This window comes from Amia ocellicauda, chromosome 3, assembly GCF_036373705.1.
Source record: "Amia ocellicauda isolate fAmiCal2 chromosome 3, fAmiCal2.hap1, whole genome shotgun sequence".
Classification (NCBI taxonomy): Eukaryota; Metazoa; Chordata; class Actinopteri; order Amiiformes; family Amiidae; genus Amia; species Amia ocellicauda.
The window spans coordinates 28,961,273-29,031,597 of NC_089852.1; the positions used below are offsets into that span (position 1 = coordinate 28,961,273).

Consider the following 70,325-nt stretch of genomic DNA (forward strand, 5'->3'; position numbering starts at 1 on the left):
TCAGTCTGTGTGCTGTAAGGAACTTGATTTGTGCATAGTATGCCTCGGCGCTGACGGCTGAGTCGCGGTCAGGGCGCTGGACTGGAGCGGAGGGTCTTGGTCTCAATCCCAGGTGGGGGACACTGCTGTTGTACCCTTGAGTAAAGCACTGTAGCTAGATTGCTCCAGTGAAAACACAGCTGTATAAATTGGTCATTGTATGTACAAATAATGTGATGTATTATAATAATTCTGGATAAGGACATCTGCTAAGAAATGGAGTCATAATAAAAAGTGTGTGTACGAACTAACAATAGAATGATTATGGAATGGACACGGTCGAGGTGGACAAAATGCAGAGCTCCCCCGTGTGGTGTGCTGCTGTATTACACATTTAAATTATTATACTGAATATCTTCAAATGTTCAATACAGATATAGAATTATTGCCCCACAGAAAGGGACTGACCAGGAACCCAGACAATGACACCCGGAGGTATTGGAGGAGGGACAGCCCATGTGCTGTTACCTCAGTTCTACATTAAGAAGGGGACCGTTTTGTTGTTGCAGTTTGAGTCACAAGACTACACATCTGACCAGGGAGATGACGGGAGCGAAGTTCACACAACACACCCATAATGAAACAGACAGAAACGCATTTTGAAACACACACACTCACAGACCCACTCAGTCTTACTCTAAATCCTCACGCATTAAGAGAAACACAAATAGAGAGAAACAGCAATAACACTAACCATAGCATCTGTGTTTTTTCATTTCTTGTTTTTGTTCTCTTAATGTGTGAGGTGCTCTGTGGTGACTTGTTGGAAACGGTGCTATACTAAATAAATGAGTAATAATCACCAGCATTATCTCCGTGGCCCTCATAGTAGCAGTGATTGTGGTGCTGTTTGCAGGCGCAGTGTTGCTCCAGCAGGGTGCAGCCCGTGGTTGCCGCCCGGAAGCCGTTCAAAGAGGAGCTGCAGGCGGGGAAGCGCTACGCCTGGTGTGCCTGCGGACACAGCAAGAAGCAGGTGAGCTAGTACTTGCATACCTCAGAGTGTGTGTGTGTGAGCAGTGCAGTTGCTGAGAGGTGCAGTGATGGTGCTGTTGGTGACTTTCCCCTTACTCCCCCTGCCAGCCCTTCTGTGACGGAGCTCACAAGCACATGGCGCCCGGCCTGTCCCCTGTGCGCTTCACCCCGGAGAAGGACGGCACGGCCTGGCTGTGCGGCTGCAAGCACACAGCCAGCGCCCCCTACTGCGATGGCACACACAAGCAGGACTTTGTGCAGCAGGCCCAGATTCCCGAGACCCAGCAGCACTGACGCACAGCCAGCGAGGGGTGGAGAGGATCGCACACTAACATAGCAGCAGAGTATTTGTACCACTTTGATAAGTCACTGTGACACGACCTTAAAGCAGTGGTGTTGTAATGCATTGCTACATAGAAACGGTGATGTCAAGTGGCAACAGTATGACAGAATCAGTGATGTCATACTACATTGTGATGCAGAAACTGTGATGGGGGGGTTCTGGTGTATAATTCTGTTAACATACAAACTTGTCCTCTACTCCTGATCAGTGCACTGCCAAATTAATCCTGGTTATTATTATTTGTGATTGTGTGTTACTGCAGTGTCAGTGAGCATCGAGGCGCAGCACACATTGTCCTCGGGTGTGTGTCTGTGTGATCCAGGTGGACTGCAGCGATTTTGACATGCGGAGCTGTACCAGTCAATTGATGCAAACAATAAATGTCTTTGATTAACAGTATGCACTGGCGTGATCATTATGCTGCTGGCCACACTTCCTGCTGCAGCTAGGCACCACTTTACACCCAGTCTAGTTTAAAGAAGAGAAATGAAAAAGTCATACTCCAGAGATGAGGAGGGATCAGGGCCAGGCCAGCGATGCACCCACACTCGCCTGTCTTGTCCGCAGACGTCTCTGCAGGACAGTGTGAGAAGCCAAGACTCGGGAGGACGGATACAAGTCAGTGGAGGAGATGTGGCTCGAAGCTCAGACCTTGAGGGTAGAAGGGGCAGGGGAACCGCCCTGCACACCTGACTCAGGTACACAATCACACTGCACTGGACACCACAAAGGTGTATTTTTATTTTTATTATTATTTAGGTACAAAAAAAGTATTTCATACTCCCTCACGAAAAAAAAGAACGAACGAACAAAGAAAAAAAAAAAAAAAGTTGTTACATTTACAAACCAGAACTCGAGCGGCGTCTGACTTTTTTTTTTTTTTTTTTTTTTTTTTTTACAATAACGATATAAGCTAAACGTAATATATTACACTACATTTAACATTTTACAGGATGCAGCAACGAATATTTTGGTTGTACCATTTATTTTTGTACAGTTTTGTAATTATAAAAAAAAGAAAAAAATCCCTCTCCTCATTCTCTCTCTGACAGTTCTTTGTCTTATTAGTGTGACGCCCAAATTGTGAGGTCAGATTCTTCTCCAGCCCAGTGAATAGACTAGGCCCAAGCAGACCTGGGGTTTTATTAATCAGGGACCCTGTGTGGAGGCCCTGCCTGCTGGGGTGAGCAGCTATGAGAGGTCCCCTCGGGGAGGAATGAGCCGGGACCTGGCCGCACTGAAAGAACAGGGCAGGCATATCTAAAGGTCTTTGCAGTGGGGTTTCCCAGACAGTGGGGTTGCGGGGCTCCCACACCAGCTTGGCTCCACTGTACGTTTCCTTCAGCACAGCTCTGATACACAGCTACTGGGAACCTCACTGACGGGAATTACAAAACAAAACAAACAGACAAATATAGAGAAACACTGGTTTGTGCGTACAGTTTGTCGGCATTGAACCCTGTCCATTCTCCAGTCTATGGTGTGTGTGTGTGTGTGTATTCAGCGCACTTCTTTGAAATGGTAACAACCTCCACAGAATGGACTGGACTTTGGGTGTCCATCCTCGGGCTGACTCGGGTCCCAGCAGCCAGTCAGGTGGTGAGCTAGTGTGTAAGGCGGGGGGGCAACCACCAGATCCCCTCACAACAGAGTGTCCGAGCAAGAGCAGTCGCGGGGGGGAGGAGACCAGAGCAGGTGGGGTCCAGAGCTTCTCTCTCACTCTGTCTGAATGCCCCCACACCTCCCCCAGTGCCCTTCCCTGACCCCCGCCCCCCATTAACAACAATAGTAATGAAAACCGAAAGGAAGAGATTCAAACAGATGCAGCACACATCCCTCGCTCTGTCCCTCGATCTGTGTGCGCGCCTTGCGGGTGGAGGAGGAGCAGCTCCATCCCTCCGCTCTGTCTCTCTTGGGGGATGCGGGGGGCGGGGGGCGGGGGGCAGGGGTGGGGACGGTCTCTCAGTTCAGGTGAGGGGGGAGGCTGTGGCTGCGCCTCCTGCCACCTCCCCCCCACCTCCTCCTCCTCCTCCTCCTCCAGCACCCGTCCCTCCGTTCACAGTCAGTTTGCGGCTGCGCCCGGCAGCGGAGCCGGCAGGGGGCACGGCTGGGGGCGGGGGGGGCAGCTGGCGGCAGTTCAGGGACCCGTTGAGCAGAGGGGGCGGCTGGGCCGGGGGCTGGGCAGGGTGCAGGTGGCTGTGCGGGTGCGGGTGCGGGCCGGGCGAGACGCGGTGGCTGTGGGGGCTGGACAGCGGGGAGGAGGAGGGCTGGGCTGCCGGGCTGCACGCCTTGTCGCTGGCAGACTCGCTCTCCGAGTTGGCGCTGGTGTGCATGCCGTCGGAGTTGGGCGTGGCCGGCTGTGTCAGCTTCAGGCGCTTGCAGGTGGGCTGCACTCGGTACTGCAGTGGGAGGGGCCCGTTCTGTAGAGCGAGAGGGAGACACAGGGAGATAAAGGGACACAGACCCATCAGTCATAGTCTCTCACAGACCAGCCTCCCTCCACTCCTACTGCAGAGGGGTCCCCAACATTCGGTCTCAGTGAGCCCCATTAAACAAAATCAAATGCATTGCGCTGAATGTACAGAGCGACGACACCCCTCCAGCAGGCCCAGTGCATGGCCGGGCCCTGTGCCAGCACGCCTGTCTGGACACGGTCAGCATAATCACTGCGGACGAGCCTCCTGACCCCACCACTGCACATCTGGCAACAGCTGCAGTTCTCTCACTCAGAGAGAGAGAGAGAGAGAGAGAGAGAGGGGAAGAAGGAAGGGGGTGGGTGGTAGAGAAGAAAATAACCAAGGGAGGGAGAGAGAACGATGGAAAGAAAGTGAGAGTGAGGGAGGGAGAGAGTTAGAGGCAGCTCCAGATTGAGGTAAGCCTGTGTTTGTATTCCTTCCCCAGAGTCACAGCACATGTGCTTCCAATTACGAGCCCAAGTCTGTGCTGAAGGAGCGCCACAGGGCTACGGGGTCCACACCACCACTGCTGCTGGGGGGGCGGGTTGTGGTTGTGGGTTGTATTAAAATGAACAGCTGACGAAAACCACTCACTTGCTGTACCCTGTACCTCCCCCACCCTGGCAGACAAACGCACACTGACGCACGCAGAGTCACACAGACTGCTCACCCGTCTCCATGTGCAGATGTATGCGATGTCCATCAGTGTGTAGTAGTCTTTCAGGGGCTCGTCTTCATGCAGCACCTCGATCTGTAGGACACCGGGCAAGAAATATAGTTTTAATTATTATTATTGTGCCCAGCCCGTTTCCATTTGCTAGATAGTAGGCAGGAATTATCCATTAACAACAACAACAACTGTCCTACCCGGTAGCTGCTGGGAATGTCCATCTTGCTGCGCAGGAACTTGGCCAGGTGCATGACTGTCATGGCCGCTGGGCAGCGCAAGAAACGCTTACTGTTCCCCTGGAGCAAGAGGGAGAGACGTGTCAAGACACACTGAGAGAGTGTGAGAGAGAGAGAGAGAGAGAGTGAGAGTGAGAGTGAGAGAGAGAGAGAGAGGTTGTGTTCTTACCTTCTCCTTGTCCATCTCACGGGATTCTGGGGTTTTCTTCTCATTTCTGCAATGAGAGGAATACAGTGATGAGACGCACCTGAGCACAGACACACAAGGCCTGTCCTTCTGTGGAGAGAGCGCCGTCTGAAGAGGATCCCCCCCCCACACCTGTCTGAACAGGACCACCCCCTCACCTGTTGCCGTCGTGGAACTCAATGGACAGACTGATTATCTCGTCATCAGCAATGATCCTCTTCTCTTCCTCCCGCACCTCACCCCGGTCCTCATTCGAACCATTGGGCGCTGCCAAGGCAGGGACAGAGACGGGGACAGGGACAGTGAGACAAAGAGAGAGGTCACAGACCCGCTCAGAGCACGAGGGAGGCGGGCCTGCACTCCTCCTCACGCTTTTCCTGAAAACATCACAAACTGCTGAGACTGACTGAGGCCGTCTGCGAGCTCCTGCGCAGCTGCAGGCAGAGACTCCCAGACACTCTGGGGTTGTAGCAGAGTTTGAACTGAAACCAGAGATCCCTGGGGTACCGTAAAGACACGAAGAGGAGACAGACGGAGAGACGAGGAGAGTCTAAGAGAGTGGTAAACTTACTGTCTGCTGTGGGGTTTGCTGCGTAGAAGTCTCTTCTCCTCTTCATCTCATCTGTGAGGAGAGTAACAGACACACAGTCAGTCAGTCAGTCAGTCAGTCAGTCAGTCGGAGCAGCACAGCTGACACCCCTGCCCAGCGGTCAGCACAGACGCATGGCAATGCTACCTCACCTTTGAAGAGACCAGGCACCAGCTTGTACACGATGTCCTGAAGAGTTTTGTCTGACCTGCGGAAAGAAAACAGCACAGGCTGCAGGACAGGGCTGGACAGTACAAGGACCGAACTCACATGAAGCTCCAGGGTTGCACTGTTGATGTAGTGTAGTGCGTGTAGTATGTGCACATGGGTGTGCAAGTATTTATGTGCACCACCCCCAGCTCCACCCCCTACCCAGCTCCGACCCTCCTACCTGATGCTCAGCAGCGGCCTGGTTTTGTGTACCTGGACATCACACATGGGACAGTACTTGTTGGTCTCCAAGTAACCCACGATACAGGTTTTACAGACTGCAGAGAGGAGAGAGAAAGAGAGAGAGAATGAGACAGAAATTCATAACTGCCTTATGGAGAATGCATGCATGACTGGTGCACGGTACATGGGGTGTGTGCGTGTGCATTGTGGTGTGGTTTGGCATGTGTGTTGTGCATGTGTGTGGCATGGGGGGGTGTGGGCATGTCTGGCAGCGTGTGGGTTGGCATGTTGCTAGCGAGGTGTGTGTGTGTGGGTGGGTGCGGGTATGTAGGTGTGCGGGCACTGGGGACCCATACAGGAGTGCAGACACTCCACGATGGTTGTGGCGTCGATGAAGTAGCCGCCGCACAGGGCGCACATGAGGTGCGGGTTAAGCTCTGTGATTTTGATCCGGGTGGTTCTATGCATCTTATCCAGCCTGGAGGATCTGCGGAGACAGAGAAACAGGGCGCGTCAGCACGGCTCTCTGGGTGCCCAGCGTCCCAGTTTCAGCAGCACAAACCCTTTTGATGGAACAGGGCCGGGCAGCGTACTGGGCTGCCCGAGTCTGTGTTGTCTTGGGGCAGGCCCTGAACCCCTGACTATGAACCCCACCCCCATTTCCACTAACCCCTCTCCCTCCCTGCCTCACTCTACCGCCCCCCCCCCCCCCATCGCTTTGAGAGTAAGGACAGGAGCTCAGGAGTCTTCTCTGCAGTAACACACACACACACAGGGAGATGTACTTACAGTGCGACAGTGCCAGCACATATGAAACGCAAGGGGGAGGAATAAAGGAGAGCGCGAGAGAGAGAGAGAGAGAGAGAGAGAGAGAGAGAGAGATTCATATGCTTGATTTAAGGCAACTGTTTGTGTGTACTGACAGCACAGCAGGCCTGATGCTCAGCACAGCCACTCCTTCGCAGCCTGACAGCTCAGCATCATCACCATGCAGGGGGGTGGGGGGCTGTCTGTACCAACGGCAGGCAGGTGCCACCTCACTTCCACAGAGGAGTGACTGACTGAATGGGCAGGGCTCCTCTGAGGAGCTGGGGAGAGGGGGTGTGGAGGCCTGTCTCACTGTGCACACTGCCCTGAGATTTAAACTGAGAGTTAAAGCTGCACACTGCCCTGCTGCTCCGGCACATGGCACAGGAGAGCTGCCTGGCCACACAGAGGATTACACTGCTGAAGCCAGACAGACACAGGGAGGCACAGAACCCCAGCCCTACCCTGGGCTGCCATGGCCAACCCGGAGATGGCACAACTAGGGGTATAGAATTGGGCCGGGTTCCAGAACTGTGTGTGACTGACAGACTCCTTCACACTGTAGCGTTCCTTCCTGGCTCTCCTGTGTCTACAACCCCCCTACACACGCACATACACGTGTGCACACACTAACATGGTTACATTGAGAGGCAACAGCAAACTGAAACACCATAACATATAGTTATATATACAGAAATATAGTATATACATATGAGTACGGTATAAAGAAATCACAATAAAATGCCATCTACCTTGCGTCATTCGCCTGGTTTGAAGCTCCTGCAATCTTCCACATTTGCGCTACTATTACGCACCGCTCTATCGGGTAAAGCGCTACCTGTAATATAAACGAATACTCCAGAACTGGGGCCTGACTGCCGGGCGTACCGGGCTGACAAACAGCAGAACACAGAGGAGAGAGAGACAGAAGAACAAGAACAAGAACAAGCAGGAGTCAGGTGCTGAAAATGAAGGCATTAGAGACAACAACAGAATACACAACACAAGCACACGGGGTACAGTCGGGATGTGTTCTAACAGACATGCATTTCACATAAGCACCCCAATCATGCTGTTTTACACACCGTCCCGCCCCCCGCTGTCGTCATACAGCCAGCTCAGACACAGAGGAGGGTTCTGTTTGTCCTGTCGTTTAATGGTGTGGATTGTTAGCTTGTTTTTGCTTTTATATATATATATATATAATATGTTTAAACGACCCTACACGAATGCATTCTTCTCTCCAAGGGCCGTGCGTGTAAACGAGAGCTAATGACCCACCCTTCCCCTCCTGTACTGAAGAGCAATGGGCCGTGACCAATCAGATAACGAAGGTATAATTGGAGCTCAAAATACAATTCATTAAATCCTTAGCGCCGGCGGTGATCTGTGGACTGTGGCCTGAGTGAGAGGGGACGCTTTAGACTGAAATGAGCATGAACAGAAAAACGTGTTGGTGCTTTTGTTTTGTTTACGTGCTACACACTTTCTGTAATCGCCTGTATCAATCCTCCCCCCGTACAGGAACAGTGGTATGAGAGCGACCGCAAAATGCCCCGATTAAAGCAGAATTCCAGTTCAGCCCCAAACAAGGCCTGGGCAACCTTCAGACAAATTAACACGGCAGTGAGTGGCGTGGGAGAGGAGGGAGCAGGAGAATGCGTCTCTCTACACAGGCAGTAAGAAGGGTCTCGCCGCATGGCCCTCCGGTGCGCAAACCCGGGATATCGCCACTCGGTTGTGCAGGTAATTACACGCATTAAAAGGCTTTAAGTGAAATTCATGTATTAGCGCAGTGCACCCGGCCAAGCTCTCACGGATCACTTCAAATCTGAGGCGCACAACACACATCCATCTACACACGCAGGCTGCAGCATAGCAGGCAAATGTAATAATAATAATAATAATAATAATAATAATAATAATAATACAAACAGAGGGAGAACAAAGCAATATCAAAACGCATACGATAGAAAATCCTAGATTAGTCACTAGATGTTTTGTTTTAAATAATGATGATGATGATGATGATGATTACTGCTAACCCGACAGCCCTCCTCGGTAGAGAACGTGCCAGCACAGGCTTGTTTCCATGGAGACCCGCTCGTGCCGGGCAGCGTGCCAAACCGGAGCCGGTGCCGCGAGGAGCGCGCGAGCCTCCCGCAAGGGCTGGGTGCACCGACACACCGACACACAACACGGCGCTGAGGATCATGTTTCATCTACAAACTGACATGTCCAAAGGTCGGTCCAATTAAAATGTGAATTATTGTCTTGATTCAGTCTTAGCAATATACGACTCTAATACACTAACAAACTATACATATACATATGCAGAATACTGCACTATAACGCCTTCACTGGTTTTCTGAATAATGGCCCACAAAAATGACCTTTTTGATACACAAAATAACTTCACTTCCACGAAATGTTACCAGTTTAAAACTAACTGTGCGTTCTGTGTCACCTGTCTCTATAGGCCTACTCGTGTACCCAAAGTTTTCTCATATCCGCATATACCCCAGCACACAGTGGGTTGGAGATGACACCTTGCGCTTAATAAACAAAGCATAATACCCACTATATATCAAACGCCAACAGCAGGTGCGAACAAAATCATTCGCACTTCTTTACATGAGACGCTTGTGTGTAGTCTGTAATGTAGCCTGTATTAGTGTATATTAGCAGGATAGTAGTAATCATCATCTTTACACTGACCGGACTGGCGAGAGCTTTTGGTGTTTGTTTTTTATTACGATCAGTAAGAATATACGGAGGTCCCTTCTCAGAAATTAAATTGTTTCCCAGTGGTAGGGCGCACCCATACCCGCTCTGCACGATGCTTCGCTTATTTATGTGTTTATTGTATAGATCAACTTATATGTGCTGATTGTTTGTCTACGTTTGTTAATTGTTTATACTACACATTATTTTCCATCTGTTTGTTCTTTAATCCGCCGCTTCTTACTGCGTTATATTTTTAGACAAACCTCTGTGTGGCACATATATATCTAACTGTAACATCTGCTTCAATATTGAGGTCTAATAATTCCCACTTAATAGCTTTTATTATGCCAGTAATTACTCAAGATAAGAATTAAACCGCCGGAGAAGCGCAGCGGCCCTCAATTATTCACAGGGACCTGGGAGACCAGAAAAACGGTGGCGAAGACTGGGCTCTGTCAGTCAGTCCTGTCTCTGCGTTTCCACTAGTCTTCACGCAGTTCGTTTATATTATAGCCTGCAGAAGTCAAAGCTTTGGAAATTCAGCTGTGGTAGACTCTGCTGCTGGTACCTTGCCATGCAGGTGTGCTGTGGAGGTTTATCGACTTGTTTCGTTTTGTTTGAACGCTCACCCAGACACACTACACAACAGGAGACAACTCACGTTTTGTATTCGCATCCATATCAGGAACATAGTGCTTGCGCTGCTGCAGCGGGCTGACTTTAACCCGCACGCAGTCCTTCTGAAAAGCGCTAGCTGCTTTCCACACTTTTGTTGTTGTTGTTACTGCAGTGGGAGCCTCTCTTTAACCATGTTAGTCAAGCTCTTGCGTGCATGCCTAAACAGTTCAGCGCCGGGGGTTCCCAGTCCCAAGATTAGGTAACGAGGAGGGGGGGAGGGGTTGGTGGCACGGGCCTAGAATTTAAAGCTGCATCTGTTTTTGCGAGCAACACACTGCAGCGATCAAAACCCTAATAACCATTGCAGCATGGCGAGATTTAAAGCTGCAGTCTGTTCCTGGAGTCTGTTCAAAGCTAGATAGGTTCACGATAAATCAACCTCTCTCTTTCTCTCTCTATCTCTCTGTCTCTCTCTCCAGGGGTGCCAGTGAAAGGTGAGCGGATACACAGTGTTTAGTCTAAATACAGACACCAACGCGCCACTGGCTCGGCGCCCGGAGCCGACTGGCGCCCTCTACAGGGAGACTGACGCAGGTGCAATGGAAAACATTACAGCCCTCCAGCCTCGCGAAGAGCACAGTTCCAGCGCCCCAGAAAACGGATACAAATATAAAGACATTTTTAAAACGTTTAAATTATCTGGGGAGAAGACCAAACGAATGCAGAGAAAGTATTGAGTTTGCATTCGCTTCTGCCAACATATGGCAACGATTAGGACCTAACTGGGAAATTATATTTGTTCAGGGGAAAAAAAAACGTTATTGCTGTTAATCATGGTAAATAGACGTAATTGCTTGTGTGTGTAACAGGACGTATATCCATTACATATTACTTTCTCTGTGTTTAACACAGCGCCCTCGAGGAAAAACTACTAGCTGGCTGCTGAACACAAACTGCAGTTTTGTCTTAACATAACAGCACTCCGCCGGAACAGACTGTGCTGCTCGGCTCTGCTCTCTGGTCACAGAGACACGCTGCTGGGTGTTACACTGTGTCCTGTGTCTCACCCCCCAAGAGCCTCTCGCGCTTGTATTTGGAAAGCATGCATGCCCACCCAGTTTCCACGCGTCTCTTTACCCATTCGTCTTCTTTAACAGTCTTAACTTCAAAAACAAAAAGCGCTGTGTATGCTCCCCCACCCCCCTCCGAGCAAACCCAGCCCCGCTCTCTGTGCATTCAGGAACACACGGAACCTGGGAGCCCGGCTCAGTGTGAACTGGAGTGTGGTGCGAATACCGGCGGGGCTCTGTTTATGATTACTCCCAATGCAGCCTTATCGCCCTGTAACCGAGGGCTAGGAGGCACTGCGCAGTTCACCTTTTAGTCCACACTCACAGCGTCCCCTTAATCAACGACCCAGCTCCTCATTCTCGGTACAGATAAAGAGACACACAGCCTGAAAGCGGATATAGGCTACTATACTTGTATTGATTAATATATACTGACATAAAAGGTGACAGACAGACAGATAGAAAATGAGAGACAGGGACGCAGGTAGACAGAGACTAGGTTCCCCGTGGACTGGTGTGTGTGCTCTACGCGGTCCACTCAGACAGCAACCACCACCTCGGTTCGATATTGATAAATTGATATTTGGAAGCTGATGGTTCATATTAGGTTACTAATTCAGCCCTATAATTTAAACAATTTATGAATTGTATTAATTTAAATCAACTAAAAATGTTTTTGTTTTCTTTTTAAATCAACAGAGCAGGCCCGCACAGTCTGCTCCTGTCAGTTCTGTAACAGCCCGACTGTGGCGCTCAGACCCCCGCAGTCTGACATTCCCTCCCCTCTCACAGAGCCGCCCAGACAGACCCCGTTTGCCTTGAAACTGTCAGCTGTACTTTTGCACTGTAGCTTACCTAAAACTACAACAAACTACCCAAATGAACACACAAGGACGGCACCTTTGCGATTTTTGTATCGTTTACTGTCTTCTAAATCGAAGTGGAAGAGCAAGAGATGTCAAGCGGGATGCTTGATGTTTTTTCCACTCGGGACCCAGCGACTGCACTATTCCCCTCAGCGACTCGGACCACCGGAGCGGTCTAACTTCTCACAACATATTTAAGTTTCTTTTTCATCCGTTTTTATATGAAACTACTATTACACCAAAATAATCGTTGTTGAATCAATTCAATGTCGGTTAAACAAAGAAAATGATATTTTATAGGCTACAACATAGAACAGTTTAGTTGATTCTGAAAGCTGTGCACACACAGGGAAAATTACCATACACGATTCGTAACGCATTATTTATTATTTATGCATTCACAAACGACAGTCTTTAATTTATTTGATCTTTTTTTCTCGATAGGTTCCAAAAAATAAGACGAACGACTCGCAGACAGTGCAGCACTGCCTCGGAGAGCTGACTCGAGTTTGCGCCTTTACACCGGCGCTGCACGGCACAGATCCGAGCAGCCTGAATCCAAAGGTCAATTACAGCCCAGGAAAAGGGACCGGCCCGCTGCCGGCCCCGGACTCTCCTGCGATTACTCACGTGTTCACGAGTTCGTTGTGTCATATTTTATACAGGCAAAATAATCAGTTTCACGAGTCTGTCAGCAAGAGGGGAAACACAGAGTAAAAGTGCGAGATGCATTCGTGTATTTTTACTGTTGTCTTAATTTCACATTAAATAGATTCAGAAGCGTCAACAAATATTTTCTTACTTTGCAAAAAAAATCCATTCAAGACTAATAGAAAACGTGGTATTTTTATATTCTCAAATACAAAGAGTGCCTTGTTTAAATTCATAATGATCACTGGAATGGACACTACAGGGTAGTATTTTTAAAATGCCAGCGCACTGTTTGTTTTTGTTTCGTTTATTTTGTTGTTGCGAGTTCGCTTCCTCTCGCCGCTCAGGCGGCGGTAAAGGTCGCATCAGCTGCGTTTACAATGATTTATTTTGCCATTAAACAAACGCAAAAGCAGTAGCACCAGTCTACAATTCATAGTGCTGTTAGTAAGCTTTCTAATAAAATATAATACATTAACGACGGACGGATTCTTGTGGGTTTAATTATTTTTTCTGATTTGTATCTCTGTCAATGTGTGTATGATTGCGACCCGGCGATGATCTACAGGTACACCGAGAACATAAGTTCCAAAAAAACACCAGGAGCACTGCTCCCCACAAACGAGTACACAAGCACACTCTGCTGGGTGTGTAGTTCCCAAATCTATAATGTGTGCCCCCAGTATGCCCGGTTTATCTCGCTATTTAATTGTGTTTCTGGTGGTTGATGGTCTTGTCAGCGCGCAGTGCTCGCTCCAGCCGCCACACCAGCACTTCAAAACATACTGGACACAGATCTGCGGACGACACGCGGGGCAGCTCGATGCGTGTGGAAGCTACAGATTTTATGCATCGGACCCCTCACTGGACCGAACCTGTAGGTCCAATACAGACGGAACGCCGAACAAAAATTGTAGCACGGCAATGCGCCCGACAATCAGCCATCTGTGACTGCCAGCTTACATATCAGCAGAGACTCGGCTAATTTTGATACGACTAACTGCCCGCAGGTCCGACTCAAACACCTTAAACCCACAACGACACCCGACGCTAAAGTTATTCCGTCCGTCCCCGGGCACTGTGGGTCCGGGGGACGCAGCACGACTGCACAAAACAAAGAAAGAGGAGAGATCGGCACAGAAAATAAATTGAATCCGAAGCGGCCATCTTGAAAGCGAATGATGAGATTGGATGTCAGAAAAGAGAGAGAGAGGTGGCGAGAGAGAGGTGGAGAGAGAGAGGTGCCAGCAAGCTGTTTTCGTTTTAAACATCCAAATGGCGCAATCGGTTCACCTCACATTACCCGGGCATCGAAAAGGTCTATTTTAGGTAGCATTGCACTCACCTTGTTTTGCAGTAAAACCCCCCGATCTTCGGTGCGAATATCCGGAATAGAAAGAGTGCTGTACAGGCTGTATATAGTAGGGGCGCCACAAAATGGCTTTTTTTTCACTGCCAGAAGATGGACTGCCCCGTTTAGTCACGTGGTCTCATTCCCAGCTCTTTGCCTCCAGTCTAGGCGATACAGCACCGACAGCTCTGCTCCGAACCTGCACAACCCGTCCCGGGTCCGAACCGACGCACATTACAACCGAGCTCAGCTTCAGGTTAAAAACATAAATGCATAAATACTATTCACAATAAAATCTACGCATACATATATAATTTAATAAATGGATTAATTAACATAAAATCGCCCAAGAAGAAATAAAGAACCAGACCTGGTTCAAATACTTGCTGAACAATAAAAGTAGACATTTGTATAAAAGTATACTACATCGTTGCATAATTAGCGAAGTTTAAAACTGAAATGAACAATTGTAGTGCCACGCTTTATAGAATCATCTCTCAATTGATTAGTTTAGAAAACAAACTAAAATAAATAAATAAAACAAACAAGCCGAACACTCTTGAAGGTTTAACGCGGATTTCTGTCCCAGTGTTGCCCCCCTTTAAAAACAGGGGAATGAGTATCTGTCCAATATAGTCTGTGTGATCTGGGTACTCAATTAACAAGCTTGAGTATTTATTTATTTATGTATGTATGTATGTATGTATGTATGTATGTATGTATGTATGTATGTATGTATGTATGTATTTATTTATTTATTTATTTGGCAGAAAGTTCAACCCTGCTATCCGTACACATGGCAAGCAAATACAGGACACTTTTGTACAATAGAAACAAACCGTTATTTAAATCCTTTATTTAAAATAGTCGAGTGCACAAACAGAACGGCGCGACGGCCGTCAACAGAGCCACTAAGTTACATACAGATACAAAACACTGAAAATAGCCTCATATAGATCATACGGATGTAGTGCCTAAACCAGCAGAACCCTGCTAGCAGATATAGAAACCCCGGTCCGTGTTTTTAATAATCTTAAATAAATAATAACAGGTAGCCAATACAAAAAACACACAAATTACACAGATGTCATTTTCTTATTTCTCCGAATATATGTTTTTCTTTGTTGTACGAGGTTTAATCTAAGGCTTATGCGTTTAATTTATGAAAAGACGATACAAAGAGTTGTCTCTGAGAGATGAAGCTGTGTGCAGCTCTCTCGATATGTGTAAACCGAACAGCGGCTCAACTGTAAGAGTGTCTGAGGAACAGCGCACGTTATCAGTGATGGAAATCCCCTTGTGTTCTGCTGTGTATTCAAGTGTTTCTGTGCAGAGCCCTTTGCGCGACCAAGTTTCACAGCAGCACGACGCTCACAGACACTTCAAAGCATTAATGCTAAGCCACCACAAGGGACTTGAATGTATGAGTCGTATTGTTTTATTTTTCTTTATTTGTATTTGATTTGATTTTACGCAGAACAAATACCATCGATTGTGTTCAGTCTGTTTCGGAATGCGCCTTCAAATTCGGAATCGGGAAGGAAAGAGCGGAATGTGGGCGTGGGGTGGTCGACATTTCCCTTGACTGAAAATGTCATAATAATTATTAAATAAAATTAAAATAAAACAAATACATTTGCAAGAGGCAAGAGGCTATGCACAATTCTGTCCCGCTGCTCCAGACGGGAGTCTGAATCTGATGAGGTGTCAGAGCGACAGTTCAGAGCTGCGGTTACAACTTTCAGAAAGTCTGCACCTCTCACAGCGCTGATCGCTGATCGACCTACATAGCAGGCAGGGACTCTGAGCAGTGAAGGCTGTTTAACTATCATTTATAACTAATTATTAGCTTTCTTATTGATGTATATATATATATATATATATATATATATATATATATATATATATATATATACATCTAAATTCTGGCTCTTATTTCTGCCTGTTCGTCTTCGATATTTAGCATATATGTTTAGTTAAAGAAAAAATAAGCATGCATTGTTTTATTACAAATTATTATTAAATGTGTAATTAGTGATACTGCTTTATTTTAACTTGAAAACTAAACGTGTTTTTGTTTCTCTTCACTGTCAAAATGACATTTTAACACGAGAACCGTTACTTGCATGACATTATTTTAAACGACACACTGTACTGTGATGTCACAATATAAGTAATTAAATTAATAATAATAAAACAAAATAATCTGTGGGGGAGAGGGAGAGAGGACGTGTGTATGTTCCATGACATTTCAAACAATGTACCCTGCAAATTACAGGCGGAACATCGTGGTTTATTCCTTACAAAGACACCGCTACCGACCGGGCTCACACGGGGCTGCTCCGATTTACCCTAGACTACACATGCGCTGCGACAGCGGGCGGGCTGGCGTCATCTCCAGAGGCAGTGCAGGGCGTCAGGGCACCGATGGACCGCTCACCTGCGGTCACTGTGCCCCCGGTTTCCAGCGGGATGTGCTCAGGGAGGGGAGACCGTGCTCCCCCGTAACAGCACTCTCAGACCCCCTCAGCCTCTCTGTTCAGCCCGGCTGTCAGGGGGACGGCGGGAATGGTCTGCCCCAGGCTGGGTGCGGCCAATGGGTGCCCCGGCACGGGACCGGCTCCACGGCAGCGCCCGCTTCCTCGCAGCGGGTAGAGACGTGCAGCCTTAGCTAAAGACAGTGTTTACTGTTACAATATGGCGTGTGTGTGTGTGTGTTGGGGGGGGCTAAAGAGCTTCCCTGCAACGAGGCTGCACCACAAACAGCCAACAATATCAATATAAAAAACATACAATGTATGTGTACAATAACAGCTTGTTTTTGAATACCACTCTAATAATAATAATAATAATAATAATAATAATAATAATAATAATAATAATAATACATGTGTTGGACAAAAATACAATTTACAGGGCTGCTATCAGAATTGTAGTGTTGACTGCTGACAACTGACCAGCTGAATGAAAAAGAAAGAAAATTATAATGACTTTAAAATCAGATAATCAGCAGCGGTTTACATGGGAAAGTCTGCTGGGCTGCCGGGCAACAAACTGACTCACTGGGGCTTTTCTGTGTTTTCTGTGGTTCAATACAGCAATGAATAAATAAGGCTTGGAAACGGTCACCGCTCTCAGGACCGGGGAAATCGAGAGATCGCCCGGCCCACGGGTGTACAAACGAGATTCGGGCGGCTGACATCAAAACACCAAATATTTGTAAAATATGTATTTTTTTATAAAGAAAATTAATTAGCGCCAATCAGCTAAACTGCCTCGCACTTCTGACGCGTCGCGCTATAATTTTAAACTGTAACTGACCTCGTGACGATGAACAACCAGCGTGCATTCGGGGTCTGTAAGGGATACATAATCTGACGTAGTTGTAACAAATTGATACAGCTAACAAACTGAAAATCCGACAATTGGTAACACATTTATATCACTGGGTGGGATAGGGACCCACATTTTCAGTAGCCTGTGGCCAGCTGCAAGATAGAGTTTCAAAACCACCGGGACTCGCCTCTCGACTCACAGTCAGGCGCTGCAAACTCACACACCAGAGCACACACACTATATGGGATCGACGCTTTCAAATATCAGAGATGGTCTTTTTTCTGAAATAATTTCAGTTGCCCCTGTAAGATTTTTTTCCAGATAAATTAAACAAACAAACAAACAAATGCATAAGAAGAGAATCATGTGTGTTCAATCAGGCTCGTGGTAACATAGCACATGACAATGATTGTTTGATTTTAACAAAATACTGTGTTGTTGCTGCTTTAACAAAAAGCCACGTTCATTTCTTCTGTTCGATTCCTTCTTATTTATTTATACTTTAAAAAAGTTATTAAACAGTGAAAATATTAAACAATATTTTACGCTGTCTTTTTCACAGCAACTTGAATAATAATAAGAAGAATTACAAATTAAGATGATTCACGTTTTATACGTCATAACATAATTCAGAGACAAACTAAACCTAAATTATTTAGTACTAGTAGTACTAGTATTATAATTAATAATAAAAATATTCTAATTAGTTCCTAAGTCTATTGCTGTTCAAGTTATTAAAATGTTATAGTGTTTATTCTATAGCAGGAAATACAAAATATAAATAAAACAAATACATGAAAATAATGTAAGTCTTCACGATTTGACTCGCAGATCTATAAACTACATCTAACCTAATTTCTACCACCTACAGAATCCTCCTTGCACTAGTTAAAAATCACATAATAAGCATCTTTAACGCTGTGATATGTGTATTAGGTCAGGACTGCACACCACAGCTCCAGATCGCCGGGATACAGAGAACCCCGCACGGATTCCAGACTGTTCTAGATTGCACCAGAGTGCTGGGTAAGGCAGGCTTTTTCAACAGGGCACGAATTGAAAACAATAGGCAAAAGATTAAGAAATAAGCCAACAAAAAGAAAAAAGTGTGTGTGTGTGGGGTGGGGGGTGTAAAGAAGTTCACAGAGATGTTGTGGCGGTACTGTATACTACTACTAACACTTATATGATCAAAAATTGCATTTTTTTATCAATAATAAGGAACTCACGCAAATTACTTTTATGGAGAGCTCCTTTTGCCTAAATAAGTACATAAATAAATGCTCACACCTCTCATAGAGAGACCTGTTGGTGTGAATCTGGGAGTAACACACTCAACAGCGGATATGCATCGCTTATTTAGCAAGATAAATGATCAAGTACAACGCATTAAATAAAAAAATACATAAATAACAAACCCAAACAGTCGCCAGTCAAATATTGCTATTAGCCAATATTAACACGTATTAATTCATCCCCAAAACACTGCAACCTCCTCGCACATTAAGTTGATTTATTTAAATGTCCAAGTTATCAACAACGGAGTAATAATTAGCCATCTGTATCATATTTTCCAAAAACGTAGACTACACACGTTTATACGGTTGATGTACTATACAAATAGGCTGACAGTTTCCATTATACTTTCAGATACATGGTATAAAAAGCTATGTAGCCTAGTAAGGTGTTATTCTTGCTGTATAATCAACATTACATATTTTTTCTCACTAGATTACTGGTTTGTAACTGGTTCTGTGGGCCTGTGGCCATATTTAACTAGAATTAAATACTAGGACATATTGAGCTATATTAGTCCTTGGTCGTAAATTAAAATAATGTATTGTGAGCAGTATTGATTTGTGTGGTTGTGTCCTGTTAATGTGTGTTGAGGTCACACTGTATTCTTACCTGTAGCCCTGTGTATGTCCAAGCTATGCAGCCACATTTCCAGCTGTGTTGTGTGAGAGTGTCAGTGCAGTGTGCCTCCCATGATTCTCAATGCCGTGGATACACATTTGCAATATATCACAGAATAAAGGGAGATAATGCCGCTAAAACCGTCAGGACACAGATGATAAAATCTGACCTACCAACATAATGACAACAGTGCCGTACGCGACAAAAGTGTTGTTTGTATATATATATACACCAGCACCTGGACATTCCCGAGGGATAGCCTATGTTCCTAATACCCTGGCGGAAGTAGAAATTTGCGAAAACGCATATTTCCTCATGCTTTACACTAAATTTGAGTTCTTATGCTAAAAAAATCTGAATACAAATAGAAAACAGTGAAACCTAATGGAAATGTGAGAAACATGAGAAAAATACACCAGAAGGAAACATAAAGCTGTATATATAACTTTGTCTGAGCACCTGATTTCCTGTATACAGTACAGTAAGCTTATTGATTTTTTAAATACATGTATGAAATGCCATATCAAGTCAACAAACTGACTTAGTTTTCTTTGACTTCAATGGATCGTAGTGGATTCGATCGCATCAAACATGCGCACCAAACAGCTGACGCACTGCTACCACTCCCCAGCCTCTCAAAAATTCATATTTCTGTGATAGTCATCACTTTTTGATCTATTTGAAGTAGGTTTTTGTAGATTTCTTTTGGAAAACATTAAGTCAAAATCGTTATAGTAAATGAAAAAATATAGTAAGTATACAAATTAAAACGCAACATTTGAATAAAAGCATGCTTGCAGAGCGACACGATCTGCAGGCAAGACTGAAAATGCGAAGGGTGGAGGCGTGTAACATTGTAGTAGTATGTACTAGTGTTGCAATGAATAAATAAAGAAAGAAACGCATTCTATACTAGTATTTTGAGTTCATAACCGCTTCCACATCAAATGTGAGTTCTCGCCTACAGACCGAGGCGCGATTCGGACCTGCGACCTTACGGTTAGCGGTCTATAACACCCGTGCTCGTTAATGATGAACTCGCGGATGCTGAGGTGCTGGTTTTAATCAAACAATCAAGTACTGCACAGTGCTGCAGTGTGTCCTGCCTCTGAACACTTTCTCTTTTCGCTCTTCACTCGTTTCATCGCTTGTTATTTCATTTGTTTTTACACTTTTTCACTATATTTTTGAAAACTGAACATCATTCCCTGGTCTGCTCCTGCCTTCTTAAAGTCAAACGGATGCAAGAGAAACAGCAGTTACAGACGCGTACCTGCGCACTCCCGTTCATGAGCAGTTTCCCTGGCTGTAGGTAACACGGTCTCTGCTAGCACCTCACATAAGATAAAATACACGTCCGTGATGTTTCATCAAAACAGATGCTGTGCCCCTGCTTGAACATAAACGTGTCTGGAAAACATTTCTTTAAGAAATAGTTCAACGTGTTCAATGATATTTTCAGCCCATGTGGATTGGTAGAGCAGCTGACTGTTTAATAATAGCAGCAATCGAAGCACCGGACTGGGTGCATTGCTGCTCGGTGGTGAATCAAGGCCTGGATCGCTCACAGCCAGGCCATGGAAAGCAGCGAGAGGTCTTTAATGACACTGCACTGTCCCTGTCTATTTATAGGCGACTGTACTGACAACAGAATGAAGCTAGAAGCCTGACTTGCTTGCTTTAGTTGAGACATGTCGTTGGTGTCGGTGCTATTCCAGCAATAGGACTGAAATGAGTGCGCGAGATTCAGTGTTCACCGGCACGAGCTGTGAACAAAGAGCCGCGAGCCCTGCCCTTTGTTCTCCCGCACCGACACGGGCCTACCTGAACAACACTGTACACACATGCACATCCACTTCTGAAGCCTCCGCGTTAATGAACAACGGTGACTAAACCCCGGGACAATTAGCCAAGAGCAGCACACTTAGATGTTTAATTGATCAATTACAGTAAATAAGTGTTTAAATCTTAGGTTCTTGGTTGCTCGGTTAATTGCTTCAAAAGCATACGCGTTTGAAGCAATTAACCGAGCAACCAAGAACCTAAGATAATAAATAAATAAATACCTGTGACATTAAACCACAGGCAGCACATAACTGCACTTAAAGTAGTAAAATGCATTCGAAATGTACACAAATTCCGTCTCAAAATTATTATTATTTTTAATCAATAAAAACAATCTAACATCAAAATAACAATTGTTGATTTCCATACAAAAAGCACTGTCCCTGAGTATGCCTTTGTACACCGACACCTGGTCCCTCATTTTACACACAGCGCGCCTAGGCATTTACAACCCGTGCACGACACCACTGATGAGCAGGTATCCGTCACAAACAGCTACCTTCTGATTTGTCTGCCAGTGACGTCTACAATATTTTTAACTATGTATATTTGTGGTAGGCCTAACACAAAATAATAATAATAATAATAATAATAATAATAATAATAATAATAATAATAATAATAATAATAATAATAATAAAACGACAAACATACATAGTTCGTTTTTTATATTATATAAAACATAAAAGTTGAAAAGTCGTCCCTGCACTGACGAGCTGCGTGATGAGTGTCAGACACACCCGTTAGAGGCTCGCTTTGAATTTCTGCGGTTTGTTCCTTGATTTGAATTACTGGCCTGATGTGGATTTGCAAACAACACCTGCAAATCCACAGCCTTTAATGTATCAATGAAAACCATGAGGACGCCGCGCTTCAGGTTGATAGCAGTGTGCACTGGACTGAGGGATTTACACACTCCTGCAGTTTCTTTATCTGTTCTGCTCAATTATTTAGAAAAAAAATAAAACCGCCTTTAAGCGAAACACCCAGGCAGACGCTGTAAGCGCTTCTTGTAGGATGAATATTTAAAGGGAGCAAATTAATGATCATATAGCTTATATTATAAATTATTTTACCCTCCCAGAATAACAATGAATATGACTGTTGTAAAATATGGTATTGATTTTATAATCTGAACACAAATGTTGCGACTGAACTGTCCGCTGTTTGTTCTGCACACCTATTCCAGCAGCCCACGCACACGGAGAGGCTCACACGCATGTGTCCACGCAGCGAGTATCGATCAGAACTGACCAGAGTAAACACAAAAGACAAGGACAACTCACTGATCGATTCGACCTTGCTAATAAAAACCCAGTGCGAATACAGAAATAGAGAACGAAAGAAAGAAAACAGAATAGTGTATCTTTTGTTGCACATATGACATCAACGTTTAGGGAAAGTGTTTTTGCTTATTGGTTAATTGCGTATTAATTATTTTTATATAATTATTTTTAAATTCAGTCCGCCATGTCGTCTGAAAACCTATGTGTTATCAGGCATGATCGCACTGCGGACGAGTATCCTCAAATATTATGACCAGAATAAAGGGTGTATTATCAACTTTCTCCAACGACAGGTACAGGCGGCAGCGACAGTCCCGTACCTGCACATGTGGAAAGGATTTTGAAAATGACATTCAAAACAGTCCTCCACACAACTCATGGGCTTCTACTGTACATGTCTTACACCGAGCTATTAACCCACAGAGATTTATCAAAATAACTATAATAAAAATTGTACTAAAAGTATTCAATTGTTGTTAGTATAACCGGCACAGTATTTTGGCTGTGTTTGTTGTTTTATAAGTCAATGAGTCCGCCCTAGAGTTTTCTGTGCTCAATGGTTTGTTTCAGTTTTACAACACAATGAAAATTTATGAGATGGTTAATTGCAGTCTAATTAAATTAACTTGATTGTTATTGACTTTGTAATTAAAACACGGTTTCTAATTTTAATGGCAGTCCCCTTTTGTTACCGATATCTCATTAACCGGTTCGCAAGAACCAGAAAATACCCCTATTCTCTTTGTTCTTGTTATCTTATTATGCGTGTATTTGTGTATTTATTTTTTTGCCAAACTGATTTCACTTCTTACATTCCGCCGAGCCAAGAAGGGAAGGAAGGAAGTCTCAGATCAATACATATTTTCTTTTGGAGGAGCAGACAGATTGAACATCTGCCATTTAAACCCGGGCCTTTGATTAGGAGCCATGGCAACAGACAGCTCCCATTAAGCGCCGCTCTGCTGCTCAGCCACCTGCTGCGCCCTCTGGCGGCCAACACTGGAAAGCCTACAAGCTGCGGCGCACCTGTGATCCAGCTTGAAACGGGACTCCTTCTTTAGTAAATAATACAATTTAAAATCGTAGACAGAAAATGTAAATGATATTTGACATTAGTAGAAGTTGTACATATTGTATGTACTTTTTCTCAGCGTGCTTGCTGAGCAGCCTACTTGCGTGACATTGCTCCCGTGTACCTGTTGGAATTTACTGCGATTACATGGATAAGGGCGTCTGCTAAGAAATACATCATTTGTGTGTAATATATTTGGAACGATGAGATTATCCTCTCCTACAACACAGGAAGAGCACTTACATTTTCACAGTCTGACCTAAACACAAGCTGGCACCTCTCCCCAAAAGTCCTATTTTTATACAATATCGTAAGAGAAATGCAGCCTCATCTTTTGCATATTCAGTTTAATTACAATACTATTTATTACAGCACCCTTAGAAACCGGTACTATATAGTATTTAGCATAACCACATATTTTACCACCACACCACTATACATATATTTTTAACTTTAGCTGGTTATTATTGCAGATAAAATGTTCTCTTGAAGAGAACGAGTTAAGACAGAAGCTCAAGTTAAAAATAACGTTTTTTAGAAAGTGTTTTTTATTTTCCGTTGTGTGCGTATTTTATTTTTTTAGATGCAGTCACTCTAACCAAAGCCAATGCCAAACTTCACTCCGTTACACTTGAGAGTGTAATGAAATAATTATTATGAATATCATAATCATAATTAATTGGGCTGAGAACTTTATCCCCAAAAAAGATATACTTAACTAGAAGTTGTATGTAACTTTTCGACTTACATGCTACATCGGCTTCAGAATTTAGCATGCATTTGTAGTTTAATTCTTGTATTATTTAATGTGTACATTTAAATGTCAAATGGAGAATAGTATACATTTAAAGTTTGAAGGTGGGTTTTTCTGTGTCAGTGGACTCTAATATCCATTTCTATGTTATGTTGTAAGTCGCCCTGGATAAGGGCGTCTGCCAAGAAATAAAAATAATAATAATAATAATTTCTAGATTGCATTATTGTGTTATATAGGGTGCAATTATGTTTCAATTAATTTTAGCATATATGTGGTTTTCATGCTTGTTATTCAAGATGCTGACTGCAAATTAAGAAATGGCCACATGATGGCGCCAGAGGTATACATACGGAATCTGTATTGTGTGTGGCTCATATCAAAAGCTGTCATTTTGATTTGCGTACAGCAGCCATTTGTTTATTCCTATGAACTCGCCTCCATCAACTTTCACATACCTGTATACTAGTGTTATTAATGGCAATGCGTGCTCTAGGCCTTACGTGTTTGTATTAAAAGTAGCCGGAAATGTAATCATGTGACGCAACATGGCTGCTGGGCTTGGCCTGAACACGCGTGTCAGACTGGTGTCGTGTAAGCCGACTGTCATCGCAGGGCCTCACGTCCACTGAAAGTATCCCCGGTCATTGAAGGCCCGGCGCAATACGGCCGCTATACCATGCTTGCGATAGACTTCTTGTTCAGATGTCTTCTTACAGTACATCATAAGAGAAGAACATATAGGTTCTGCATGGGTAGAGTAAGCAGTTTGTGAAATACAGGCTGTGAACATGTCTCTGAAGGTCCAGTATGGCCCCCACGCCGATTTGCCAACGGTCACGGTAACTGACAGTGGAAACATGGATGGGCAACATGGCCGCCAAACCGTGGGGCAGAGCAACTTCTGAAGAACAAGTGGGGCATCCATGTATATGGAGGTGTATCCATGTGTCAGGTGGTTTTGGAGAAGAATATATTTGTAGCATGACAAGGCTGTGCTAATAAACGCAATATGGCGGCAGCACCATGTGACCAGCTCAGCCATTTTCACTCATCATGTGGGCCTCTAATACTGTCATTGAAGCGTTTGCGCCGTTAAATAATATGAAGCCTAAATACCTATTGAATTAGTATTTTGTACAATATATATTATAGTTAATAGCTGAAATTGTTATACTACTGCTCTTATAACTGCGTTTAAACGTATTTGTTTAATAAACTAAATCCAATGGCGAGGTACTTGAAACCGGTGCGCGACAGTTTCAGTGCCATTCTCCCCCGGGACCCCCGGGACCCCCGGTGCCGGCGTGTGGTTTACAGTGCAGCGGCTCACCTTGCCTCGGTCTCTGCCGAAAGCACTACTGGTTTAGAGACGGGGAGCCGCCTGTCCACGGCACCTGCGAGCGCTTCACACCGGCTGACCGGCCCGCCTTCTCATTTAAACGGCATTAGGCTGCCAGCGACGGAGCGGTCTCTCCGCCTGACTCCTCCACTATCCCACAATCCTCCCCGCTGGCTGGCAGTGACTGATCAATTTCTGCAAACTACAGAGGCGCTGCTCCTCAACCGAACTATACGAGGTCCCACCCACTGCACTCTTTCACCAATAGGAGGGCGTTAGCACCCCCCTAGACCGCCAAACTAGCCAATCAGTGCCCTCGAAAGCAACGACGCGACTGTAGACTCAGTGAAGGTACGTTGAGCGAAGAGCGGCTGCTGTGACTTGAGGAAATTCTCTAACGTTGCTACGCCTGAATAAAATAACTTCTGGAATAAATAAAACACGTTTTCTTCCCCCTGAAGGCCCAGGCCAACCTACAAAACTAGTCAAAATGGTGAGTAACATGTACAATGATCCCAGATACAGTCGGTGTCTGTTATGGTTTTGTTTCAGTGGTTGATTGTCTCATGGAGACATCCCAGCTCGGTGCTCCGTGTCTGCGGAAAGGCTTCAGAGTCGCAGTGTTGCAGGAGCCCAGTCCGCTCTGAACCGGGAAACACGTGTTTATAACGTCCTGGATGAAATTGGGTCGTTTATGCTATTGGTGACGATAATGTAATTAGGCAGGGAGGATACCCAAGCGATGGGTGGCAGATTTATATCATGTACATAATAATAATAATGTGCTGGTGGTTTCTACCGGTCCGATGGCTAACTCGCAACTCTTAAATCTTTCAGTCTAAGCGCACCGTGATATATCAGATTTGCAGGCAACGTCTCGCTTAGTTTCAGTTTCAATTTAGAGACCCTTACACTTCCACTACAGAACAGCAGGGGTGTCCAACCCTGAAGAGCTACAGTTCAGCAGAGATGTCCAGCCCTGGCCCTAGAGAGCTACAGTAAAAAACAAAAGTGGCCAACTTTCAACTGAATAACTGAACAATTGTTTGCCTGAATCACGATTCATTTATTTTCCAGCCTCTGGTTGCATTTCCCTATAAACTGTAACAAACGGTCTCATTTGCTCTGTGTCTGTGTTGTATTTGTGTTGTCTGTGTGTGAACTGTCTTTCCTGTGTTTGTGGTGTGGTGCAGTCGATCATGTCATATAACGGGGGAGCGGTGATGGCGATGCGTGGAAAAGGCTGTGTGGCCATCGCGGCGGACCGGCGGTTCGGGGTGCAGGCGCAGATGGTCACCACTGACTTTCAGAAGGTCTTCCCCATGGGTGATCGGCTCTACATCGGCCTGGCAGGGCTGGCCACCGACGTGCAGACAGTGTGAGTCCCTCTGCCGGCTCTGCTCAGGCACTCTCGCTCAGATGCATTCACTCTTGTACATACTGGGGCACCCTCTCAGCCCTGTGATCCCTGTGTGACCCCTTCACTCTCCACAGCTCCCAGCGTCTGAAGTTCCGTCTGAACCTGTACGAGCTGAAGGAGGGACGGCAGATCAAGCCTCGCACCTTCATGAGCATGGTGTCAAACCTGCTGTATGAGCGCAGGTGAGAGCGCGCACACACACACACACACACACACAATCTCGCCTCAGGGAGCAGCGGGGGAGCAGCCTCTCCAGAGCGGCCTGCTGCTGGGCCCCCAGTCCAGCCTCCTCACTGTGGCTTCAGCCCCAGCGGAAGAAAAAGCCCAGCTGGGTGTCTCCCCGCAGGCTTCGGTGCTCGAGGTTGCCCCAGAGAGACCAGTCCTGCCACAATGTGCATGAAAAGCCTGCTTCTGCCTTGTCTCAACTTCACATTTACTCCCTGGTGCCTACCTCATGCTCTCTCTGTCCCCCTCTCACCACACCTCTCCTTTCTTGCGTTCCTTCCTACATCACTCATTCTTTCTCTCTCTCTCCAGATTTGGGCCATACTACATCGAGCCAGTGATCGCTGGCCTGGACCCCAAAACTCTGGAGCCATTCATCTGCTCTCTGGACCTGATCGGCTGCCCCATGGTGACAGAGGACTTTGTGGTGAGCGGCACGTGCTCGGAGCAGATGTACGGCATGTGTGAGTCGCTCTGGGAGCCCGACATGGTAAGGCACCACACAACGCAGACGCTGCACAATGCATTAGACGCCGCACACACACACCCTGCCATTAACCCATCCCCCCTCTCTCTCTCTCTCTCTCTCTCTCTCTCTCTCTCTCTCTCAGGAACCAGAGGACCTGTTTGAGACCATCTCGCAGGCCATGCTGAATGCAGTGGACAGAGACGCTGTGTCTGGGATGGGTGTCATAGTTCATGTCATGTAAGTGCTGTACTCTGCTGTCGGTTTCTCCGTCTCTGGATACATGCCTGTAGAACACATTTCAAATGTCACTGCTAGAACGGCTCATGTGTGTCAAACTGTAGTGTGTCAGGAGTGTAATGTGTGTGTCGAGTGTAACAGTCAGTATTTTTTGTTTGCAGTGAGAAGGACAAGATCACCACCAGGACACTGAAAGCCCGAATGGATTAAACCACCTCTCTTCACATTCACTTCATTCAGCTACAGCCCGCTCTAGATTTTATAAATAAAACTGTTTCACTGTATTGTTTTTCATGTGTGGGGGGAGGAGGAGGAGGAGGACGAGGAGGACGAGGAGGAAAAAGTCAATGAAATGGGTTTGACTGTGAAAGTGACTCAGAGTTTTTCTTTTCTGGGAGAATGGGAGACAGAGGCTCCCTGGTGCAGCTCGGAAGCCCTCGGGTTCTTCCTTTCTCCCACACACAGCCAGACGCTCACAAACATTCATACTCACACAGACACACTCTTAAACATACCTACCACACCGGGGTCAAATACCATTACATATCTGTATTTTTAAGTACATCAAATACCGTTTAAATTTTGTTGTTCAAAGATTACAAATTGTATCTGGTTTGACAATAACTAATTGACTATTTGAAAATACTTTTTTTAAAGTATTGTTATGCATTTGCAAATACTTCAATTATGTATTTTCACTAGTATTTGATATTCTTAATTTTCAATCATTTGCATTTGAATTAATAGGTTGTAGTTGAAAATATAACCTTATTTGCACAGCACAACAACATAAACATAGCACAACATTAACACAACAAAAGATTGCTCCTGGAGGCCCTCTGGACAGATTTTTCGGCTACTTGGATGAGCCATGCAGATGCTAGGGATCTAACCATGAACATGGAAGCTGAGGAGTCCCTCTCCACACCTCATCTTCCACCATCCTCTGACCCTCTTCAGTTCTGGAAATCAACAGCTGGGCTGCATCCAACTGTCAGTGAAATTGCTGACGAATACATACATGTTCCAGCATCTGCAGCTGTGGAGCTCCTTCAGAACGGGTGGGTGTGTCTTCAGGCCAGACCGCTGCTCACTGTCAGATGATCTGTTTGAAACTCATGTTTTTACTGCAGTGATTTACTGATGTGAATATCTTAATATTTTCATTAAAACATTATAAGGCCTATTATTGTGCAGGTTTGTTATTCAAAGTTAAGCTAGCCTACCTCATGTACTGCTGGAAAAATATCTACCTTGCATACATAATGGATATAGTCAGTGCTAATCATAATCCTGGTTTAACTACAACACAAATGTAGCCATAACATGAAAGAGAAGGTAGGAGACATTTTTACTTTACTTTCAATTGGAGTCTTAATGGGTTGGTAACTGTAGACCGTCTTTGTTGTGATGTAAAAATGAGATTGTATTTTCAAAAAACCCATAAACTGAATTAGAAATAATTGAAACACAGACTATCAAAGACTTGTGGAAATACATATTTGAAGTATTTGCAAATTACATGCCAATACTTTAAAAACATATTTCAAATACATTCAACGAATAATTGTGAAACAGGAAATACGATTTTTGAAAAGTATTTGAAGTAATTGGAAATACAGAAAATACGTATCTGACCCAGGTCTGAAACCTACACATACAGCCAGACACTCATAAATACACAAACTCACTCAGTTACACATTTACACACTGTACAGAGCTCACTCAATGCTGGGTTAGATCTTATGCAGGTTAATGATGTACAATCCCCCCCCACTGTGAGTCAGCCAGGTGCAGCACTCTGCTTCCACACCATTGCAGCTGATTTTGCAACTTTTTAACATTCACAAGCAGAAAGGAACTAAAACTCCAGCCATTCTTTGCTCAACATATCAGTATTTTTTTTTTTTTCACATCTGCATTTTTAGTTTTACTGCGATCAGCCATAACTTTATGACCACTGACAAGTGAAGTGAATAACACTGATAATCTCGATATCATGGCACGTGTCAGTGGGTGGGATATATTAGGCAGCAAGTGAACATTTTGTCCTCAAAGTTGATGTGTTACAAGAAGGAAAAATGGGCAAGCGTAAGGATCTGAGCGACTTTGACAAGGGCCAAATTGTGATGTCTAGATGACTGGGTCAGAGCATCTCCAAAACTGCAGCTCTTGTGGGGTGTTCCCGGTCTGCAGAGGTCAGTACCTATCAAAAGTGGTCCAAGGAAGGAAAAGCGGTGAACCAGCAACAGGGTCATGGGCGGCCTAGGCTCATTGATGCACATGGGGAGCGAAGGCTGGCCCGTGTGGTCCGATCCAACAGACGAGCTACTGTAGCTCAAATTGCTGAAAAAGTTAATGCTGGTGCTGATAGAAAGGTGTCAGAACACACAGTGCATCGCAGGTTGTTGTGTATGGGGCTGCGTGAGCATCAGAACTGGACCACAGAGCAATGGAAGAAGGTGGCCTGGTCTGATGAATCACGAGTTCAAGGTGTTGACTTGGCCTCCAAATTCCCCAGATCTCAATCCAATCGAGCATCTGAGGGATGTGCTGGACAAACAAGTCCGATCCATGAAGGCCCCGCCTCACAACTTACAGGACTTAAAGGATCTGCTGCTAACGTCTTGGTGCCAGATACCACAGCACACCTTCAGAGGTCTAGTGGAGTCCATGCCTCGAAGGGTCAGGGCTGTTTTGGTGGCAAAAGGGGGACCTACACAATATTAGGCAGGTGGTCATAATGTTATGGCTGATCGGTGTATATTGGGCAGGGCTGGTCCAAATCAGACCTGATCCTTGACTCAAAACAGCTGAACCTTATTACCCCTTCAGTGCTTGCCTGATGTTTGCATGTTTGATTACCTTGCACACCAAGCCAGTGAAAGCAGCACCCAACTACAGTGTTCCCAACTGTGGTCCCGGAGGAGCCGCTACCCTGTTCATTTTTGTTCCAACCGAGTTCTCGATTACTTAATTGAAGGAACAATCTGCTAGGATTTGACCTTTTAAATTGTGTAATAAGAGTTGGTTCTTTAATAAGTTCTTTATAAAATGATTTACTTAACTGTTTAAAATAATTAAATGACTGATTTAGGAAATTATTAGTTCAATTAAGGGTCTGATTTAGTAATTGAGAGCTCAGCTGGAACCAAAACCAGCAGGGTAAGGGGTCCTCCAGGAACAGGGTTGAGAACCACTGCTCTATACTACACTACAACCCACAAGATCTGAACAAATTCAATGTGAAAAATGCAGATCGTCAGACAGAGGCCCAATACTTTTTCACAGCACTGTACATATATATTTTTTTCCTTCTGTGGGCCTGCTGTATCATGCTTCCTCAGTGTCATGTTTGCTTGGCAGACAGGTCTATTCAGGGTGTAGCGAAGCCAAGCAGGTGCCTCGATCAGCCACTGATGACCGTCTCTTTCAAGAACTACCCCTGGCCTGCGGGCAGACTGATGTGAAAGCGCTGGAGCCCGTCCCACCACAGAGGTCTCCAAGCTGCTGGGCTCAGTGCTGCAGGTTATCCAGAGCCCCCTCCTCTGGCTAAAGATCACCTCAATCCTGACTGAGAGAGACAGTACATGAAGGCCTCCATCTCTCTCCAGGACCAGGGCTGGGCTGGACTGGACTGTGTGTCTGTCTGTCTCTCTCTCTCTCTCTCTCTCTCTCAAACACACACATCAAGGACTCCAGCCAAAACCTCCAAATTAAAAGTAAAAAAACAAAAAAAAGATAAAACTCCCTTTAATATGCAACAAATCAATTTCAAGTAACTTACCCTTCTAATGTTTGCTGGTAACAAAACAATACTGAATACAAACACAAAAAAAATGCTACATTTTTTATGTAAACAATATATAAAACATTGATTCTCGTGGTAATAAAATGTTTCTTTCATCTGAGATTTGCTTCCTTTCTTGTTTCCTTGACTATTTTATTGATAAAAGTTGAGGATGTTTTTTTTTCCTTTTTCTTTTTACTTTTAAAAACATGGCAACTTAACATCTGAAACAATGATTGGGAACAAAACAGAAAAACTCAAGAGGAAAATAAAAGAAAATGAAAACAAAAAAAAAGTAGCTAAACAGAGGGATCTGAGAATAGTGCTTAGTAGTGGAGCTGGGGGAGGCCCAGGAGAGCAGTGTTACACTGTTAACAGCACTCATGCATCTGGCTGTCAATCTCTCATTCATATAGGTTTAGATTCTCTTCCTTCCTTTCCGTGTTCCATCTGGACTCTGGCTGCGGCAAGTGGTTCTGCCTGATGCTCTGCCGGTGAATCGGTCCCGCCCCTGTCACTCGCAGGGCCCTGGAGGGAGCATGCGGAGAGACCTCGAGCGGATGTGTGTGTGTGAGCGTGAGAGTGTGCGTGAGTGTGAGAGTGCGGGTGCGGTTGTGTGTGTGTGGGAGCGAGGAAGGAAAACATCCAAGGAGCGAAAGAAAACACCAGAGGGGAAAAATAATGATAATAAAAACAAACAAACAAAAAAGTAAGGAACGCAGACTCTTACTGCAGAGGTGGAGACAGACACTCCAAGGCAAAGGGGTCAGAGTTCAATGGTGACATGAGAGCAGGCGGAGAGGGGCGCCCCCTCTTCCCACTGCACCCCCCCCCCCAGGCCTCTCTCCAGCTGCGGTCATTCAAGACACCCTGCAGAGTCCCAGCGCTGTAACACACTCCACTGCACGGTCCCTCCATCTCTCCCTCTCACTTCTCTCCTCCTCTCTTGCGCGTCTCTCTTCCGATGCTCCATAGTCTCTCGGTCTCATGCATCTTCACAATGTGCAGGAGACGGGGGTCGGGGGTGAATGGGAGGAGATGGGCGAGTGGTGGAGGCGGGAGGGAGGGGGGATGCCGGGCGGGGGGGGCGGTGGAAATGGGGATGTGGAAGGGGTGGTACTACGACAGGATGTTGGACATGAACTCGAAGAACCGCTTTGAGTACTGCTCTGGGTTGACCGTCGAAATCTCCGCTCCTGCCTGTCAGGGCAAAAGCAATACAGATGGAAATTAGTCCATAAGGAAAGAACGAAAGCATGAGAAACAGATGGAGAACTTTACTTCTTTAATTCAGATGATGTTTTCTCGTTATAGAATTGTTACACAAGTGCAGCAATCAGTGTGTCGGCCCACTCACCCCATGTTTGACAGTCTTGGCAGCGTGAGCAGCTTTCTTCTTGGCGTCGTAGTGTGTCAGGATGTCGATGATGGCCATGAAATACACCACCTTCTTGGGGGCAGCTGAGGAGAGCAGGAGAGCGCGCGGTCAGACAGGCGTGTGCGTGTCTATGCATTTCTGCGCACATGTGTCTGTGCGTGTCTGCCCGTGTGTATGTGCGTGGGGTTTCTTACTCTCGTGACTCTTGATTGCGTAGACATCGACAGAGGGGTCGAACTCCCCGGGGCCGAAGAAGCCGGGGAAATTGAGGGGGTTCCCTGGGCTGTCAGGGGGGGTGCCGAAGGAGCCGGTGCACATGGCCCCCCCGAGACCGTCCTCGAACTCCTCCTCCTCCCCCCCCCGCTCCTCCACCTCCATCTCCTCCTGCTCGGCGCGCTCCACGTCGTGGATCCCCACCAGCAGACTGTAGTCCATGATCTTCAGAGTGGCAAGGAACTGCAGAGTGTTGAGAAAGGGAAGAGGAGAGAGAGAGAGAGAGAGAGAGAGAGAGAGAGAGAGAGAGAGAGAGGAGAAAGAAAGAGTCCAGGGTTACAATTCCGCAGCCCCAGTCTCCTCCCTAGCCGTAGCCCCCAGTGCCCCCCGGACCCCTGCAGTACCTCCACATCCCGCTTCAATTTCTCCAGGAAGATCTTCTTGTTGTCATCACCGATCTGCAGCTTCAGTCCGTCATTCAGGAAGTCATTGTCTTTGAGAGTGGGCAGATCCTTCGCCTGTGAGGGGCGGGCGGGAGGGGGTTAGTCAAGCAGCCCCCGGCACTGCCAACTACCACAGTTCAAAACCACTCACGACACCACACCTCACCACAACACACAACCATACCTCACAAACACCAAACCTCATAACCACACCTCACAAACACCACACCTCTAACAGCTCACCTTCTCCTTATCGCTGGCTTCTCTGGACACGGTGGATCCCTGCAGAGAAAGAGCAGCCCTGGTGAGGTCAGAGCCTACAGCCAGGAGCTGAAACATGGCTGCCTGCTGACTACAGCCCAAGCAGCAGACCAGTCCAGCCCATATCATCTAATATTGTACAGACTAGTCCAGCCCATAATCATTTAATATACTACAGAGTAGTCCTGTTCTGCCTCGCCAGCTAAGTCCAGTCTAGTCTATATTAGCCAGTATACTACAGCCCAGTCAGTCGAGCCTGGCCCACCTTCAGGTCGTATTTGCGGTGCACGCCGAGCCGGTGGCTGAAGACGTTCCTTGTGACAACCATGTATGTCTCCACACCATCCACCGTGAGGCGGTACATCCCCAGGAACTGAGGCAGCAGTGTGCTGCCATGACACTCCACTATAAACTGAGGGCAGCAGAGAGAGAGAAACAGAGAGGAGAGGGGTTGGAGACAAATCCAGTTAAACAGGGTCCAACACACAAATGGCTCAAAATTAAAAAGGACATAGTCATGGTAGTGCATCTCTGTCAAGCCTTGGGACATCTTCAATGGCAGTATCAAAGGGGACTCTTTAGGGAGGTTCACGTATTGCTTAGCTCTTGGGATTATTGTAGTTGTCCACGCCATCACTGACATGGACCCCTCCTCCATAAACACATTCATCATCAGGAAACAACCCCCCGCCCCCACCCCGTCAGACCACCACCAAGTCACGGTGTTCCTGAAAAGAGGAGGTCTGGCCAGCAACACACAGTAACAGCCCAGTAAGCTGTACATCCTTAATCAAACATACAGATGGGCTCCTAACAGCACAGAGGAATTTAACAAAGCAATCAGTTAATACTTGGTGTGACAGGACTAAATCTGGCCGTTAATGATATCAGTAAAATATTTCAAAACACAACTACATACAATGGCAAATCTAAACAAATATATATATGTATACGATAAACCAGAAACAAAACTCACACAGACATGGTTTGATGATGATTGTAAATCAATTTGAACAAATTGAAGGCAACTATTCAATCAAAAACACCAATCAACCACAAGACACAGACTTACAACAGCGGTACTGAGAGACCCTAAAACACTACAAACACACTAACAAAACACTCTCAGACAGAGAAATCTGTCAACCAACGTCAGTTCTGAGGAATGTGGAACAATTTAAATTCAACAAAACAACAATTGACAATCCAAAATGGAAAAATAATTTTGAAAACCTTAATAAACATATCCAACAAAATGATCTGACACGACCAAATTGAAACTAGGGAAAAACTGAAAGTACACAATTGATGCTCCAATCACCCTACAGGAATTAACTAGAAAGCTCCAGGCACTTAAAGCCAGAAAAGCCTGTGGCCCTGACAGCATCAGTACTGAGATGCTCAAACACAGCAGCCCACAACTGCAAGAGGCAATGCTTAAATTGTTCAACATGGTCCTCAGTACTGGTTACTTCCCTGAAGTCTGGAACCAGGGGCTTATCCAATTCAAATCCAATCCAATCCAAAACATTTTAATTTTAAATTACAATTTGTTTTGCAGACAGTTAGCAATAAAAAACGTTAAAAACTTTAAAACACCCTACATAACAACATTCCTAGACAATACAATAATCAATAAATAAATAACAGATAATCACCATTCACCATTAATCACCATTAGCATGACCATCATAAATCATTAATATAAATGCAATTAGATAGAAAGGGTGCCATAATCCACAACTGATTGATACAGGTAACCAAGGATACACAATACGTGTAACTCAGCCAAGTTTGTTAATAAACTCAATAGCTGAAGGGACTAATTATTTCCTGAACCTATTAGTTCCACACCAAGGAAAGCTAAACCTGTGCACTGATGGGAGCAGATGAAACTCTCAATGGAGAGGGTTCTGGTGGTCTGATAAAATAGCCTGTGCCTTCTGAGTGACCCTTGCCTGATACAAATATGAAAGATTGTGGAAAGAGACACCGGTAATCTTGTGACACAGCCTTTGGTTACCCTTCTTACAAACAAAGTCAATATTAACCTCAAAATGTCAAGGAAGGTCCCTAAGTATTTGTACTGTTGCACAACTTCTACTAGAAGACCTTTAATGAGAGTTGACGCAAGGGATGAAAGCCTCCTATGGAAATCTAAGAGCATTTTCTTTAGTTTCAGAAATGTTGAGTTGGTCTGGTCTGGTCAGGACTGGTCACAACAACTTACAAATTAATTTACCACTACACCATGGCTATTCTCCTCACCATGTACAAGGCTCAGAATAACACAATTATATCCCCAAATTTATAAGAGTGTAGACAAATGTGACCCCAACAACTACCGGGGCATCTGTGTGAGCAGTAACCTGGGGAAGGTGTTCTGCAGTATCATTAACGCCCGGATACTGGCCTTCCTAACAGAGCAGTGTCCTGAGTAAGAGTCAGACTGGCTATCTACCAAATCATCACACTACAGATCATATTTTCAACCTAAACGCCCTCATACACAAACACGTCCACCAAAAAAGTAAAGGCAAAATCTTTGCCTATTTCATCGATTCCACTTGGCATGAAGGATTATTACATCATTCTTCAAAGTGGTATAGGGGGTAAAGTTTATGATATTATAAAACCAATATATTCAGAAAACCATGCCTGCAGGGCAGAATTAGGCCGTTACCCAGCTCTTATCAACATCAAGAAAAGAGCACTCAAATGTTGGATGTATGCAAAGAAAAGTGAGTCAGACTCACTGCAGTACAAGGCCCTCCAAACCCAAGAGCTCAGCCCTGAAAGGAGTCCCTGAGCCAGCTGGCCATGAAGCTCACCATACTGACCCCCGCTAATACTGCGAACAGAGACCAGCTTCAGGTCAACACTGCTTACCTGTCCCCAATCAGAGTCAGCCAAATTATAAAGATAACCAAAACCTCCTATCTGGAACATTGGGAAAATTAAACTAAATCCCAATTAAACTGGATTGCTATCAGGCCCTAAGCAGAATACACCCTGGCAGAGTCTCTCTTCACTGTCAGAGATACGAAGCAGAGACGGATCCTGACCAAGTATAGGTTCAGTGCCCACAGCCTGGCCATAGAGACGGGCCGACACAGGCAGACCCAGCTGCCCAGAGAGGAGCGGTGCTGTGTCACTGCGAGACAAGAGATTGCAGACAGAGACACACTTCCTCCTGCACTATAAACAATCTGCCCAAATTATTTGAATTTGAGAGACAGACAAGTGGTGAGAGGAAAGGATGGATTCTGGTTATTGGTCTGTAATGACTTTTTACCTCAGGCAGGAGGGACACACACACACACACACAGATATGTAGACATTTATGAGGTAGATGTGTGGGTGGCAGCAGAACAAAGCTGAGGCCCAGCCCAGCAGCCTGACCTGGTGGTATTTCTTGAGGATGTTGTGCATCTCGGCGATGTCCTCGCTCGACACGGTCTTGATGATAAAGCGCCGGTCGTACGTGGTGAGGAAACGCGTGCCAAAGCGGCCCTGAGAGTCGCTGTTTAGCGGGGCACTGCGTGTCAGTGAGTTCTGCCCAGAGGGAGCAAGGGGAAGGGGTGGGAGAGGAGGGTATTTGGAGAGAGGAAGAGAGAAAGGGTGAGAGAGAGACACAGGTGAGCAGCTGACAACTAGGATGGTCAATCACAGCACAGCAGCCAGAGGGCCACTCTGACAGCAGAGCACAGGGCCAGCAGAGATTTGCACAAACAAGCTATAGATTCACACACAGGCTATTCATTTTTTTAAATAGATCAACAGAGAGAGAGTTAAGAGTTGAGTTACAGAGTAAGAGAGGGCACAGTCTGTAAGTAAATAAAAGGCACGGCTGACATGCAGTAGCTTCAAAAGGGAGGGGGGTGTAAAAATCACAGGCTTCTCTCCATCAATCTTGGGGAAATGAGCCAAACTGCCCCCTCAGCCCGCCCACTGACCTGGCTCCCGGGGCCGGGCAGCACAGAGCAGGGCAGGGCGGCTCTGTGGAGCTGCAGCCTGGACAGAGCTCGCTGTGAACCACAACAGAGTGGAGACCGCTTCAATGAGCAGAGGACAGGACAGCAGAGGACAGTAGAGAGAAACAGAACCAACACACAGCAAACTACAACACCTGATACAGACACCTGCTCTCACCTGGTAGTCCTGGTCATCGATGGAGAATCTCTCGCGTAGGTTGCGGAACACCATGGGGCAGTACTCCTTGAACTTAAAGCGGCTGGGCAGGTTCTCCCTGCAGCAGAGACACACATACACGTCACTGCACTGCACAGCACTATACTACATTACACTGCACGGCAAAGAAACACAGCATTACACCACAACATAGCACTAAACTGCACTTCAAACACAGCACTATACTACACTGCACCGTAAAACAGCACTGCACAGCACTATATTACACTACACTATACTATACTACACAATACTGCAAACACAGCACTATACTACACTGCACCGTAAAACAGCACTGCACAGCACTATATTACACTACACTATACTACAAACACAGCACTACACTACACTACACTGCACTGCACTGTACTACATCACTACCCTACACTGCACTGACCACAACACAACCCGTAAGCATCAGCGCGAGTCAGTGGCTGGTGTCCGCAGGGCCATGGGGGGGTGGCGGGGGGGAGCTGCTGCCGCTGCACCTACTTGTTGAACAGGTGGTTGTCCACTTTGATCTTGCTGTAGGCCTTGAAGTCATCGGGCATCAGCATGACGGGCACGGGCACGTTGCTCAGCTCATTGATCTGCAACACAAGGGCAGAGCTCAGCTGCAGGGCCGCAGCAGCAAGGCCACGAGGCCACACCCACGGCACCCAGCCGGCAGGGCCTCGTCAGGTGTGCTCGGTGCGGAACCAGCAAACACAGTAAGGGAGTGTGAACTGCAACATAACATGACAACACAACACAAACACAACTCTACAGCACGCAGGACCAGACCAGTGCCTCCCTAGTTGTCTTGTTTGTCTGTTTCGTGCCCCCACCCCCGCTAGCACTGATCTCCAGGGATACAAGAGAAGATAAATGAGCATCACCACGGCAGCGGTGACAGGGGGCAGGGCCGCGTGGGCGGGGCCAGGGCTGACAGGCACAATCAGCTGCCCGTCTGAGTCGGTTCTGCTGTTTTTAGATGCGCTGACGGCTTATGTAAGTGTTGTTCACTCCTCCTGTGCTCTGAAACGCACCCATGCTGGGTTACTAAATATACACCAACACTACAGGACAGAGAGAGTGAGAGAGAGAGAGAGAGAGAGAGAGAGAGAGAGAGAGAGAGAGAGACACGAGCAGGGAGAAAGTGTGTACATGTGTGGGGAGCTGGGTTGGGGGGGGGATCTGGAGAACAGCAGCTGATAAATAATGCAGAGCAGTCGTGTCTAGACTGGCGACAGTACGGCCGGGCCACACAGAGCTGGGCAGAGTGCACACACAGGGCACACAGAGACTGCATCCAGAACACCAGGCCTGGATCCTCACTGGCACAAACCAGCACTCCCACACTGCCCACATCACACTTACAACGGGCCCTGTCCCTGGCTTTGCAGCACTGCACTGTGCCAACACCTGACCACAGACTGTTAATGCAAACCAAGGAATCCATGCAAAGCACCCTGCCGCTGCATGCAAACAAGCAGCTCTGGCGGAGAGCGGCCTGCCCTCAGAGACAGTAACAGGGAGACACGGCACAGATCCCCAGCATACTGACGCACACAGCACAGCTACACATAACAGAGAGAGACAGCACAGTGAGACAAACAGCGAAGATCCCCAGCACACAGAGAGACACAGCACACGGATACAGACAACACACTTTGAGAGTGTACACAAACACTGTAGAACCCACAACCCTGTACTGGTAAAACCTGCAGCTGCCCCCTCGCAGACCTGACACCACATGGCCCCCACTGCACTTAAAGGGGGTGCACAAACCACAGACCCAGGGACAAGCCAACAAGAGCACATGGCATCTGCCAAGCACACTACTGCAAATCTGCTTTGTTCACCAAATGCAGGACACAGTGAGGCTGCAAGAGAGGACACCAGTACAGACGGAGTGTTACAATCCTCTCTCTCTGTCTCTCATACACACACTAAGACACAAACAGTCCACATCTGCACATATACACACACACGGGTCTGTCGCTCTGACTACCATTTATTGAATTAAAAACACACACTGCGTCAGGATGCACGTCCAGCAAATGACATCAGCGCCACAACACACTACACTTCAAATCCATCAGTGCCACACGGCATCCCCACGCACGGTTCACTGTAGCTCTGCCTCACTCGACCCATTTCACGCACACCTGCGGGTCGCTCTTGCACACCGAAACCGCGCAGTGACGGCACAGTAGACACACACACACCCCGGGTAGGGATCACAGTGTGGCCGGTCTCATACTATCAGTCCCACCCCCACGGTGCGGCGTACAGACAGCTGCCGAGATTCCGGTTACTGTATATACCATCATCCACCCCGCCTCCAACTAGCAAAACAAAACCATGAATAATAAAGGACACGCACGCACTGACCAGCCGCACCCCCCCGTTTTCTCCCGTTAATAATGCGCTTAACCACATTAAAAGTACCCCTGTAGCCCTAGTGAATTAAAATCGGCAAAGCCTAGGCAGGGTATGCAACAGCATCGGCAGCGAGCTAGCTTGGTAGCTGCCTAACAGATGCATATATAGGAATATTAATATATATGTGTATATTTTGGAAAACAAGCGCACACACCCTTTCGTCTCATGCAACACATAACCCCCTTCCCCCCCTCCATCACCCCCAGTCCTGCACAGCACTGTTCGGGTGTCAACCCTTAGTAATACCCCTTTGCCCCTATCTCTGCCTCTGAGCCCCAGTCCTGCATGGCACCGCTCGGGTCTCAGGCCTGGGTAATACCCCCTGCCCCTGCCCTGCCCCCCAGTCCCACCGGCGACAGAAGGCGCAGCGCAGCGTGTTTACCGTGTGGTTCACTCCCCACATCAGGACGCTGAGGATGGGCTCGCTGGCTCGGAACAATTTCACTTTTTGGCCTATAAAGTGTTTCTTTTTCGTCTTGGTTTTACTTGCGCTCACCGCCGCCGCGCTGGTGCAATTAGATGACATGCTTCTGGCTGCTGGATATTTATATATATACACCTATATTTGTATTTGATGGATTGATTTATGTATCCTTCTCCTCCTCCTCCTCCTCCTCCCTCTTCTCACTCTGACTGGAAATAAATTAGATGTTCAATAAAACTGCTTCTCTTCCAGCGGGGCGGTGACTGTGACTGTAACTGAGCGCTTTCGCATGTTCCTCCGTGATCCACCCAGCTCGGAGCCCAGGCGGCGCAGCCCGGGAGGGAGAGGCGGTGTGTCGTTGCGAGTCTCCGGCCTCCGTCAGTGTGGGGCGATACTGTCCGCCCTGCCCTCGCCTCCTGCCGCTTCGGTACCGGTTCACGCACAGCGGGAGACGGCCGGAGAGCAGATGTGGGTTTTTATTGCTTGTATTTTAATCCCATATTGATGCGCGTCCGACTGCCGGTTGTTGTTACCAGGTTCGGGGGCTCCAAGATGGCGTCGGGTGGAAACCGGGCTCTAGCGCCCCCTCAAGCGGCGGAGGAGGATGGGGGGACACAGCACCCTCTAGCGGGCGAGAGGAGGCGCTTGCGGGGAGAGGGACTGGTAAAATGTACACCATTGAATTCGAATGGAAATAGTCCGATTCATTATTGATGTTATAAATTGGACAAAACCTTAAGTGTTGACCTCGTCACTGCAGGTCAGGTCTATAAGCCGATCAATATAAATATACAGGGAGTGAAGCCTTTAGGAACGGGCAGCCTGTTCCAGTTTGATCATTTAACTCACTTAAGTAACACAGCAGCCGGTCAGACAGGAAGTGGCAGTGTCTGTGTGTAACAATGGTCAGGACTGTGGCTCCCCAGGACCAGGGGCAGCGCTGCGTGGAGCCTCTCGCTGCTCAGCAAGGCTGCTGTTCCCTGCATAAGCTCCCCACCGCAGCACGCCGAGGTGCTGTGAAAAACTCCTACCCCAGGAGGGACACGACAGTGGGACTGAACCTGTTTTTGGGCAACACGTGTCTCAGCACTGAGAGCATAGGGCCACCCCAGTGATAGGGCCGCCCCAAAGGCCAGCACCGGCAGGTCATCTCCCTCACACTGTCCCACCACGTACCCAGCACAAACCCTGCTAACTGAACTGCTTATGACACAATTACAGGCCTGTGTGTAAAATTCAAGTGTTTAATATTCCAGGCAAAAAAAAACTAAAGAGAAACAATGTTACAATTGTTTTAATAAAAAAAAAAAACCTGTACAAATATACACATAGTAAGTCAGAGACTTGATTGCTGGTGTTCAAAGTCTGTAAGAGGACAGTTTTCCTGCAGATTTGTAGAAAAAGACAGTGACATCAGAGCCCCCTTTTAACAGGACAGAAAGGCATTGTCCAGGCTGGAGAGGGGTCTGACTGGAGCAGATTCACCCCGAGCAGACTGGAAGAAGGGATGGAGGCGGGGGCTGTGTAGGTGGGGGGCCTGATGCCATGGGAGTTAAAGGAGGTCTGTGGTTTCGAAGCGCTGAACAGCTCAGGAGGACAGGAACAGATCTCTCCCTCTCTGGGTGGGGGGCAGAGCAGCTCTCCAGAAGCAATCAATCCATTGATCAACAGATGAATCACAATGGCTGATAAACAGCAGCCTGTTCCTGCAGCCACAGTCATTGTACTCGCCAATTTCTCTAAACTAAACTACAGACAGGGATCACCATGAAAAGGCGCTATATATATGAAACATCTCTTTCTCTCCCAGTTTGCTGGTTTCTTTCTCCATCAGCCCCCCATTCCCTCTCTCTATCTCCTCATGAAGTTCTTCTCAAGAGCAGCGGGGGTCCTCTGTAAGGAGTGGATGTTCCTCTTCACTCTGTCCTCCAGAGAGGAGGTGGAAGCACTCTCCAGCTTCATGTCACTGCAGAGAGAGAGAGAGAGAGATAAGCAGTGCAGTCAAACAAACATCACTCTCACTGGCACGTATCTGTGGTCAGTCTGAACATGGCAGTGTGGGTATTTGTGCAGCGTGACTGTGTGCAGGGTGTGGTCGTCAGTCAGCACAGGGCGGCGAGGGACTCACTGGATGAACTTGCCGGCCTGGCCGTGGCCAGTCTGGGCCTCGCGCTTGCGCTCACGCTCCTCCTCCTGCTGGTAGCGCTGCACGTTGCCCGCCCGGTCTTCATCTCTCCAGCGGGCGAAATCCATCATCTCCTTCCGCCGGCGCTCCAGCTCCTCCGCAGACAGACGCCTGCCGGACAGACACACAGACAGTCACACACATGCAGAGCAAGAAACAAACAGTCACAGACCGACACATGGAGATCAGAGTGACAGGGACAGGCAGACACAGATGCACATGCAGGGAGTGCTGTGTGGTGGGAGTGCAGGGTCAGTGTATGGCTTACTTGGTGTGGCTGCCGTTGTGCCGTTTGTGAGTGCGCTCCTTGGGGGGTGATGGGCTCCGGCCTCTGCGCACCGCCCTGCTGTCACTGTGGGCACTGCAGGGGGACAACAACACTTGTTACACCCTGACACACAATAATATGGATTGTATTCTGTATTACACACTTATACACATAATTGTATTACACACTGAAGCTCTGCATTACATAGACAGGTCAGCTGACATCACACAGTAACAGTCAGCACTGGTCACTCCTTCTTCAGTCCCTGTGGCACTGTCCATGTCAGTGCATTAGCAATACTCCTGTGATGAAACCCTGCTCTGAATGGGACAGACAGACAGACTCACTGTTTACTGTGTGCGGGGGGAGATGCTCCCCTCTTCCCCTTCTCCTGCCGGCTGCTGTGGCCCGAGTTCTTGTGTGGTGAGCAGGAGCGGCTGCGTGACCTCCCCCTGGCCAGGCCTGCTGCCCCCTGCTGCACGGGAGGAGACACTGCATGCGCACGGCTGCCATTTGACGGGAGCTGGTGGAAGAGACGGCAGAATGATCAATCAACTCAACTGATGAGCCAGTGAGTGAATTAAATCTGATCAGCCAGTCGGTTGGTCAGATTCAGTCACTCATCTAATCAGTCAGTCTGTCTTGTCACTTTTGGAGTGAGAGAGGGGGAGAGGAGGATGAGAGAGAGAGGAGGTGCAGTACTCACCTGCAGCCCATACCCAGCCAAACGGGCAAGCGAGGCATGAAGAGAGGGGCTGGCAGCTCTTCGTTCAGACCTGAAACACATACACACACACACGCCGTTAGCATTCTGACACACTCGGAGACAGTGAGACACATACAGACACACAAACACAGACACTGCCCGTACCGAGGCCGCTGCTCCTCAGCGCTGCTGGACTCGTCCTCACTGGAGCTGTGCTTCCGCCGCCGCTCCTTCCTACGCTTCTTCTTTTCCTTCTCTTTCTTGTCCTTCTTGTCTTTCTTCTTTTTCTTTTTCTCCTTCCCCTTCATGTCCAGGTTCTGCTGCAGCTGTGGGGCGGAGGGGACAGGGACACAGGGTGAGTGAGGGCTGGGGGCTCACAGCCAGCAGAGTAAACAACATTACAACACAAACACCCCCACACACAGGTTACACAACACAGATTCAAGCTCAGACAGACCACAGACTGGATATATAAACGCAAAGACAGGTAGAGAGTCTGTTCACCATGGCTTTGATCTTCTTCATCTTCACAGGGTTGGTCAGCACCTCCCTCTTCTTCTCCTCCTCCCGTTTTCTAAAATCGAGGACAACAACGATTAACAAAGAGGAAAAAGCCGGGTGGCCACAGTGGCAGCATTGCAGTACTTTAATCCCGAAAACCCTCCCCCCAGCTCACCGGATGAGGAATAGCGGGTCCTCTCGGATCTTGGCAGCGATGTCCAGCATGTTGGCAGTGGTGGGGGGGGCATTGAAGATGGAGCCGGGCAGCAGGCCAGTCTGGGTGGAGGGGCCGGCCTCTGGCTCCTCGTACTGCTGGGTGATCTGGCGGTCGATGGGCCGGCCAAGCAGGTACTCGTCCCGGGACACCTGGCCGCCCGGGCCCTGGTACATCCAGTCCAGGCGGTCATCTTTTTTCCTGTCGAAAAACACATGCACAATTACAGACAGGCACACACGCACAAACTGAATTTCACACACACGGACGCAGACGCGGTTAGAGAATGACCGCGTGGGCAAGACGGTGTGGTGCATACTTGACGGCGCCGGTCTCCTGGGCGTATCTCTGGATCTCCTCCCGGGCTCGCTCCTCCCGCAGCTCTTTCTGCAGCTCCTCAATCTTGCGCACCTCGGCCTCATGGCGCTGCTCTGCCTTCCACACGCGCTCAATGTTCTTCAGAGTCTGGGGGTGCCAGCTCTTCTTCAGGTTCTGTGGGGTTTAGGACATTATTAGTTAATTTAAGGGTTTCAGTTAAGTTATTGAGAGCTCGGTTGGAACAAAAAACAGCAGAGTAGGGGGTCCTAAAAGACCAGGGTTGGGAACCGCTGAGTTAAAGGGAACGGGAGTCAGTGAGAGTGAGGAGGAAGCAGAGAAAGGGGCATTGTCAGCCACAGGTAAATGCTTTAAGAGTAACAACTATAGAATAATATTAATAACAAAAGGTATTTCTCAACGAACGATACTATGGCTCATTGTCTGCATCTTTACTGTATTTTAAGTTACATTTAGTTGTGTTGTACTGAATCCCTTCCTTACCGTCTCTAGAGTCTATGCATCAGTGTACATACGGCACTGTCGCACAGAGACAACAGGCCTACAGCGCTGTGTTTATGACTGCGATGTGAATACCACAGCAAACAGGAGCACTAGCTACACTGCGAGTTGGCCGCACTGGGCACGCATTCAACAGGCCACGGATCAACGGCCTTCCCGTTACCGAGGGAACCCTCAACACCACCCGGCAAAGACACTCGGATCCCGTACTCACCAGGTCTCCTCCTCCCATCCTGACACAACGACGGTTCTCGGGACCGGAGAAACACTATAATCCGCAACTTTCGCTCCGTTTCTCTTCTAGTTCTGTTGTTTTCCTGTTCTTCCTCTCAGGCGGAAGACAAATGCGTCACCGCGTCGTCACGCTGCACGGCTGCGAGGACCATAGATATCAGCGCCGTGTTCTGGAACGCGTTCCATTGGCGGAGCAGCGCAGAACAGCTACACTGACGCGACCATACATCTGTGACGTAGAGCCGGCCGCACAGGGAGGGGATGGAGCTTAGTTGCCTGCAATCTGTACGTAAAACATGTGCGGGAATAGCTACTGTACGAATAGAGCGTAACCCAACATTATATTATTATAATGTACACCACTGCTAAGTTGACATTGCTTATTAAGCTTTAACATTATTCGAATTTAAATGAATTAATCGATGTATCGTATGTATAATATATAATACTGGAATTTAATGGTCTCCAGTTCACTTTTTTATATACAGCCAGAATGATTTTATATATATTTCCTATATATATAGCTATATATATATTATTAATCGCCCGCAAACTTCATTTTAAAAGAGCTGAGGGGGCACCCGGATTTGAACCGGGGACCTCTTGATCTGCAGTCAAATGCTCTACCACTGAGCTATACCCCCTAACGACAAATGGAATTGCCGCCCGGGGAGAGTCAATATTGAGCCAATGACAAAATATACTGGGTAGTCCTCCTCAAGGACTGTGTTTAGGCATCACTACCTTAACTGTACACGTCAGATTGTAATGACTGTGAGATAAACGCGGAAGTTTATGTATGTATGTATACTATGTATGTATGTATTTATTTATTTATTAGTAGATGCCCTAATCCAGGGCGATTTACAAAACATAAGAGCATTATAAAAGTGCAATACAGTCTAGAATTACAGATCAAAGCATGGTAGAAATTACAAGGGCAACATTACATAAGTGCATAAGAGAAATTCAGTTAATTCAAGTCCTACATCCTAGATTTGTGAGCTATTAATTGCAGACATAGGTAGTAACATAGGTAGTAGCTCAGGAGAAAGGGACATAGGGGCAATCAATATAAACAACACGAGTACTAGCAATGTAAAAGCAAGTTGTACAACGGAAAGTAGATAAAGTGCAATTTAACAGGAGAGCTGAGGTACAGGTACAGTCTGAATAGGTGTGTCTTGAGTCATTGCCGGAGGGTGGTCAGGGACTCTGCTGTCCTGATTGCAGTGGGAAGGTCGTTCCAGCATTTAGAGGCCAGGGATGAAGAGGAGCGGAGCGGGCTCTGGAGGAAGGGCAGTGCAGTGTGTAATGGTTGGGGCGAGGGTGCCTCGTCTCACATTCCAGAGGGAGAAAAAAGAAACAAAGGGGGCATCCGGATTTGAACCGGAGACCTCTTGATCTGCAGTCAAATGCTCTACCACTGAGCTATACCCCCTGATAACACTACTTTTCACGAGTCGCCTGATAGCGAGAATGCATAGTGTTTACTTATTACATCCTGGTGTAGCAGCAGTTTGTTAGCATAGGAACCGCTGCTGGTATTTACCTAACACTGTGGCTGCTGCGTACATAGGCAGCTATTCGATATTCATTATAATTATTTGTCAAAGTAATAACAGAACCAAGATTATAGAAGATTTAATTGTCACTTGAATCCAAAGCGACTTTCTCTTGATCAGTGTGCTGTAATGGAATAATAAGAGATAGGCCTATACTATATGGGCCAAAGAGCCTGCATGTGGATCCGGCAGACACTTTTGTGGCCTCTGCATTGTGTGGGGCAATCACAACATTTTAGCTTCTGAGGGTTTTAGAAGCCAATGTCTCCCTGTATTGTGAGAAATGCATATTGAAGCTCACACCAGGCACACTGTACTGACACCCTCACACTGCATTACTGCATATGTGGCTTACACAGTTCAGAATGATTGCACCAACCAGAGAAACTTCCCAGTCCTCCTGTGGTAACAAAGGTTCCTACACATTTTCCATTAGAAAATTCCAGACTGCTCAGCTGATTTTTGTTTTTGTTTTAGACAGCTTGGACTGTGTGTTATGGTCATTCCAATGAAATGTTCCTTCAGTAAATTTTGGTCTTGTATTACATACAGTGAATTATGGTATGATTTTTGAACATTGAATCTATTCTTACATCTGTAGATCCAGGGAACTACACACTATTTCCTCAAAGAAATGACTCCTGCACACATTGCCTCTTCTATTAGACCACTACAGCTGCTCAGGCCTGGGGGACACTTAAAATAGGATGATTTAATCTCTCTATGAATTACACAAGACTGTTATTAAATTGAGAACATATGTAGTAATTCATACACAGTATGACATTTGTATACTTCCCCAGAGAATATGCATCTGGATGAGTTTATAACCTGCACATATCTTGAGACTTGAAGGTTGATAAATAATGGACAAATATAAGAAAGGCTACAAAGATTCTCACATTGTTTTAAAACATGTTAGCAACATCCTGAGAGATAAAATAACAGAAAAATGCAAAGGCAGGGCAAATTCTCTCTGAAACATGGCATTAACATGCTACAAAACAGCAGGGTTTTTTATTACATGTGTTAAACTCAATTGATCTAATTTGATTTGATTTCAGTGGGATCCCTGTTACTCCTCTCCCTGAGTAACCAGTCTAAGTTCTTTCATCTTCTGTTAAATTTTGTGGTCACATTTCTCCAGCTCCTGTTCTTACTTTTGCAGCATTTCTGAGTGCATTTGATTGTGACAGGACAGACATATTATCCATATCTCCAGCTTCCACTGCAAGTTTTTCTGCAGACACCAGAAGAGCCTTGATATTGCTCTCAAACGTCCTTCTGTTTACCTTAAGCTCTTCCACTCCATCCAGTGCTGCCATTCTTTTCTGTGACTTTTGCACGTTTTTGTCTCCTTCACTACAATCAACTGTTGCCACGTCACCAAATGATCGTACACACAATTTACACATTGATCTCTGATCAGTTGTGGGGTCTGGGGAATGCCAGTTTTTATATTTAGGGCTGGTAATCCAGCTCTCAACAAACTTGCAACAACCCATTTCTCGTTGTGCTGCCTGTGCAGCGGTTTGACTGGTGGGCTTGCAAAGACACGTCTGTCACATGCACGCATGAAGTATAGATACACCCTACCCAGTGACCATGTAAAAGTAACACAAAGCACATAACATAGCAAGGTATATCTGTGTAAATAAATACTCTGGTAAAGTGATTCAATATCCTAGCAATGGCTAGCATCTATCTAACAGCAGCTGCTTTGGAAACATATATGTTTGTTAACTTGTCTGGAAATGTCACTTACGTTTGACAAAAATGTGAACAAATCCTTGTATGTAGGCCAGCATTTCTCAAAGTGGGAAAGGGGTCCGCGAAAAAATTGTGAATTGTGTACAGATTAAGCATCTCTCAGACAAAGGCCACCTTCCCACCAAATGTGCTACAAAACTAACATACCCAGTCACTATCTTACTAACACTGTGTGGCTGTTGTCTTGTATTGTGTTTGTGATTTGTAATTTGCCTAGAGATATTTGAAAAGTGCTCGCCCTTCCTTGAGTAATTGTTGTACAAATGGTGATACAGAAGAGCCTAAGTCTAAGACAGCCAAGTTGAGAAAATATGACAGCAGTTACATGTGTGGAAGAAACTCAGTCTTCAATCAGGTTGGAAACGTGGAGATGAACATTGAATCAAGAAGATTCCAAAGTTGCTCTGGTAGGTAAAATAACAAACAGAGGTCAAACTACCTTCTGGCCTGGCTGTTGACTTGACCTTATCTTTCTTAAGTATACATGAAGTAAAACATTTTTGAGAGGAATTCCTAACTTTACTTCCACACATGGAATTTGGTTTTATTGAGAACAGTGACAGGAGACCAAAATGTGTCATCTGCATTAAGACGTTATCGAATGAATCAATGAAGCCAGCTAAACCGAGGCGACACCTGCTAATGAATCCTGAATATGCTACCAAAAAGACATACTTTTTCCAACATAAGAGTGAAAAATACAAAAGACAAAAGACATGGATGACACATTTAACAATTCCAGGAAAGTCACAAAAGGCTTCGTACATGGTGGCTCAACGAATCACAAAGTGCACAAAACCTCATTCGATTGGGGAGATATTAATACTTCCAACAGCAGTAGAAATGTGCGAGGTAATGCTAGGAACAGATGCAGCAGACAAGATGAAGACTGTTCCACTTTCCAACAACACGGTAAGAAGGAGAATTGAGGATATCTCCTCAGATATAAAAGCACAACTTCTAGAAAGATTTCAAGCATGTGAACAGTTTTCAAGTCAGCTTGACGAGTCTACTGATATTGCAAATGCTGCACAGTTGTTAGTTTTGGTTCGCTATCCATGGAACAGACAGCTTTTTGAGGACTTTTTATTTTGTAAAGAGGTGCCAGATCGAACAGCAGGTCAGGAAATTTTGAAAATGTTGGATAACTTCATGACCGAAGAGGGATCAAAGGCAGTCAACTTGAAGATAGTGGGAATCTTCACTGTATGTTACACTGTCAAGCACTTGCATCCAAAGCCATGGAACCAGACTTGCATTCTGTGCTTAATACAGTTGTGATGGTAGTGAATTTTGTGAAATCAAGGCCACTGCAGCCACGTCTGTTTGCACATCCTTGCAGAGAAATGGGTGCAGGACATGACACTCTGTTGTTTCACTCTGAGGTGCGGTGGCTCTCCCGCAGAAAAGTGTTAGAGTGGGTGTTTGAGCTTTTGCACAGAGCTGTGCATAGGAGGACAAACCTGCCATATGGCAGCGCTTTTTTCGGACCCAGAAGGGATAGCTAAAATTGCCTACATTTTCAAGTTGTTAAATGGACTTAATCTATCAATGCAAGGGGGATATGCCTCTGTTCTGGAGGTGAGTGACAAGATCAATGCTTTCAAAAGTAAAACTGAGATGTGGATAACAAGAATATGGAACAGGATTACTGACATGTTTTTAGACACAACAATCTGTCAATGAACATATTGCAACAGCAGATCAGCAGTCACCTCGATTCACTGAGTGAGCATTTCAATTCATACAGATGTTTGGGACTGGGTCCATGATCCGTTTGCCTCCGCCGTGACTTCTACAAGCAGCCTAAGTGGAAAGGCTGAAGAGGAGTTGTTGGAATTATCCTGTGATAGGATGCTGAAGATCAAATTCCAGCAAATGTCTCGTGGATTTTTGGCCTTCTGTGAAAGAAGAGTACCATGAACTCATAACCGAGGCCATGAAGATTTTGCTGCCCTTCACTACAGTGTATCTCTATGAGGCATCTATCTCTACATTGACAGCAATGAAGACAAGGTACAGGGTTCAGTTGCAGGTGGAAAACGACATGCGAGTTTGTCTGTCATCCATTCCACCAAGAATGAACAAGCTCTGCAGTGAGAGGCAGGCACATCCATCACAGTGATGGTAAAACACTGTAACACTGATGAATAATACTGATGTATGTGGTTTGAGGATTGACACTTGCGGTGGCTAGTGTTGTTTGTATGGCAGAGCTATGTGATTAAAGAAGAGAAGAAAATGCATACACCGATCAGCCATAAAATTATAACCACTGACAGGTGAAGTGAATAACACTGATAATCTTGTTATTATGGCACCTGTCAGTGGATGGGATATATTAGGCAGCAAGTGAAAGTTGATGTGTTAGAAAGCAGGAAAAATGGGCAAGAGTAAGGATCTGAGCGACTTTGACAAGGGCCAAATTGTGATGGCTAGACGACTGGGTCAGAGCATCTCCAAAACTGCAGCTCTTGTGGGGTGTTCCAAGTCTGCAGTGGTCAGTACCTTTCAAAAGTGGTCCAAGGAAGGAAAAGCAGTGAACTGGTGACAGGGTCATGGGTGGCCAAGGCTCATTGATGCACGTGGGGAGCGAAGGCTGGCCTGTGTGCTCCGATCCAACAGACGAGCTACTGTAGCTCAAATTGCTGAAAAAGTGGATGCTGGTTCTAATAGAAAGGTGTCAGAACACACAGTGCATCGCAGTTTGTTGCGTATGGGGCTGCGTAGCCGCAGACCAGTCAGGGTGCCCATGCTGACCCCTGTCCACTGCCGAAAGCACCTACAATGGGCAGGGAGGCATCAAAACTGGACCACGGAGCAATGGAAGAAGGTGGCCTGGTCTGATGAATCACGAGTTCAAGGTGTTGACTTGGCCTCCAAATTCCCCAGATCTCAATCCAATCGAGCATCTGTGGGATGTGCTGGACAAACAAGTCCGATCCATGGAGGCCCCACCTCGCAACTTACAGGACTTAAAGGATCTGCTGCTAACGTCTTGGTGTCAAAAGTCAAATTCAAGTACTTTCAAGGTGCACTGTCACAGCTTTTCCAGCACCTCGCTGCCTTGGTAAATTAAACCTTCTCATCTAAAATGCACACTCTTCTGCACTGAACTAAGCACATGAAATTATAATTTCACCACACTATTAGATGTTATTATGCTGTTTCATGAGCCTTCATGTATACTTGGCATTGTGTTGTTACCTGGCTTAAATCAGGTTGATATTAAATCAATATAAATCAATCTTGCAATCAGTCACAATTAGTGAACACCAGTACACAGTAACTTCAGTTTGAATTAAAGCTTTAGTGACAATTGTTTTAAACATGCAAAACATAAACAACTACATCAATACTTTTCTTTATTGAACTTCCATGTACATTCAACGAGCAAATGTAAAATAGATAGTCAATCCATGTATATTCACTGTGCTCACTTACTGTCAAAACAGCATCATGTTTATTCTCTTCAAAACAACCAACGACAGCGCGCGCGCACACACACATGACGCTGATGTGCACATACATGACTGCGCACAGAAAGAGAAATTGTCATACCATCAAACACATGCCTACAGTGGCCATTCGCGTCTAGAAATTATGGACAATTCCCTGCCGTTTAGCTTTGGCATAACTCGACAGCGCAGACTCTCCCACAGTGAATCTTTTGCTTGCAAACCTTACAATGCTGTCCGCTAGGGGTGTGACGGTACACGTATCCGTACCGTACCGTTCGGTTCGGTTCGGTACGCGTTGTGATCCGAATGAATATAGTGTCGTTTTAACCAGCACCTTACTGTTTTGTGTGCGGGACTAAAATTGTAAACTCCGAGTTTCCCCCGGAGAACTTAAAGTCTCCGGCTTTCCAGTTTCCAGGGTGCCGGCACTGCTACACTGAAATCGGGTGTGTCGCTGGCAGTGCTCGGACATGATCACTCATTTGAGACGCACCATCCACATGTGAATATCACTGGAACAAGGAGAAAACGGTGCAGTCCAAACCCCGCTGCCCGTTGCATTTAAGCAACCTCTCCCTGCTAATTCAGACCGGGCAAAAGCAATAACTAAAGCCATAGGTGTTTTTATCGCGACGGATCTGCGACCATACTCAGTTGTAGAGAATACAAACACATGTTGAAAGTTTATTTGAGAACCTTCAGATGCACTTAGTAGTTTGCAGCAATATTGACTGACTTTTTAAAATAATACCTAGACCCATAGGCGCTGAGTTTTGAAATTCCCCGGGGGTGAGTTACCAACCCTAACCCCCCTACGACCACTGTCAGATAAAATCACTGATATAAAAAACGCTGCTTTATTTTATAGCTAAGGGGAGGCTGATGGTGCAACAAAACGCACTAGTTATATAGTTCTATGCGGCAACACTTATCAACGCAAATAACTGCGACTATTGTAATTACTGCAGTATAAAAGACAATCTATTTGGAATCAAGTTTTTTGTTTTATTTTCTTCCATGAATGAATGAAATGAAAGTAACTCATCAAAATTCCAGGGGGGCTGAGCCCCCTGTTTACTGTTCGGCAGGGGCTGGAGAGCTTGAGCCCCGTGCCTATGCCTAGACCTAATGTTTTTATTTAAGAAAGAAAGATATGTACCTTATTGTGCCTTCCTTTGTTCGGTGAATTATGGCCAATTCATAATAAATAAAAATAAATGTTATGTTTTGCATGTTTTTTTCCCCACTGTACCGAAATCGTACCGAACCGTGACTTAAAATCTGAGGTACGTACCGAACGGTGACTGTTGCGTATTGTTACACCCCTGCTGTCCGCAAATGTGGACCTTGTTTTAACCATAGTTTAAATACAGTTGTATCGAGCCACCTGTCTTTAAACGGCAGCATTGCGCACATTTGCACTCTGGGCGCTGATGCGCGCTGTCTCAGCGGCTCACACGCAGCGCGTCAATCACAGCGGCACATCAAACAGGATCGCACTGGCCGCGGCATAAAGCAGCCAGCCGGCTCTCCAACCACTGTACTTATATCCAGACGTTAATTCATTTAATCAGATTGCCGATTTATAATGACAGTGATTAGCACATTTAAAAAATATATATATTCACAAAATTCCAGCACTTTCAAGCACTTTATTCAAAATCCAAGCACTTTCACAACCTTGAAAATACCACCTTAAAATTCAAGCATTTTAAAGGATTTCAAGCATCCTTAAGAACCCTGTTCAGAGGTCTAGTGGAGTCCATGCCTCGACGGGTCAGGGCTGTTTTGGCAGCAAAAGGGGGACCTACACAGTATGAGGCAGATGGTCATAATGTTATGGCTGATCGGTGTATATACCTTGTAGCAGAACTGTTTTAATAGTACAGTGCATTTGATTTCAGTGTGCAGCTAAGTGTCGGCCTATCAACATTGTGTGTGTGTTGTATACATGCAGGTGTATTTTTGTGCCTGTTGTCGTTTCTGCGACAGGCCTTTGTTGCGTGGTAATGATCATATTTGTGCTACAAGATTTTTTTAATTGGCTTTTATTTCATTTTATTAAGATAAATGTCTATGCCCTCACTTTTAAGTGGGTGTTGTTTTGGTAATGTGGGGGTCCCTGAAAAATGTGCTATCTTAAAAGGAGACACTGGTTTAAAAAGTTTGAGAAAGGCTGATGTAGGCGATGCCTAAATCAGGAAAGAAATCATACATTAACCTCCAATAAGTTTCGGGTCTGGTCAGTTTGTATTTGACAACTGGCAAAGAAAGTTTTAGATTAATGGTAGGCCTACTCACTGCTATTGTCTCCAACAGGATGTTAAAGAATCACTACAGAAGTTAACAATTCTGACAAGCACATCTACTGTGAATAATGACATATATATTTATATAGAAAGACCTACAAGACCACAAAAGACTGAAAGATTAAAAGCTTTTCAGGCATCTCTGCAAAACAGACTTCCTGTTAATCAAAGCAAATTGAAACCTCTTGAGTAGTTTTCATGTTGCTGTAGCTCTATAAAAGCCAATGTACACAATCAAACTCAAAGCATATTCAGGTAAACTTTATCGATTAGATCTGTTCATTGTCAGACAATAGTTTCCCTGTCAGTGCAGGGCAAATTACTTTTTGCTGAAGGATGGGAGTTTTGCGTCAGAAGACAAAGCGGTATTCTAACTTAATTTATTCCTATAAAATGGCCTGCTGGTCTCCCTGGGTGTCATAGCGCAGGATCAGCACTGTAGATGTGGCAGATCATGATCAAACCCTCACACCAGGCTGTTGACCGCCACGCAGTGTGGGCCCCGTCTCACAACTGTCAGTCATGCCGGTGAGCTCGTTACCTTCCATTTTGAACCAACCACAGATCTACTCAACCTTCCAGGCAGAACAGTCAGATAATCTCTCCAGGGTGACTCTACCCAGACAGGGGTCTTCATTTCACAGGTTTCTTACTGCATGTCAGCAAGATGTCCCACACAAAGTAAACCAAACACAAACCTGAGCAGCTCAGCAATGCAGAAACTAACTGAGTGAAGGAGGGAGTGGGTGTAGTGGAGAGTTTGGACCCAGCTTTCCCAATCAAAGGAAGGAGGCAACTGACAGCAGGACATTTTGGCCAGAACCAGTTTTATTGGGTTTGTACAAACAGGGCAGGGTGGGGGGGTCAGGCAATGCTGCCCGCATTGGAGGCAATCCTGGGCCAGAGGTCCGCACACTCCTTAGCCACAGGACCCGTGATGGCCGAGCCTGAGAGAGAGAGGGGGAGAGAGTTCATTATGTGGAACACAAAGGTCTGCTGCAGCTTCAGGCACACGTCAACGATCCTGAGAAACATGTATAAACTAATATACGCCTGTCTGAACCGTGCCCTACAATGTACAGTTATCACTGCGGCGCTCCCTGCATTTGCATGAGTTACTGTAACCGTGTAAAAACTTGCACCCATACACCAGCACTCATGTGGCGTTGTGTATAATGCACCACATACGGACTAAACAGCATTCAGATTCTGGTAAACCCAATAGTTATATATACAAAAATAAAACTAATTTGATCTGATGCCTTTCAGGACATGATTCTAACAGCCACAATCACATTCTCTTTGGGGGGGTTAAATCAAGTACAATCACACGACTGCAGCTCCAGCAGACCGCAGGCCAGCACTACACACAGGGGCAGCGCAGGGCGGCAGTGTCGCACCGCGGATTGAGAATGTACAGCACATGTTGCCGCCTCCTCACCCAACAGCGATGCGCTTCATGTGCCCTTCCACGACAACTCACCGAGCCACTGATCACAGGCGAAGCAAGTGCTTTTTAGAAGGGGGGGGGCGGGGGTGTACATGATTGCAGTTCAGACTCACCTTTCATCTCCCCTTTGTTGTTGACTATAACCCCTGCGTTGTCTTCGAAGTACAGGAACACCCCGTCTTTCCTCCGGTAGGATTTCCGCTGCCGTATCACTACCGCAGGATGCACTGCAGGAGACAAGCAGCCCATCAGTACCGGGCCCCACACCCCTCACAACTCTGTACAGTCCACACCCCTGGAGACTCACCCTTTTTCCGGAGTTCTGGCTTGCCTTTCTTCACAGTGGCCATCACCATGTCCCCCACACCTGCCGCCGGCAGCCTGTTCAGACGGCCCTTGATGCCCTTCACGGAGATGATGTACAGGTTCTTTGCACCTGAGAGGGAGAGAGAGGCCGTCAGGGACAGAGTGAAGACTGATCCCTGCAGGCAGTCTGACCCAGGCCTGCAACAGGATTTACACAACTAAGTCATTTCATTCACGCGTTTCAATGTAAGCAACAGCTACAATATTGGTCTTTTCCTTTTATTATAACCTGGGAGAATTGCATGTGAATCTTAAAGGATACACAGACAAAACTGGATCTTAAAACAAAATCCCAAAGGTCCTGGGGTAGAGCATTGTTAAAGCTCCGGGGCATGCAGACGGAACAAGCCCCGGCCTGCACCTCCGCCAGCGACCCACTGAGGTCAGCACTACACACAGGGGCAGCGCAGGGCGGCAGTGTCGCACCGCGGATTGAGAATGTACAGCACATGTTGCCGCCTCCTCACCCAACAGCGATGCGCTTCATGTGCCCTTCCACGACAACTCACCGAGCCACTGATCACAGGCGAAGCAAGTGCTTTTTAGAAGGGGGAGATCACAACAAGGGGACCAGACTGCCACTACACTGCAGCTGCATTATTTTCAGATGGCAGGAGATTATAGGAGCACTTGGTGGCTCCAAGAGAGTCCTGAAAGGTCTCGCGTGACTACAAGTGTGACACCAAGACCCCTCTCTGATACAATATCAGCCCGGGGAGGGGGGGGTTGCTCACCTGTGTTGTCAGCGCAGTTGATCACAGCCCCCACTGGGAGACCCAGTGAGATGCGAAACTTCGCACCGGACGAACCACCACGTCCTGTAGAGAAAAGGGAGAGAGATATTATTGCCAGTTCTGAGCCCAGATACCAGCTTGATTCCCACACCATGCGGTCCAGCCCGGCCCAAACAGTCACTCCACCCGGCCTACGATCCCAATATCCCATACACTCTGCTTAAGGAGAACTTCTTGACTGGAAGTTTCAGCAGCCTGCCCAAAAAGAGTATTGTGGCTGATTAGTCCTGCTCACTACCATTATTTCGTAGTAGAGGACTTACATTTGTTACCATTACCCATTAATACAGCAGAGTTAACTGGAGTAATCTAGGTAGTGCCTTGCTCAAGGGTTCAACAGCAGGTCGCCCACATGGGATTGAACCCACGACCCTCCACTCAGCAGTCCTAACCACACTCCACACTGCTGCCTGTACATAAATATCTGAAATACATAAATAAACAGCACTCGTCTCAGCACTGTACTGGTAAAGTGCACACGCACATGCGCAATACAGGACAGCAGGGGTCATGTACAAAAACGCGTCAAGTCCTTACCTCTAAAATGCACCCCCCACCCCGATGCACCGCAGAGCTGCTAATCGGTCCGCCCGGACCCTGAAGCAACGACACTAAACACACACTTCACTACATATCCAAACTGCACTAATTACAACAGTGTAAACAGACAGCGCCACGTTTTAACAGTGTACAATACCACTATCAAATGCTTAAACCTAAACTAGACAATCGAGGCCGGATGCAAAATGTACGGCACTAACCAAACAAGATGAAATAAACTAAGCATCCCTCGTGTTGCAGAGGCCGGAGATGTCGCGTCTATTCCCAGCTTCAGGACTCCCACTCGCAGCCCTACCTCCCGGAGACAGTACGAGCGACTACCGCCTGTCCACTCAGCACAGTAAAGACACCACAGCCGGGCCCCTGTTTTTATATGCATCGGTGGCTACTACCATTTTAACAAGCCCTCCAGCTTAGGCCACAACACCCGAGACATTCTGATATGCATTCAACATGGCGGCCCACAGACGGGACCGCTGTGCTAAAACATCATAAATCTTCGTCTGTTAGTTTTACAAATGAAATACGCAGCACCTGTGAGCGGACAGACATTGTTTTGATTAAACTCAGTGTCTGCGAGCCCCCACTGGTCCCGAGATTCGAGGATGCCGGGGGATTGTTTTCTCTCGGTGCGGACATCGCTTACCTCTCTTAGACATGTCGGTTCACGGAAAGAGGAAGAGACCTAAAAGGATGCTGGGATATACGCTCCGCGGTTTTGCCTCCAACCCTGGTCATGTGATAGGGGAGGAACCGGAACTTCCTCGCCACACAAATCCCTTTGAAGACTGTAAGGAGCGCTCTAATCACATGACGAGGCCATCACGTATTTAAGTAAGAGATATAGAATCAGATGCATACAGTATTTTGTATATAATAAGCCAAGGAGAGAAAATACAGAATATTGTTTTGTTGCACGATAACTCAAAATCACAATATTATTGTTAATGAAGAAAATGCAATGTGTAAGGTATTGCACTGTAGTAAAGCCACTATAAAGTGCAGTGAGACGAACCATGCTATAAACACAGAAAAGCGTAGTGTTATTTTTCTCTACCTATGCTTACACAGCAGTTTGTATTTACATTTAACTTCACCAATAATAATGCTCACAAATTGATTTAAATATATGGTATATGATGTAATGCTTTTCCTCCAGCTCATCTACAGCGCTGGCCTGTTGCAACGTTTTACACAGCGACAACGGGGACTTGTAAGCATCAGTACGGACAATGCCCTGCTCTGGCCGCTAAAGTCAGTATATTCTGTCCAGGAAGTGACGTTTGGCAAAGCAGACACACACAGTATCGGAATGCATAGTGCCCAGGTAGTTTAATATGTCTTACCTATACTAGACAAACTATCTGCAGACACATTCTGTTCTAGTTATTATTACAGTTTTTATTGATTGTTTGAATTAATCAAATCAAAACAATTCAAAACCAGTGCCCCAAACTGAAAACGCTTTTGGCCAAACTGACAAATCCTTTTGCAAAATGCATTAAGACTCTTAAAATAGCAAGTACACATCAAAATCAAATCAGTCCATCAAAACAGTATCATTTGTCATCTAATGAAGTTATTTCCATGAGCCACTTCACAATGACACAATAAACACTAATCATGAGCATCAATAGGAGTACATGCTCTTTGTCTTCTGCTTGTTTGTAAAATAAAGCTTAAACGGTCAGTAAACATTTCACCCCAGCATGAGCTGAACTCATGTTCTCTGGGTGATTCATATCAAGATGACCAAAGTAGAAACAATTTCACCCAACAGTATTTCACTCAACAAATACTTCTACAAAAGATTACTTTAATCAGTTACAGTAATGTTCTTGATACATTGAATGAAGCTGGAAACACTTAATATAGTAAATATGAATCAAGTCCTCTGAAAATACTCAGGTTCAAGCTGGTTACAACAAACAATAAAAAAGCAAAAAAATAAATAATAATAATCTAATTTTTACACAGTATTGGCATATCAGGCCTCACCAGCGCTCTCTTTTCAGGGTGTGCAATTCTATGGTACAAGAGGTCAGGGAATCCAATTAGATATGCTGCTTTGTATGGGCCAACAAGAACACCTTCTCTGGAGATGGCTGCACACATGGCAATTTCCCCACCTCTCTGGCCTGGCATGATGACTGTGACTCTGTGACCGATGAGCTCCTCCCACATGTGCTCACTCTGGGCAAATTGAATTGCGTTTCATCCACGTATATATGAATACATGTGGTGCATTTGCCTCAAGGGAAAGAAAATGAACATGTGTAGCCATTGTAACCGTCTGCAACTAAATACCATAAGGGAAAGCATTACTGCAACGAGCCCTAACCTGTACAGACTGGTACCTAATCTCCTTCACTCTGTCACTGTTCCTGTCAAGTTTCATCCTTAGTTGGTGTGTCGATTCCAGACCTGGTCAGTAATTGACAGACTGACACTATGTACATTTGTGTTGTTTGAAACCACTGTATCAACAATGGCAGCCTCCTGTTCACTGTTGAAGATTCTTCCTTGGCCACCAGAGCGCGGTTGTCTTTCTGTTCTATAAATGGATATAATTAAATGGTCAAGGAAGATGACGGAAAAACTCCTTACATGTATATCGTATAGTACTGTAATGCAGTGAAGTAATGTATGAGCACTTACCTATTTTTATTTCTGAATACACTGATTATTGATGCCACAGTTGACCTGCTCAGATTGTGCTGCACCCTCTGCCCAGCCTCTCGCATCACATGGTCAACGATAGTGGCACATACAGTACTGTGTAACAGTTTTATGCAGGTGTGGAAACAATGCTGTAAAGTAAGAACGCTTCAAAAATAGACGTTAATAGATTATATTTATCAATTAACTAAACACAAAGTGAGTGAACAGAAGAAAAATCTACATCAAATCCATATGCCTTCAAAACAGCATCAATTCTTCTAGGTACATAATAAAAGGAAAAGACCAATATTGTAACTTACACAAAGTCAGAGATTTTGTAGGCATATAGTCAGGTGTACGATTAAACAATTATACCAAACAGGTGCTAATGATCATCAATTCAATATGTATATGAAACACAATCATTAACTGAAACAGAAACAGCTGTGTAGGAGGAATACAACTGGGTGAGGAACAGCCCAACTCAGCTAACAAGGTGAGGCTGCTGAAGACAGTTTACGGTCCAAAGTCAGACACCATGACAAGACTGAGCACAGCAACAAGACGCAAGGTAGTTATACTGCATCAGCAAGGTCTCTCCCAGGCAGACATTTCAAGGCAGACAGGGGTTTCCAGATGTGCTGTCCAAGCTCTTTTGAAGAAGCACAACGAAACGGGCAACGTTGAGGACCGTAGACACAGTGGTCAGCCAAGGAAACTTACTGCAGCAGATGAGACACATCATGCTTGCTTCCCTTCGCAATCAGAAGATGTCCAGCAGTGCCATCAGCTCAGAATTGGCAGAAAACAGTGGGACCCTGGTACACCCATCTACTGTCCGGAGAAGTCTGGTCAGAAGTGGCCTTCATGGAAGACTTGCGGTCAAAAAGCCATGCCTCCGACGTGGCAACAAGGCCAAGCAACTCAACTATGCATGAAAACACAGGAACTGGGGTGCAGAAAAATGGCAGCAGGTGCTCTGGACTGATAAGTCAAAATGTGAAATATCTGGCTGTAGCAGAAGGCAGTTTGTTCGCTGAAGGGCTGGAGAGCGGTACATGAATGAGCGTCTGCAGGCAACATCAAGTCTGGGATTACATGGAGAGAGAAGCAACCGAGGCTGCCTAAATCCACAGAAGAGCTGTGATTAGTTCTCCGAGATGTTTGGGCCGACCTACCTGCTGAGTTCCCTCAAAAACTGTGTGCAAGTGTACCTAGAAGAACTGATGCTGTTTTGAAGGCAAAGGGTAGTCACACCAAATATTGGTTTGATGTAGATTTTTTTTTCTTCTGTTCACTCACTGCATTTAGTTAACTGATAAATATAATCTATTAGCATGTCTATTTTTGAAAGCATTCTTATTTTACAGCATTGTTCACACCTGCCTAAAACTTCTGCACAGTACTATGTCAAGGGAAACATCTGTTCTGTCTTCCCCATTGAGCTGCTGTCCCACCATGCAGACACACCCCTCTGCCTCTATGGGCTCGTGGTTGTAGTCAGTCCCCCCCCTTTCTGTCTTTTGTCTTCGTCTTCTGACTTGCTCTATTTTATACCAACACCAACTCACTTATATGTGATTATGGACTGATTGCTGATTGAACAATTGAGCAATAAGGATTTGCACATGTGCAGTAGAGATTCACACTTGTGGGAGTATGTGTTATTGACTCTGAACAAATGTTCTAATTTTGTTTGACAAGACTTACCCAATACATTTTTGTGTCTTGTGTAGAGAGTTGCTTGGCAGTTGCATTTTGTTTGAAAGCAACCATAAATGACCTGCTGTTTTGCAGAAATGTGTACTGTTCTGCTCGTTTAGGTTATGGTGTTGGTCATGTGGAACACTGTTTCATTCACATTGACTTACATTGAGTAAAACTGTAATTTATTTTACAGGTGTGCAATTGAAATATAAACGCAGTAATGATTCACTCTGGTGATAATCAGACAAAACATGGTGTCCGACTGACTCTATGTGTATTACATGTGATTTTAATTAATGATTGATTAATTATTGTTAAAGAGAACTTCCACTGAGCAGCTGGTCCTCCTCAGTCCTATAATTTAATTTAGCTGCCAGCAGGTGGGGCCCTTGCTCCACTGACACACCTCCCTGTGAGAAGACCACAGGGATTTGAGCCTCAATCTAATGCGTTACTGATCAAGCAATTCATTCCCACTGTGATTCCCCTCCTCACACTGAACTGACACTAAGGGGCAGAGTGAGAGATGGGCTGGGCTGTACTGTGGCGTGTTGTTCTGTGCTTTGCTGGGTTGGGTCGGGCCGGGCTAGGCTGTGTGGGAGGTATAGGATGGGCCTGCAGTGACACTCAGGCGCTGGTGTTATTATTACTTGATTTCTTAGCAGACACCCATATCCAGGGTGACTTACAATTGTTATGATATATCACATTGTTTTTACATTTTACTCATTTATATAGCTGGGCATTTACTGGAGAAATCTAGGAAAAGTACCTTGCTCAAGGGTACAACAGTACTACTCCACACTACTGCCCAATAGTGGTATTGGTACAGAGCATTGGAAGCAGGATCTCGGGCACCAGAGCAACACCAGTCAGTCTCGGTGAGATCAGCTGCTCGGCCTGCGGACGCCTGGGCTGGTGTCCAGGTGAGTAATGCTGGCAGACACAGCCACACAGGCCAGTCGTTACCAAGCCTGTTACAGATCCCCTTTTGCGACAGCGCCGGTCCTGCCCTGAGCCCTGCAGGTGAGGAGGTCTGGAGACAGAATCATACGACCACTGGACTGGACTGCTCTTTTGCAGTGTCCCTCAGGGATGGTGCAGCCAGTCCTGCCCTCTCAGTCAGTGTGTGAGCTGGTGTGGTGTGGGGGCGTGTCACTATGTGGTGTGGGGGCGTGTCCCTGGCAGGCTGCGCTGCTGCTCGGGCTGCGATTACAGACTGTCTGTCTGCCCTGCGGAGTCTCTGACACCCCCCACCACACCCCACCCAGCCCTTTCATCTGCAATTTAAACTCCTGACAAAAATCTCAAAACATCCTGTTCCTCTACTGACAGGTCACAGCCTGCCATCTCACCGCCCAGACACACTCACACTTACACACACACTCACACATTCACTCACTTACACACTCACTCACACTCCAACTCACACACACGTTCTGAAGTACACACTTGCACTCACACATACTCTTACACACAATCATACACTCATTATTATCAAATTATTCAACTTTGCACTGACTGACACACACTCACTCACTCACTCACACTCTCACACACACATCCAGTCCTTCCTCATGTCAAGAGTGTTGACAGGAATGAGATTGCGGTGGAAGTGCTGTGAGGGTGGCCGGCGGCGAGGAGTGACAGTTGGCCTCAGGAATGATGAGCGTTGATCTCTCCAAGGGAGGGGAGGGGACAGAGCAGTTGTAAAATCTTCACTCTCAGCACTCTCTCCCTCTCAGTTAAATTCAATTCAATTCAAAAAAGCTTTTTTGGCTAAGTTACATCAGACAGACAGGTACAGTGGTCAGGAACAGGGTGATGGATAACAATACCACAGTAAATATAAAATGAAGACTCTCCCTCTTTCCCTCTCTCAATCTGTCAGCGCTGGACCTCGCAAGGGTGTCTGATGGCTGGGTGGGTGTTGGGGTGAGAGGTTGGTTGGGAGCAGTCAGTGTGGGGATGGGGGGACAGTGTGGTGAGACAGGCTGAGAGCAGGGCTGGGGTCTGAGCACAGCACAGTATAGGATGGGATGGGGGGGACAGTGACTGTGCCTGATCTCCTCTGACTCTCCTCCTTCCTCCTCTCCCTCCTCCTCCTCCTCCTCCTCCTCCTCAGTTAGTCTTGCCGCCGTCTCGGTTCAGAGATTAGTTCACCTGCTCTGAAGAATGCTTTCATATTCCTGCCTGGTGCCAGAAACACAGCCACCCCCACCACACACACACACCCACTCTTACAGACACACAATCCCTTTCTCACACACACACATACTCAAACTCTCACACACTCTCACATTGTGTTTATTGCATACATGTTGTGTGTGAGAATGCATGTCTTTTTTTGTGTGTGTGTGTGAGAGAGACTGTGTCCTCTCCCCTGTGTAGCCAGTGATGCTGTCCCACAGCTCGGAGAGAGAGGGCCGTCCTCTGCTCTGTGAGGAGCCAGAACAATACCTTGACAGACAATAATATATCCACATGTACATTCACATATCAGTGCTACCAAACACACACAGTATAATTCCTGTCTGAGTTGTGCAGATTAGCCTTCTCACTCACTGTGTTTTTGTGCTGCTCTGCTGACAGCCCCCCCTCGTCACTGTAATCTCATAATGAGACGTGCAGCAGGAAGAGGAAATTAAACAGCTGGCTACAGCAGAGGGGAGACAGCGGCACAGAGCAGGACAGGACGGGACAGTGAGTTAGACGGGGGAGTCTGCTAGTGAGTCCTCTCACACCGGCTAATACACTAACACACACTCACACACACACACCAGACAAACGCACTCTCGCACTCAAATATACACACACTCAAACACTGATACACACTGACTCACTGACACATACAACCACACTCAAACACACACACATACATACTCACTCATTCACTGTATATATATATATATATATATCTCACACGGCGACTCACACACTAATTTCCAGTATATATCGGCTACAGGACAACAGCCTGGCCTGCAGACTTCTGCTCTGAGAGAAATATAAGAAGAAACAAGTTAATCTCTGTGATTTTAAATATACTGATAATTATTATTATTGGGGACATAAATTACAGTCTTGCAAATAAAATTAACAATGGTGAAAAAAACAACACAGGGAACAGTACACATCATCCTGTACACACTCACACACACACACACTGCATCACATACACACACAACCCCCACCTCTGTGTCCAGTGCTCAGGGTCAGTCTGCTGCTGTGTACTGTTGCTGTGCGTCAGTCTCGCTGGCCTACACTGCGCTGCCTGCAGGGCCCTGAGCTCTGAATCCCAGAGCCTTCACTTCCCTGGGCTGACAGATACATCCAGCAGCTGTGACACTGACCCTCAACTGGACACAGAGCACCCAGGGAACTAGTGAGATGTGCCGCACAGGGAAATAATCATAATCATCATCATAATCATAGTAATAATAAACTATTTTATATAGCCCTTAAAAGCAGTCGTGTCAGTGTTCGTGTGGATCCTGCCAGCTGTCAGCCAGTGTTGACAGGGCCTCTGAACAGGTTAAACACAACATGTGGCTGCAGCTATGCCAGTTGTTGCACAATATGGGAGCTGGTAGTGTCATCCCAGAGTTATTACTCGAGGCATGTTGAAGAGATGGGATGGAGAGAAAGGGAGAGAGGAGCAGGTGAGGAGCAGACACACAGACTCACTCCTTCACATGCATGACTGTAATATACATAATATATTTAAATTGAAGGTAAATTCCCAATCCCAGCTTGGGTACAGCTTGAGATCTCTCTCTTTTTCTCCCTCCTTCATTCTCCGGAGCCCTGTAATTGCTCAGTGTTAAAACATGTCTGTCCCCGAAGGCTCTAGCTCTGTGAGAACACTCTCATGGCATTGCACAAGCTCCTGTCACCAATCAGCCAATCAGAGCGGGCATTATATTGTGCCTTAAACACCTGTGGAGAGCTGGGCAGAGTATAATCCTAATAGAGAGCAGCGGAGCGGGGACAGGAGTGGGCTGGAGTCATTGCACTCACTTCCATCTCCTCTCCTCAGTGAACAGAAGCATCCCTCTGGTCAGATGTGAGCCCCCCCCCCCAGCAGTGCTGTATACCTGTTTATTTTCTCACCATCGTGACGCTGTTTGGTCTCTGGCTGGGTGCTGTGTCATCCCCAGCCTCAGCAATTAGGGCTTCTGTGATCACTGGCGAGTGCTGGCACGTCTCCTCCGGCGACTGAGAGGCAGCTGTGGGAGCCGATTAAGCCATTGAGCTCTTCTGCCTGTCCTTCGGCGGGAGATATCCTGGGAGACACAGAAGCGCCTGTTAAGCAGTTTGCAGTGCAGTGCTGCTGCAGAGGGACAGCCAGCCTGCCAGCCTGGCACACTCCCTGCCCACCCCACCCCACCCTCAGAGCCCCCACACACTGAGGCCTGGCTGACTGAGGAGATGATGGGACAAACCTGATAGACAGGGAGGCAGACAGACAGACAGGCAGGCAGGCAGGTGGTGTGTGCTGCTCTGAGCAAAGACTGAGCTGAGAGGACAGACACTGAGAGAGGCCGACTGAGCACTGGGCCCAGAACACTGTGTTTGCTATGTACACATAAATTCATATCTGAACACAATATCCACGTGAACATGTCTGTCAATATCTGATCAATTCTTGAATGTAAAATGACAGAGTCTATTGCTCCTCATTGCCCTGTTCCTGAGCACTGGAGATGTCTGTCAGGGCTTTGGCAACACTGATGTAAAGCCAATAAAGATTTTCTGATTTTGAACTGGAGAGTGAGGAGCCTAATGTCTAATGGGAAACAGATGCAGGAGACAGATGAAGGGATACACGCACACAGCAGAGCACACACACACACACACTCAGGACTGCAGGTTTCGAGGTGGGGGGGCGTGGGTCGACAGCGGGGTAGGATGTCTGCGGCGAAGCCTGCTTGGGGCAGCCGTCCTGGTGCTGGCGTCCCGAGCTGCGGCCCAGATGAAAGGCGGGGAGGCGGGGGATTACAGCAGGAAGCAGCTGGGCGACAGCAGAGAGAGAGAGATAATCTGGGTAAAGACAGGAGGCACAGAGACACGGCACACCTGGAGTGAGGGAGCTGTACTGGGGATGACACTCACACCCTCACACACACACACACACTCTCCAGCAACTACACAACACTCACACAGAAACTCACAGTAAACTGTGGTTCTCCCAACATAAAACACACGGCCCAGAGAGGTGGGACGTGCTACCCAGGAGGCCGTGTGATTGGCGGCAGCAGATCCTCCCTGGAAACTGTCGATTGGTGCTGAGGGGCTCACATTGCAGACCTCGTCTATGTCCTTCATCAAGTGTTTCCCCCTAACTGTTCTAATTGTGTAAAGATGTGCTGATGGACTGGTGCAGCCGCCCTGCTCTGCGCTGCGCCAGACCATAGGGGGCTCGAGCGCGAGGGTGTCATTACGGGCTGTCAGAGTCGCGAGTCAAACACAGAGCTTCTATATTTAAACCTCTTCTCTTTTTCCATACCCTGCAAAACGTCTCTTTCATGTGTGTGAAATTGCACGGTGCGCACAGTGCGTCTGATCTGCAGGGAAGGCGTGTGCCTGCCTGGACTGGACCAGAGACGGTGCAATAGGGTCTGTGCCGCCTGGTCTGTCCCTGCCCGGTGGAATGCCACGGGTCAAAACTACACAGGACAAAACAAAACAAAAGAATGACAGGAAAATGCCCAAGATTATACAACGTGTCTATAACAGTGCAGCACCAAGATTGAATAAATAATAATAAAAGAAAAAGAAACACACACACACACACTCACACTCAGATACGAGTCTGACCGCAGAGCTGCACTAATGGAAGGGAGCAGTACTGGAGGGGGAGAATAACAGGTGATGCCTTTAAAACACACTGACACAGCAGGGAGAGGCCGAGAGAGGAGCTGAGTGGCATCGCTGGAGGGTGTGGGGGGTTACAGTGTTACTGCTGCTCTCGGACCCCAAGCACAGCGTAGCACAGCACCCACACTGTCCCACCAAGGACTCCTACAGGGCCCAGGGTGACAGACAGATGGACAGACATCACCTGATTTTACCTGTGGCGAGACCAACAAACACACCAACAAACACAAGAGGGGGGAATGGAGTGGTGGAGATGTACATAAGTGCTACAACAAAAACGGAGAGAAAACATTTAAAAGCAATCTGAAGTGTGTGTGTGCAAGAGTGTGTGAGTGTGTATGAGTTGTGTGTGTGTGTGTGTGTGTGTGTGTGTGTGTGTGTGAGTGTGAAATGTAGCTGAGGAATGCTGCTGTAAACAGGCAGTTAAAGGTGCAGTGAGGCAGGGTGGGGGGGGCTGGCGTCAGGCGCGGAGACGGTAATAACGGTGTGGGCCGGGTGCCTCTGCAGTTTAACTATCAAAGCCGGGGGGCGGGGGGTGGGGGGGGTCTGCTTCCTAAAACACAGGTGTTACTGAACAATCAAAGCTCTGCTCTCAGGAACCGGACGGTTTGAAGATGAGACGAGAGGCGAGGGGGGAACGGGGGGTTGGGGGCAGGAAGGTGTGTGCGTTTAACCGAGGAGGGGGGTGGGGGGTATACAGGCAGTATGGGACTGGAATGGAGGGCAGCAGACCCCTGAGGACCTGGGGGGGTGCAGCTGCCTGTGTTCACTGTGACACTGACCTCCTTCTGTTGAGGTCTCTTTTTCAGGACAGTGTGGCTCCCGTGTCTGATGACTCAATCTCAGCTCAGTGAGGTGTCAGTGATAAGGCGGCCAGAGCTGGGTGTTGACGGGGGGGGTGGCATCTGTCATCGCCGGGGTGTCACGTCCACGCCTCCCTCGCCCCCTTGCCGCTTTCGTGTCCGAGTGTGTCAGCTCGCCCCGCCGCGCTCCGGGGCAAGGCACGGGGCGGCTGTGATACCTGCACTGATTTATGTCGGCCCATGTCACAGGTGCTGACAAACACAGGAGCCGCGTACGTCTGCCGCGCCAGCCCCCGTCAGGAGCGCACGCATTCCTCACATTGCAGCCATTCTGCAGCCCTGGCCCTTTACAGACAAAAGACTGGATATGTTTTGTTTAGTTATGTTTGTTAAAGAAGTGTGTGCCAACGCCAGACGTTTTTCCTGCTGTGTTCGTGCAGCGCCACCTGAACACCTGCTCTGCCTCATGAGGAATGAGGTGCTGACGTGCTGACGTGTCACCATAACCATTCAGGGGCACCTCTGAGAGCTGAGCACAAGCTGATGAAGTGTTTCTTTCTGTCGCTACTGTGAATTGTTGGGTGTTTGTTGGTAATCTCCAAATAAAGGGGAAGTAAACACAATATGACGATAAAGCTTCTGAACAAGGCGCAGGGTGGCCTCTGCCAATGGGACACCATGACTCCTGACCCTCTCACATTCAGCTGATACTCGGTATCCTTGCTGCATTCTGCCCTGGCTATGCCCTTGTACACGCAGCTTCTTCTACGGGTCACCTGCTACATTTTAAGGCCCCAGCTCTGCATAATTGCAGTTTACCAGCCCTGGAGCGGAAGAAGGCACCATGCTATTAGACTGACATTAAGTGGGGATTCGCAAGGAAGAATTTAAACAGTGCAGTGAAGGTTGGGAAAAGGCTGTCAGCACTTTGAGAGGGGTTTATAGAGGAGCAGTGCAGCTCCAGGTATCGGCACAGAAACACAGCAATCTGTGGAGAGACTCATTTACAGTTTTTAATAGTGAACCGAGTTTCAGTTCCACACACTGAATT

General features: G+C 46.6%; 6 protein-coding genes and 2 non-coding genes across 9 annotated transcripts in view; 2 read left to right on the top strand and 6 right to left on the bottom strand.

Annotated features, from left to right (window-relative positions):
* The window catches only part of LOC136746213 (CDGSH iron-sulfur domain-containing protein 3, mitochondrial), a 2,126-nt gene extending 373 nt beyond the window's left edge, over positions 1-1,753 (top strand). The window contains exons 2-3 of the mRNA XM_066698898.1: positions 896-1,012; positions 1,120-1,753. Coding sequence (XP_066554995.1) covers positions 896-1,012; positions 1,120-1,305 — 303 coding nt within the window. The 3' untranslated portion in view covers positions 1,306-1,753. The remainder of the gene's footprint in view (positions 1-895; positions 1,013-1,119) is intronic.
* A 307-nt stretch (positions 1,754-2,060) lies between these two features.
* On the bottom strand, positions 2,061-14,088 carry LOC136746229 (polycomb complex protein BMI-1). Of its 2 annotated transcripts, XM_066698899.1 has the most exons (11): positions 13,970-14,088; positions 7,445-7,530; positions 6,242-6,372; positions 5,884-5,980; positions 5,645-5,700; positions 5,475-5,525; positions 5,062-5,170; positions 4,886-4,931; positions 4,678-4,776; positions 4,481-4,561; positions 2,061-3,774 (listed from the first exon to the last, which is right to left on the bottom strand). In XM_066698899.1, the coding sequence occupies exons 2-11, from the start codon at positions 7,486-7,488 to the stop codon at positions 3,322-3,324; spliced, it is 1,167 nt and encodes a 388-aa protein (XP_066554996.1). In that variant the 5' UTR covers positions 7,489-7,530; positions 13,970-14,088; the 3' UTR covers positions 2,061-3,321. The 2 variants fall into 2 exon arrangements, with proteins under 2 accessions (XP_066554996.1, XP_066554997.1); XM_066698900.1 differs by lacking the exon at positions 7,445-7,530 and having other exon boundaries at positions 13,970-14,074.
* Positions 14,089-25,850: 11,762 nt separating this feature from the next.
* On the top strand, positions 25,851-28,248 carry psmb3 (proteasome 20S subunit beta 3). Its single transcript, XM_066698901.1, has 6 exons — positions 25,851-26,020; positions 26,721-26,905; positions 27,022-27,129; positions 27,485-27,662; positions 27,784-27,878; positions 28,040-28,248. The coding sequence occupies exons 1-6, from the start codon at positions 26,018-26,020 to the stop codon at positions 28,086-28,088; spliced, it is 618 nt and encodes a 205-aa protein (XP_066554998.1). The 5' UTR covers positions 25,851-26,017; the 3' UTR covers positions 28,089-28,248.
* Positions 28,249-31,615: 3,367 nt separating this feature from the next.
* Positions 31,616-41,569, bottom strand: LOC136746288 (phosphatidylinositol 5-phosphate 4-kinase type-2 beta). Its single transcript, XM_066698903.1, has 10 exons — positions 40,964-41,569; positions 38,647-38,744; positions 38,116-38,212; positions 37,366-37,518; positions 34,229-34,375; positions 33,946-33,984; positions 33,664-33,777; positions 33,241-33,502; positions 33,026-33,129; positions 31,616-32,868 (listed from the first exon to the last, which is right to left on the bottom strand). The coding sequence occupies exons 1-10, from the start codon at positions 41,105-41,107 to the stop codon at positions 32,788-32,790; spliced, it is 1,239 nt and encodes a 412-aa protein (XP_066555000.1). The 5' UTR covers positions 41,108-41,569; the 3' UTR covers positions 31,616-32,787.
* Positions 41,570-42,281: 712 nt separating this feature from the next.
* cwc25 (CWC25 spliceosome associated protein) lies at positions 42,282-46,098 on the bottom strand. The gene is made up of 10 exons (XM_066698902.1): positions 45,931-46,098; positions 45,199-45,371; positions 44,841-45,080; positions 44,669-44,738; positions 44,330-44,490; positions 44,165-44,234; positions 43,806-43,981; positions 43,459-43,551; positions 43,134-43,301; positions 42,282-42,971 (listed from the first exon to the last, which is right to left on the bottom strand). Exons 1-10 carry the CDS (start codon positions 45,946-45,948, stop codon positions 42,857-42,859), a joined length of 1,284 nt encoding a protein of 427 aa, XP_066554999.1. The 5' UTR covers positions 45,949-46,098; the 3' UTR covers positions 42,282-42,856.
* A 424-nt stretch (positions 46,099-46,522) lies between these two features.
* trnac-gca (transfer RNA cysteine (anticodon GCA)) lies at positions 46,523-46,594 on the bottom strand. Its single transcript has one exon. It is a non-coding gene; the product is annotated as a tRNA-Cys (tRNA).
* Positions 46,595-47,319: 725 nt separating this feature from the next.
* Positions 47,320-47,391, bottom strand: trnac-gca (transfer RNA cysteine (anticodon GCA)). The gene has a single exon. It is a non-coding gene; the product is annotated as a tRNA-Cys (tRNA).
* An 8,472-nt stretch (positions 47,392-55,863) lies between these two features.
* On the bottom strand, positions 55,864-59,028 carry rpl23 (ribosomal protein L23). Its single transcript, XM_066698904.1, has 5 exons — positions 58,873-59,028; positions 57,606-57,689; positions 56,813-56,941; positions 56,619-56,732; positions 55,864-56,002 (listed from the first exon to the last, which is right to left on the bottom strand). The coding sequence occupies exons 1-5, from the start codon at positions 58,883-58,885 to the stop codon at positions 55,920-55,922; spliced, it is 423 nt and encodes a 140-aa protein (XP_066555001.1). The 5' UTR covers positions 58,886-59,028; the 3' UTR covers positions 55,864-55,919.
* Between the last annotated feature and the right edge of the window lie 11,297 nt (positions 59,029-70,325).

Excerpts from the sequence above, each read along its gene's own strand:
- rpl23 (XM_066698904.1), bottom strand. Across the intron at positions 56,942-57,605 it reads CAACTGCGCTGACAACACAG|GTGCAAAGAACCTGTACATC; the intron begins GTGAGCAACCCC and ends TCTCCCTCTCAG. Across the intron at positions 56,733-56,812 it reads GCCAGAACTCCGGAAAAAGG|TGCATCCTGCGGTAGTGATA; the intron begins GTGAGTCTCCAG and ends TGTCTCCTGCAG.
- psmb3 (XM_066698901.1), top strand. Across the intron at positions 27,130-27,484 it reads AACCTGCTGTATGAGCGCAG|ATTTGGGCCATACTACATCG; the intron begins GTGAGAGCGCGC and ends CTCTCTCTCCAG. Across the intron at positions 27,663-27,783 it reads CGCTCTGGGAGCCCGACATG|GAACCAGAGGACCTGTTTGA; the intron begins GTAAGGCACCAC and ends TCTCTCTCTCAG.
- LOC136746288 (XM_066698903.1), bottom strand. The coding sequence starts at position 41,107 with ATGTCATCTAATTGCACCAGCGCGGCGGCGGTGAGCGCAAGTAAAACC. Across the intron at positions 38,745-40,963 it reads TGTGGGGAGTGAACCACACG|ATCAATGAGCTGAGCAACGT; the intron begins GTAAACACGCTG and ends CTTGTGTTGCAG. Across the intron at positions 33,778-33,945 it reads AAGCCAGCGATAAGGAGAAG|GCGAAGGATCTGCCCACTCT; the intron begins GTGAGCTGTTAG and ends CGCCCCTCACAG.
- LOC136746229 (XM_066698899.1), bottom strand. The coding sequence starts at position 7,488 with ATGTGGAAGATTGCAGGAGCTTCAAACCAGGCGAATGACGCAAG. Across the intron at positions 5,981-6,241 it reads CGTGGAGTGTCTGCACTCCT|TCTGTAAAACCTGTATCGTG; the intron begins GTATGGGTCCCC and ends TCCTCTCTGCAG. Across the intron at positions 4,777-4,885 it reads GTGAGATGGACAAGGAGAAG|GGGAACAGTAAGCGTTTCTT; the intron begins GTAAGAACACAA and ends CTCTTGCTCCAG.
- cwc25 (XM_066698902.1), bottom strand. Across the intron at positions 45,081-45,198 it reads CAGGAGACCGGCGCCGTCAA|GAAAAAAGATGACCGCCTGG; the intron begins GTATGCACCACA and ends GTTTTTCGACAG. Across the intron at positions 43,552-43,805 it reads CCCCCCGCACACAGTAAACA|TGCCCACAGTGACAGCAGGG; the intron begins GTGAGTCTGTCT and ends GTCCCCCTGCAG.